This window comes from Pleuronectes platessa, chromosome 4 (genome assembly GCF_947347685.1).
Source record: "Pleuronectes platessa chromosome 4, fPlePla1.1, whole genome shotgun sequence".
NCBI classification, from domain to species: domain Eukaryota; kingdom Metazoa; phylum Chordata; class Actinopteri; order Pleuronectiformes; family Pleuronectidae; genus Pleuronectes; species Pleuronectes platessa.
Window position 1 is genome coordinate 2,500,420 of NC_070629.1, and position 66,366 is coordinate 2,566,785.

At 39.9% G+C, this 66,366-nt stretch overlaps 4 protein-coding genes across 5 annotated transcripts; 3 read left to right on the forward strand and 1 right to left on the reverse strand.

The window, feature by feature from the left end:
* The first annotated feature begins 27,941 nt into the window (after positions 1-27,941).
* Positions 27,942-30,777, forward strand: LOC128438060 (molybdopterin synthase sulfur carrier subunit). Its single transcript, XM_053420423.1, has 3 exons — positions 27,942-28,071; positions 29,440-29,564; positions 30,637-30,777. Exons 1-3 carry the CDS (start codon positions 28,060-28,062, stop codon positions 30,761-30,763), a joined length of 264 nt encoding a protein of 87 aa, XP_053276398.1. The 5' UTR covers positions 27,942-28,059; the 3' UTR covers positions 30,764-30,777.
* LOC128438059 (molybdopterin synthase catalytic subunit) lies at positions 30,752-32,370 on the forward strand. Its single transcript, XM_053420422.1, has 5 exons — positions 30,752-30,778; positions 31,213-31,326; positions 31,744-31,900; positions 32,021-32,144; positions 32,227-32,370. Exons 2-5 carry the CDS (start codon positions 31,215-31,217, stop codon positions 32,332-32,334), a joined length of 501 nt encoding a protein of 166 aa, XP_053276397.1. The 5' UTR covers positions 30,752-30,778; positions 31,213-31,214; the 3' UTR covers positions 32,335-32,370.
* Positions 32,371-34,302: 1,932 nt separating this feature from the next.
* Positions 34,303-40,722, forward strand: si:dkey-3h3.3 (uncharacterized protein LOC100144568 homolog). Of its 2 annotated transcripts, none has more exons than XM_053420419.1 (4): positions 34,303-34,458; positions 35,243-36,229; positions 36,993-37,210; positions 38,261-40,722. In XM_053420419.1, the coding sequence occupies exons 1-4, from the start codon at positions 34,453-34,455 to the stop codon at positions 38,328-38,330; spliced, it is 1,281 nt and encodes a 426-aa protein (XP_053276394.1). In that variant the 5' UTR covers positions 34,303-34,452; the 3' UTR covers positions 38,331-40,722. The 2 variants fall into 2 exon arrangements, with proteins under 2 accessions (XP_053276394.1, XP_053276395.1); XM_053420420.1 differs by having other exon boundaries at positions 34,386-34,458; positions 36,095-36,229.
* Positions 40,723-45,734: 5,012 nt separating this feature from the next.
* On the reverse strand, positions 45,735-52,601 carry LOC128438058 (Golgi phosphoprotein 3). Its single transcript, XM_053420421.1, has 4 exons — positions 52,161-52,601; positions 50,747-50,878; positions 49,685-49,799; positions 45,735-47,235 (listed from the first exon to the last, which is right to left on the reverse strand). The coding sequence occupies exons 1-4, from the start codon at positions 52,368-52,370 to the stop codon at positions 46,811-46,813; spliced, it is 882 nt and encodes a 293-aa protein (XP_053276396.1). The 5' UTR covers positions 52,371-52,601; the 3' UTR covers positions 45,735-46,810.
* Positions 52,602-66,366: the final 13,765 nt, after the last annotated feature.

Below are 66,366 nucleotides of genomic sequence, written 5' to 3' on the forward strand. Positions count from 1 at the left end.
TTGTGTAACCTCATCATTTTACACAAAATGCAGAGTACCTTTTTGTCTGTGTATGATAATCGAGGCATGTTGGCTGGTTCAGAGTGTTAATTAACACTGAAATATTTTTGCAACAACAGCAGAGGATTTACTGATAGAGTGCTATGTACCAAGTAAAATGATGCATGCACTACTCTTAAAAATGTACAATTATAGATTGGTGGGGATGCTGAAAAGGTTGTATTGGTTATATGGGCTCAATGTAATTAATGTTACTGAAAACGAAAGAGATACATCTCTGCCAAGGAAACTGGTAGTAATAAGCCAAATTTATAACAACAATATACATTTACAGCAGGCACAGTTCATTTACACAGGGTTATATTTATCCATAAAAAATTGAGTGAAAATGAATAAGAGGGGAAGGTAGAGGGGGATGGGGTTTAATTTGATGCTGATGCCTGTGTGTTTCAGACTTTATACAGCTACATTTACGCAACAGAATAACAATATCATTATAAATATATATATGTATATATTTTATTTTAAATTAGTATTATAATTAAAAAAAAAATGATTAGACCTGATAGAGAAGGGAAGCAATAAGGACTGTATCTGTTTGTTGTCTGTGCCGTGAGAAATGATATTTGTATATTTCAGGTCACACAAATATTTGCTATCATTGCTATTATTATTATTATTATTATTATTCAGATTAGGTGACCTCGATCAGGTTCCCCTGGTACTCTTATAGAAACAAAGTACATCCACACTTCCAACTGTCTTATCTCCAGTGATGTCAGAGCCACTTGCCATGTTTACGCGGATGCAGTACAAACCCATAATAATGCTGTGCCTGCATCAATGGTTGCAAACTGTATTTGCAAACTGAGTTTTTCAAAGTGTGGTATAATCAGACACAGTTTTAATGCTAATTTAAATTTGACATCCAACTTTTTCTGAGTTTTATCAGGGTTTATTGTAAAACTGGTGACTCTTCAATCCCCATGACAACATGTGGAGAAAAGAGGGCTGGAATACAATTTCAGTGCAGACTTTCTTTATTGAACATAAACACTTCATGACCGAGGCCATATTTTAACATAAAGCTTTCTAGATATTTTGTGTGGGTGTGTCATCATTACCCTCACTTTTTGCAATAAATATGTGAAAGAAGAAGAAATGGATTTGTATTGTAAGAAGAGGTTGTCACATCACAAATGTTTGTTGTTGCCATGTAAAACATGATGCCTTGGACAACAGAACATCATTGTTGTAGCTGTCTAAAATATTTCTGATTTATTTCTTCTTTATTTATGTTTGAGTTCACAACAAAATATAGCAATAATAATTCTACAATGCGTATTCCTTTCCCTTGTTTCCAAATATATATTTATTAATAGAAATGGGTTAAATGCTGTAACCTTATCCATTGATGACCCTTTGTGCTGTCATGACACTTTTTACGTGCAGTAACAATCATGAATACAATGTAGTATATGGGAAAATAACATAAATGTAAAGGCAAAATGTGAGGCAAAAAAAAGATAATAAAGGGAAATTATTATTTCTTTTTTTAATTAGTGCAGTGCCTGTTCTAAACCATGTTGTGTAGAATGCCTTGCTCAGGGGCACTTAGACAGTGGGGTAGGGAGAGTCCTCTTGGACTTGAACAGATCCAGATCTTCATCCAGGGATGTTTCTGTCAGTCCATGGCCTCAAACCAGTGAACTTCCTGTCCGATTTCTGTCTTTTCTACCACTAGTCCACTGCCACTATTGACCTGTTAAGCTGAGGCAGGTAAAGAGCCTACGCTGCTGCAGAAAGACCTGTTTACCTGTTTAGTCAAAGTTCAGTGACGCTCACCTCAAAACACAAAACACCGAACTGGAGAATCAGTTGAAGTTGTCATGAACATGCTCACTGTTGAAGTCACTTAGGCAGTTGACTCCCAGCCTTCATGCTACGTAGGACTTGGGGCCTGTTTGTGTATCAAAATTCAAAACTGCCCTTCATTGGGCTCTTTACACATGATACTGCAGTACTTGAGATATGTTATTCATATAAAGGCAGAAAATCAGACAGATTTCTTTATACGTTGCCTTTTAAATGATCAGGTCAGTGACATTTTTAAAAAACTGTGAATGTGTGTCATACAGTCTATTATTATTATTATTATTATTATTGTTGATATTTTAAGTCTTTGTAATATATTAAAACAGCTGGCCACTGTAATCTTTTGACAAATATTACTAAATCAGGAGGGACCCCTTTTGGTGCAGTCGTATTTGTAGCAACAGGACTCTCTCACTCTTACTCCCTCTGTGTGTGTGTGCATGTATATGTGTGTATGTGTGTATGAGAGAGAGAGAGAGAGAGAGAGAGAGAGAGAGAGAGAGAGAGAGAGAGAGAGAGAGAGAGAGAGAGAGAGAGAATATGTTAATGAAGGAACATTGTGTTACGGTGTGGCTTCCTGATGTGTTTCAGTTATGGCACAGAGGAATAAGATATATCAGAATTAATATTTTCTTGAGATTGATTACAATAAGGGGAAAAACATAAAAAGAAAAAAAAGGTTAAATTAAAAATTAAAATGTACTGTTTTTTGCATTTAGCTGTTCTAAAAACATTTGCTCATTGAATTTATTCAAGCTATGAAACTATGATTTTTTTTTTTTTTTAAGTTGAATTCTTTTATATACATTTTTGTTAGTTACCAGCCTCAGTTACACATGTAACAACTATACTATTAACAGGGGTGAAATCTTGATTACACTCCGTCTGTCAGCCATTTTAACCTTTGATCTCAACCTGTAGTAGGCAGGTTGTCGGAAAGACTCACATGGAGCTTGAACCCTTGATAAAGTCACACACAGTGGCAAGGAAGGGAAGTTAAAGGACAAAAAAGAAAGCAACATGCTGTTCACTGGTCTTTATTGATTCTGGTAGGGCGTTGAAAAGGTCTTTGGTCATGCCCTTACCAAAGGATACTAATTTGCTCGATCAAGTCTGTCGGAATATCGACTGGGAGGAGGCTGAGCGCCTGCCATTGTGTAGGCTTCAGCAGGGAGCTGGTCTGTGAAACAGGATTACTAGAGGTCAGGCAGCCAGTGAAAGGATGTCCATCACTTTCTGGGGGCTAATACAAAGGGGCGGGGCCCAGGAGACGTGATTGAGATGTTGAAGACTGGAGGGGAGGGGAAGCTCCAGCACCACCCCACCCCCACCCACATGCAGATTTACAGCCTGATAATCTGTATGTTTCACGGTTACAGACACCAGGGAGGCTTTGTTTTCAGCCACAAAAGATATTCAAAGGCTATGGGATTTCTCAGAAATAAATGTCAAATCCGGATGATTTCATACATCCGGATTTGACATGATTTCGTCGTCCATCAAATTCAGTTTCTGTACAATTCTGCGAAAAGATTCACCCCAAATAATAAGGATCTGAATCATAGCATTTTCTTATTCTTTTGCTGATATTATATAATTGAATATCAATATAAAAATATATATTAAATGCAAACAAACAAATTTTGAATAATACAAAAATTGGGACAATATAGCCTACTACAAATTTTTAATTGTCCAATCAAAAAATCAATAATTGAGACACATGCATTTGAGTATGTTACCATATACTCAAATGTAACTAAACTCTGACAATTTCTGAGGAAGAAGATGAAGATAATCACATGGAATCATCATGCTGTGTAGAAATACTGAGAAAATCATAAGTCAAGACTCCTTCAGTGCTAGCAAACCCCCCCAAAATGTTTTCTCATTTAGATTTTCAGTAAACTGTGCCATTACACCATGGCTTGAACATCGTTCCAAAAGCATTTTCACACTGCCAGACTGTATTGAGGTGTAACACCATTACATTAGTACATTGTGACATTGTTTGACTTTTTTCCACAACAGGTGGGAAACATCCCTTTGCATGGTTTCATTTTAGTTAATGTATTTAAAGTTTTCTTTATTTATGAATGTAAAATTGCATGTGATAGATATTGTTGCATGTGGTGTTACATCTTTAATTAAATTCCTAAAGAAGACATTTTGTGAAATAGAGGAATACACTACGCCTTGGAAAAAAATATAAACATGTAGAATAATTTACTTTTACACCACCACCACCAAAAAAAAATGGCATGTCTTTACATTTATCATTGCTAATTCTTTGGGTGACATTCATCTGAGATTACTCATATTGGTCAAAAAGTGCTCTCCAGGGTCACCAGTGTGACAGTGCTAATGGGTGCTCAGATACACCTGCTCTTCCAATAATATCAAACGTTTTTTATTATAATTTGGTGTTTGCCTTTTAGTAGTTAGAGTATTAACAGGCAAAATGTTTGTTTACTTTTTAAATTATGAATTGTGCCTTTAAACTATATTGTATGTTTTATGTGATATTAAATATATATTTAACCATAGTAATAACAGTCAAGATTAATTAAAAATTATTATGGAAAATCATTATTTAAGTTTCTCTTACAATTAGGATTACTGGCCTGCAGAGAGGTTTAATAAAGCAGGCACACTGAAATATATATTATAGAATAGAAGGTGCTTTAAAATTATTTATTGTTTCCTGGCATGTTGCAAATATTAACCCATTAAAATAATGAACTGAATATGAAAAGATGAAATGATTGTTGATTCTTTAACTCTCTTGGTTGATGTTACAACTCTATTCCCCTCACGACAGCTGCCTCGTGCTCGTCATACCACTGTACAAACATTTCCATTTTAAGGCAGCCATGGGGCACGGGTAACCTAAAAACCACATGAAACCTTATAGTCTGGCATCAGAAGAGACCACAGACCATCATAGACATGACCCCTTTGTGGAAACAAGCCTTTTTCTCCATTGAGCAAACAGCCAATTAGCTATCACAGAGACTGACTGTGTGCATGTCTGCTTTTTTTGGATGAGGTTGCAGCCTCTTACCTCTATAGGTGGGACATCTGCTGAGGGTTTGTGTCCCTGGATAAGTACCAGCCGAGCACAAGCAAAGCACCTTTTCAACCTGATCACATAGGTATTTAGCTCTTGGGCCTGGCCAGTGTTTCTGTTTGTTTTATTTTCAGAGCAGGTGTTTTATAATCATTAGCGACTCCATTACGACCCCAGCTCTAAGTAGAAGACAAACAGCGTGTATCTATTCTCAATGGAACCATCTGGTGGCAAGGAGGAAAAATTTCTGTGTTTGGCGCCAGTGTTTGCCAATGGTCACATAATTGTGTTTCAGAGGAGAGGAGGCAGATAGCAGACAGACTGAGCTCAAGTGCTGTGGGTTTTATAGAATGTTTCCAATGTCTTTGTCTGCTCAGCCAACATGCTGGTGTTTGCATTCATCTGTTTACAGTACAGCCTTCCTTCACTAAATGTCCTTTCTATTTTCCAAGACATGTTTTTGTCCTAGACAGTCAATAAATTCCACATTCTCAGAGCACACAGAGCTGCAAAAACAAACCAGGTCCTTTAGACTTCATAGAGGCAACCTATGTACACTCAGTTTTCATGCCCCTTAATTCATTCCATTGTTTCCATAAGGTTTTGTTTCTGTACTGTGACTTTCTATGTTCTGTTAATGAATGTGTATATTACATTCAATGGTTATTCATTTTATTTTAATTGATTTGCTTCAAAGTTTTATATAGAAATTAAGAAATATGAATCTTATTAAAGCATCCACTCCGGTACTGAACATTTAATAGACGCTGGAAATATATATGATAATATATATTTCGGAAATGTTGCGGGTTTAGAAGCAGTGTATATATTTATAATATAAGGTGGGAGATGGTAATTGTTTTACTAAAAAGGTTGAACATTTTCATAAAAATGTGATAAAATGTATAAACATGTACAGGACATCATAGGATTGGAGTGTGTGTGTGTGTGTGTGTGTGTGTGTGTGTGTGTGTGTGTGTGTGTGTGTGTGTGGAGAGGGCTTAAATATACAATTCTGCTTTCATATAATACATTTTAAAGATAAGAAGAACAATAAAATTAAGCAAGGTTTTTGTAGAATATATCACACTTTTTAAAAATGTCTTGTTTAAGTAGTCAGGCTGGCTGGGGGTGCTGGTTTGTATTCATGACCCTCTTTATTTGTTAAATTCTGACTCGCCCTGAACCAGGTTCAGCGTGTTTGTGACTGTGTGTTATTTGTGTGCTGTGTTTAGTCATGTTGTTCCTCAGGTTGAGTGTGTTGTTTGTGTACACCCTCCACCGCCTCTCAGGGTTCTGCTTGTTTTTGGAAAAGGCTGTCAATGGTGGTAATTATTCAAAACAAAATGCTGCTCCCACTACACATAATTATGCCACCGATGCTAATTATTGTGTTAGTTATTAATGACTCATTAAACAATTACGGTCACCGTCAATGATATGCTAATGAATTTCACATGAAACATGTGTAAAAGTAACTATCCAGCAAGGTGATGAATGAGGGCAAACACAACCAGAAAACTAGACATTAGCTGCCCCACATTTTTTTTTGTATTAGAAGCCGTTATAATAACCATTATTTCAATTATTAATAATTGGTTCTGATAACTAAGCTGGGCTTAGTTAACTAACAGTGGTAAAACAGTGATGTCCTTCATTTGAAGCGCAGTGTCATTGTCATGTGTAATAACAACTATTACAGCACATAAAGGCTGACAGGTAAACTGATACAATTATCACTGATGTTACTTTACTAAAGACACATGTTCATATATATATATTTCAAACATATTAAGGGAATATTTTAATATTAAACAGACATCAACATGTTATGATAGATTTTTTCATCATTCATCTCATATCATTATATTTAAATGAGCAGTGCACAGGTCTGACTGTGGATTTTGTTTTAGAAAAACAAAGACACAAAAACTTAATTTTAAATCCTCACAGTCACTGTGCTTTAAATTATAAGCCACAAGAACACAATCAGGCTTCATGGAAATATAAGAGTTTTGTTTGTATTAATATGCTGAATGCTAAGTATAATTTAATCAGAAGATAAGAGTGGTGCATGTGGAGACCATAAGAGATCCTAAAAAGAAAGCCTGTGTTTTCCTGCTCACATCAAGGTGTGGCTCAATTCGTCACTGAGCTGTGGCAGATGATGCATCTTTGTATTGTATGTGAGTGTGCATGAGTGCATGTGAGTCTGCGTGACCGAGAAAGAGAGAGGGTGGTGTGGTGGGTTATATGTTCCTGGGATGCTGGTACAATGAACTATTTAATCTAATAGCAAAATATCCCCCTATTTCACGTTCCTAGAGTGAGGGCCGTGGTCAAATTGATGTATGTGTCCTCCTCCTTGTGGATCCCTCCTTTTTTTTCTCCGGCAACATTATGGGTGGTTTTAAAATATTAATATGAGAGTGCATTTAGTGGAGAGCAGCTCGCATGGGTATTCTCTTGTGACCCCCCGTTCTGGTCACAGGGGAGCGTATGCGTGTCTCTCTGCCTGCTTGATTTACTCTAAATGCAACATTAAATATTCTCTTCCTTTTGGAGGCTGTATGCTTGTTTCTGTCTATTCTCTTCTTATTATATAGGTCTATATATATTTATTTGTCTGTGTGTGTATTTCATATAAAAATATATTTTATATAAAAATTTATTATATATGCACAATACATATACAAATGCATATCAAATCAAAAGCCGAATAATTTAGTTGTTTGAGCCAGCAGCTCCTGAAAACACTGATTAGAAAAGACTAGGTGTCATATCTGGTTAAAACATGACACAGACAGCACAACCCTCAGAGACAAACACACACAAACAGACATTCAAGCATGCACGTTTATTGTCCCTCTGGAAGCAAGCACATCTGTAGGACAGCCTCCAGGCCACAAGCTTTTTGCCTGGAATTGTGTTGTGTAGAATATTTATTTATTTTTACCACACTGGATGGAGAAGTGATGCAAAAGGGAAAAACTGGAATTACGCTTCTCTGAGCTTATATGTTAACGAGCACAAGTCTGCATAGATATGTTTGTTGGCTTCTTCTTTTACACTTGTGTGTAGCACATTTGTTTTTGCTTTGGACCCACCGACGAGCAGGAGCTGAATCAACTAACATTAGAGGGGTGAGGTTATGGCTTTGTAAAATTAGATAACTTTGTTGACAATGACAAATGTTTTTTGCTGGTCAAAGGGGTTGAAAAGGTTAAAGAGACTGGGGAGGCCCTGTAGATTTTTAATGAAATTTCCATTTCCATTGAGGTAATGGGAATATCCACACAAGAAGTTTCTGTATGAGGTAACAAAACTGTTACTTAGTTCATTTGACTTCAAATCAGATAGCAAATACAGGTCACTGTAAATAGGATGAAAAATAATTCGGATGTAATTGTTAAGGAATATTTAGCAGAGTAAAGTAAATAAATCCAGGGCGGCTCTAGCCTTTTCTGAAAAAATTAAGGACATGTTATCGCCACACCCTATTGTCCATGCTTTTGAATATTTTTCATAACAAAAGTAGCTTTTATAAATAAAAATGTGAACAAATTACTACTAATACCTCAGATAATGAAAGGAAATGTACGTAAGTTGGTATTTAGTAAAGTTGAATAGGATTTCACAGAATGGATCACCAGTAGACAAACAGGTTTGTAAACTTATTAAATTGGTTGGATGGCACCACACGAGCAGTATAGAGGTGTGTCGTGTTATTTCTGTTGTTTTATAACGTCTGAAGTGTAGGTCACAATTTACTTCAATTGTATTGGATTCTGCTGCAACAAAGTTTACCCCTGAAACTTTTTTTTGGACTCAAACACTTCACCCACCCCTCCATTGGCATAGTGGTGAGTATAGATGATGAAGATGATTTATGCCTGGCCCTCTTTCCTACAATTCAAAAGTGGTACATCGAGTTCATCTCTACAACTAGCTAAAATGTACTGGTTTGAAGGTATATCGGAAAGCTCTTTGTAAAGCTTTCTCTACAAAACCAAGAGTTCAAATTAATCCAGACCCTTTATGTCATTGATTGTAATTATTCTGAGAGGTATCAGTTACCTGTGGGAGGTTAAATAGTTGTCCCTGTCTCTTTTGCCTCTTCGCCTATTACACATAAGATGGAAAGATACTGCCCGCATTCAATTAACTTTATTAGGCATCTTTAATTATAATGATTTTTTCATTGTTTACACTTTTAAATATGTGAATACTATGCATATAGTGGAGAAAGTTTAACCTAATGAGTAACAGAGGGCGACTTTTCGGGGGGGTGGAAGTTTTGTGCTATGGGTTATTTTTCAATTCAATAAAAATAACTTTGAAAGAAAGAAAGTCTCAACTTCTCTGTATATTTCAAATAATAATTTTCACAATTAATGATTTGAGGTCTAGACAGACACGGGTCTCTAAGTCAAGGCCCCATCATATGTCTAATGCCTTATTGACACTGCCTATTGTTGCAGGAAGTGCAACGCATTTAATTTTTCCCTTGGGTTGAGCCCAATTTGGGGCTCTATGGGAACAGACCAATGGCCACCAGCATTTCACTGCTGAGCTCCTCTGTGGGTCCTTATTGGTCAGTTTCCTGTGTTCCTTAATCTCTTATTGTGACTACTCACCTGCAACCAGTGACACCTGAACTTTACTTCTATGAAGAAGTGATTATCTGTGACCTTGACACAGCGATAATGGAGACAATGTATAAATCAAAGGGATAGTTCATCCAAAAATGTAATTTCACTCATTATCTTCTGACCCCTATGGCAATGGGGGTGTGGTGGGTGAAGTGTTTGAGTCCACAAATCCCTACTTGAGTCTCAGAGGGAAAACTTTGTTAGAGCAGAATCCAACACATTTATGAGTCAATAGTGAGTCCTTCTACAGACGGAATAAAACAATAGAAAAATATAGCATTCTCCATACTGCTCCTTTGATGGGCCGTCGGAATGCTAACGTCCACTAGCTTAGCCACTTCTGTTGGACTTTTAAGGTTAAAACATGTGGGAAATGACGTCGTAATGACGGCGTGTTTGGCTTTGGGCGGGCAGCACGAGACCCTAAGTGTCCGGAGGTTGGTCGTGCTGCAGTGGTCAACCGTGGTCGAGCAGGCTGTACCGGTAATTATCCCTCCGCAGGTAAACCTACGGAAACCTTGTTACGACTTTAACTTCCTCTAGATCAGGGGTGTCCAAACTTTTTTTTCCGATGGCCACATGCAGAAAAATATAGGAAGGACTGGGCCACTCACTGGACATGCAATACAGTGGGCCATAGTCAATTATTTTTCTAGACTTTAATACGGGCCAATTAAAATTGATGGCGGGCCGCAGTTGGCCCGCGGGCAGTAGTTTGGACACCCCCGCTCTAGATAGTCACGTTTAATCGTCTTTTCGGCGCTCCGCCAGGCCCGTGACCGACTCTGGAGGGGCCAATCCGAGGACCTCACTAAACCATCCAATGGGTAGTTGCGACGTGTGTACATAGGGCAGGGACTTAATCAATGCGAGCACATCACCCATCCATTTATTCCCTTTACAATTAACCAGGTGCTCAAGCAGGAGCTCGGTTCAGTTCAGTCCTCAGTATTCTGTCTTTTTTATTTTGTGGTTACACTGTGTTCTATTAGTGTTCTTAGGCAGACACAAGGGCTACTTTACTCTGGTGTGTTGGTTCTTTGTTGTCCCTAGAAGTTCGGATGCACTAGTCCAATACTATTTGGACCTCAGCATCTGGGGTTAAAAATTTGTAAAATAATACAGTATATGTATATTGTTTTAAGAATTTTCAGTCACCGGAAATAAAGCCGGAAGAGACTTTTTTGGATTGTTTTGTTTCTGTATAGGCCTACTATAAAAAGCACTTTTCAGTTTTAATGTTGGTACTTAAGTACATTTCAACACCAGATACTTTTGATACTTAAGTACATTTAATATGAGTTACTTTAAGACTTTGTCTCAAGTCATCTTCTTACAGGTGACTTTAACTTTTACCGGAGTCACTTTCAGGTAAGATATCTGTACTTTTACTCAAGTATGGCTTTCAAGTACATTGTAGTACAGGACTGCTTGATATATAGTATTTCTCCTCAGATACTCGACCATTACTGACAATAATCCATGAATTCATTGACCCTCAGTTATGCTTCAAAAAAATGATTTTCATCAATGCTCCTAAAACCCTTATCTTGACGATGTTCTCCTTTACACTTGACATCTATTGCACTTCTGTCCTTCCTGCGATTTCACAGCAATATCCCTTAATCCTTTAAGGGATAGTTTCAAACCTCAGACAGGCTGACTTTGAAAAACTTACTTTGTCACTGGTCAGATGTTTTATTAACCCATTAATCCGCTCAACCTCCTCCCTGAATAGTGTTGATCTATAATTATGTAACCCACCTCCCTCTTAATGAAGGGAAAACAATACTAAATGAGTGGAAGTGAAGTTTTGGCCATTTGGAATCCAGAACTAATTGACAGTCGTCTCAGTACCTATCGATAGCACCATTAAAGGGTTATTTGTACAAATAAAAATGAATGGGTGACCTTGAAATCTACAGAGCACATTCATGCAGCAAAGGAAATGACCCCTTCCCTACCTTATCAACTACCACTGATACCGTAAGAATATCAAATATATCAGTATGTTTTTCATTCTGTCAAACATACAAAATCCTTAGGATATGTTACAGTGAAGTCATGTGATCGGGTGAAATTGTATAGCCTTTTCTGCAATTATTGTGGCATCACTCATGATGTTGTTTCATTATTCAATTGCCAGATTATCACATGACTTCACTGCTCACCATGACTCCCTCTCTGCTATGGGCACCTGACATAGCAATCTTTCATTACGCTCCACTTACTATAGGTGGCATGCAGAGGGAAAATGATGAAGAGGGAATTGTAAACTGGTATTTCGTCTGAATTCCAATGCTACCTATCACTCCAAAAATCAAAAGCAGCAAATAATGATGATGATAATTGCTGTTATTATGATGATGCAAATTAAATAGAGGCTGCTGCCTCTACTCTGACCAACAATGAAAAGACATACAGTGAAAAGGCAGAATCATGTGATTTGTGTAAAGAGTGTGTGGCGAGCTATATTAAACAACCACACAGAATCAGGCTAAGAGCTGTGCAGCTCTTCAGGTCCTCAATAATTAACTGCATGCTGCTTAAAGAGTGCCAGTGGTGTAGTGGAGGAAGTCAGGCAGAAACTTGGAGTAGTGTGTGCGTGTATGTGTGTATAGTGGATGAGGGAGCTAGTAGCATTAAATACACCCATCTTGTCATATTGCTAACTTGTTCTGAAATTAGTCCCTTGTGTTCATTACCTCGTCCACTACCACATACACCATCACAAGTTGCTACACTCAGCTCTGGGATGCTGATTAGTGTTTCCGACATAGAGGGAGTCCCACAGTACATTGGGATGGGGGATGAGCACAGTCCTGGTAGCCTTTGTGTCTGCATTAAAGTTTCAGGTCGCATGGGCCTGTTTTACATGGCTGCTGATTCCCAACTGATGCTGAGCTGGAGAGCAGCCATCGGCAACAGCATGTCAGACATCCAACTGCTGGTCTCCAGGTGCCACAGTGCCACAAACAAGTGTTGAATTAGACCCAGTGGGACTTGAAGCTACATACGCTAACATCACTCTGATGCTGTTAAAATGGCTGTTGTACATGACGACTCAAAGATATCCACAGCCTGGAACTGTGAAAATGCAGCTTCCAGGAGATTCACATATTGCTGCAGTTAAGAAAAACCTCCAACTGCTGTTTTTGGTATTGCCATGTTCTAATGCAAAATACAGAATTGTTTTCTTCCAGTATTGTAGTAATGATGTAGGAATAATATATTGAAATTGAGTTAATAATTATATTATAACACCAAATGATTCAGAGTAATAAAAGAGATAGAATTTATTGATCTGATTCCTGACTTCTAGAGCAGATTTTCAGCAAAATTGAAAACACATTAGACAGAACCATGGGTGAGCATAGATCAGTGTCTCTCTAGCTGGATAATACTTTTGGACCAAAAGGCAAATCATTTATTATTTAGCGTGTCTTTCTCCTGGCTTCCCTTTGAGGCAGCTTGGAATCTTTTATGAATCAGAACTACCTTTATTATTATCTGCCTTGATAACAACATGCTATATAAATAAAAGGGTCATTATTGGGTGTAAAAACGAAAGTTTTTGGATATATCAAGAGTTCAATTTCAGTTTTTAAACTGAGTGTGTATGCACATTAGAAAGTATTAAATAAATAATTTGCTTTGGATTACTGAGGAAGGCAGTTTTAACGCCATGATCTTATAGAATCTTGCATTCGATTTGATATGGGTCTATAATTAGCTAAAACTTCTGGATCAAGAGTGGGCTTTTTAAGGAGAGGTTTAATTACTGCTACCTTAAAACCCTGCGTTACCTAGCCAGTTAACAAATACATATTCATCTGATTTAATACTGAATTTAATATGTCAATCATAGGAAAAACCTCCTTAAAAAGTCTAGCTCGCACAGTCTAATAGACAAGTTGTTGGTTAAGAAAACGAAACTAGTGAAGCCAGTTCAGAAATATCTATTGAGGAAAGTGGTCCAAATATAAATCTGGTGCTGCAGGTGGTTCTATGGTTTCTTTACTAGACAATGTATCTGTGCTGTTCATGGGGAGTATGGGGTGGAGGTGGTGGGTTTTATACCTGGTGGTTACAATATTATTTGTAAAGAAGCCCATGAAATAATTGCCCCTCAGAGCCTTGCTACAGTGCTGATGAGGAACCTAGGGTTGTTCTCACTTTTCTATATATATATATATATATAGAGAGAGAGAGAGAGAGAGAGAGAGAGAGAGAGAGAGAGTGGACTACTCCTGTTTTGTTTGAAGTCACAGTGAAATTAACAGTTAAAAATTATGTTCTATGAGCTAAGCCCATTACCCTTCTTTTAGTATCTTTTGACTGGCATCTGGCTGAATCACACACAAACACACACACACACATAAACACACACACACACACACTTACAAACACACACACACACACCCATACAAGTCTGAGCATTATTGAAAGAAATGATATCTCTTCATTAAAAAATCATCTTACTGAATGGACAATCCTGGGCTTTGTGAGTAGGTCTCCTCATGACCAACGCCACACCAATGAAATGAAAGGGGAAAAAAAGAAACATCCAAATTGATACTTCAATCTCCAAGTGTTTTCATCCCATTTTGACCAAAATAAATGTGTATTTTTATTATAGCATGTGTCGGGAGGTTGCTAATGGGTTTGGAATAAAAGACAACATTTTGATTCAGCTGGGCACTGGTGGCACAGAGACCCTTTTTACTTCAGCTCATTTGAAAGCTGGAGCGCCGCTGCTCCCCTATCATTGGTTGATCAAGTCAAAGATGACGACCCACTCAGTGTTAATGCTTGTCTGCAGTTAGAAGTGATCCCCATGAACCAAATCAAAAGCCTGACTCTCTGCTGAATAGATGCAGCGTCTTGCTCTGCTGCCTCCAGTTAGGGATCACAGTAACATGTCCATGTGAAAGGCTAAGGGTGGCCGGCCAAGGCTGCTTTCTTATCCATAGGAGCAGACTTCACTGTAACTGAGGGCAAGCTAATTCAGGAGCAGGGACAAGTCAAAGCTGCTGAACAAAGCTGAGGAGCAGTGAATGGCTACTGTTAGCTGTAAGACATTCTACTCAACAAAAAATGTTATCATCTTTCATTATAGTGGTGGAATAAAGATGTAAAATAGTTACTCACAACAATCTTTAAAAGATAACTAATAATTAAACAAGTAAAGTGATAGAGATTCAGCTGTTGACAAGATCCACTGATCTCCATTATGAGTCCTCTATCTCTTTTGAATGTTGATTACAAAATATTTTCAAGGTGCTTGTGCAGCAGCTAGATACAGTTATACAGGGTCTAAATCACCTAGACAAGACTGGGTTTATTCAGGATAGGTTATAATCACACACCAGCCAAGATTTCTGCAATGTTATTTCCCATTGGCATAATGACAATTCGCCCACAGTGATAGCAGCAACAGATGCGGAAAAGACATTTGATTAAGTAGAATGAGTTTTGGTTGCAGTATTGATATTTTGGATTCAATTGCTCTTTCAGTCAGGGCTTTGGCTGAGGTCGGCAGTTCAAACCCAGTCTCCCCCGTCTGCATTATGAAGTGTCCTAAGGCAAGATGCTAAACCTAAAAATTGCCCCTCATAGAAAAAAAAAGTGCTGTGTGAATAGGTGGTCATCAAGACTAGAAAAGCACATTTAAATACAGACCATTTAGCAACTTGCAACTTTTGTTATTGTGAGACATCGACAAAACATCGAGGATAACTTTGAAAACTTATGTCATCTGAACTTAGTTAGCCCTTTGAGAAAGTATTGATGCTATGATAAAGGTCTGGTTAGTTGTAGGCACAGAAATAACTTGAGAAGAAGACAATCGTCATAAATATTTGGTTAATGTTATAGAACGATCATAATCACTGTTAAAAGAAACAACGGTGATATTTAAAAGTTTTTTATTTCATTAAAACAGATTTTATTGTATTTTAGGGTCTAAAAGTCTGTTGGGCTTTATGAAATCTGAAAACACTTATTTGATTAAAGATATTACAATATATTTAGTCATCCCTCGAGTTGTTAAACTAAGATTATGTTTAAATGACTTGGTGCTTTTGCCCGAAGCGAAATTGAGTACTTATGTAATGTTGTTTATTAAGAAGACATGTACTTAAAGAGAGATTTCATTCTTTGTTGACGTTGTCAGCCGCTCATTCATTCATTCAAACATGCACATCCTGCTCCCTTCAAAGAGAATATTAACACCAGCGGTTCACAGCTTTCATGTAAACAATGTTCTCCCACTGAGACCACTATTTGCCATTTTGGCAGGGAGCAGGGACCTGACAATGAGAGCTATTTACACTATTCTCAAAACTTCCTATTTTATCTGTTGCAGTTTCTGAAGGGCTCTTGAGCTCTCACAATGTTTGTTGGGATGAAAAATGGCAGAGTGCCTTCCTCAAGGTCTGTACACGCTGATGTCTCAATTTGTCAACTTGACATCTATATACACCATCCAAGCCCAAAATGTCAAATGTCGCTTGAAAAGTTACTTCCTCTGTCAGACCACCATAAATTTTGTACCTTTTAGAGGGGAAACAAGCAGAGCCCCCCTGCTCATTTAAGGGGTTTAATTTATGTCTATATCCATGGCAACAATCTCCCTGGTCTTTCCTAAAGCAGTCACCTAACATAGGGTCCATTAGTAAGAGTATCATCTGCCTGTTCAGAAAATGCATGTGAATCAGTGCAGTCAGGCTGCCTTAACAGTCTAAACAGGGCATCTGTCAGATTTTCATTTTGCCACCTTTAAAGGGGACATATTATGAAAATTTCACTTTTGTAGTGCTTCTACACATTAATTTGGGTATCTGGCATGTCTACTGTCCCAAAAACTCTGGCAAAAAAACAACTTTTGTGTTTGTGTGCGTGTGCGTAACATACAAGGATTTATACTATATACATTTTCCTTTATAATTTAGTTATAGTTACTAACTACATGGTACATCTGTATGTCTACTTATGAACAAAGATCCAGGGGACAGTGTATTGTCATGGGCAGCTCTGTGCAAGGACACCTTTCATCCCAAGAAATAAATTAAATTATAACAAGAGAAAACACAAGAAAAGAATCACAGGATTGTTTAATATATTCCTCTAACAAGTTAAATTGGAAGATCCTGCCTAATGCATTAATTCCACCACTTCATATCTTGTTCTCAATTATCTACATGAATCCATAGCTACATACTGTACTGGTACACTGTTTCTAAGAAAACTGCTGCTTCTATTCTTTATGTGTGTTCTGGTTACCTGTTGAAGTCATTTCTTTGTGTAGATTGGGTTATAACTGCATTTTTTCATAAAGACAGATGGCTAGAAATCGTCTATTTCTGCTCACTAATGTTGTGTTAATGATTATTAAGTTGACTTATTTATAAGACAAGATGTGTGCTCTTAGTTCCCAACTTCTAGTGAGGCTCTAATCACTGAGTTTAACCCACTGGATATTCCCATTTCCAAAGCAACAGTTTATTTGACTGGTCCACTTTCTTCAGCAGTGGTTAATATAACCTCCATCAACCTCAGATTGAAGCCCAATGAAGGATCAGCTGGAGTCTCAACAGGTCAGACTGTGTTGTGATTAATAAATAAGCCATAATAGAATTACATTTGACTGTAATAACAATGTGGTCAAAGGTTATTTAACAACCTAAAGATCAAACTGTAAGGTACATAGTTTCCCCCTCTCACTGCGTGCCTGGGTGTTCATACATCTCTGTCACAGTTACTTATACAAAAACAAATCTGACAGTCTTACAGACACTCCATGGAAAATAAAAGGGGGAAACTCTGTGTTGTGTGTACTTTACACAAAATAATTCCTTTAAGTGCCATACGTCCTCTTTGCTCACTAGTTTTGAAACTTAATACAGTTAACAGCTGAGATTATCAAGAGCTTAGAGTTGAGTTCATGTCTTACATTTTTAAACAAAACATTTATAGCAAACACACAAATATCACAGCACTAAATAGTGTTTTTGTTTCCAAGATATATCTAACATCAACATTAATGTTTGTTAATATGAATGGTCATATCAATACTCAAACCAAAACTTTATGTAGATAATATCAATACCAGTCCATATCCCTGAACATTGTTCTGTTCCACTCTTTTCTTTAAAGGGGCCATATGCAATATTTTGCTATTACTTTCAATGTTAGCTTACAAAGTTTTAGAAAAAAGAACTCTGAGAATACACTGTGGGCATGTTTCTGCCTGAAGTAGGATCCATGAAGTCCTGTTTGAGGGACAGATGCAGAACTGTGAAGGCTTTTTAGACACTAAAACACTGCAAAGCAATTTAATTTCTATCATTACTAATAGAGCATTTGAAAACATCCCAAACCTGGTTGACATGATATTCCTCATTTTTAGCCAAATTAAATGTTTAATACTTTGCCTGAACCTCCTCTGCAGGTAAGTTAATTACCTGTCACATCAATCAGTATGTTATCATATATTAAAGTAAATTAGTCAATGATCATTTGATGAACAATGAGCTTATTCAGGTCGTCTTTACAACCAGTGATTGGTTTGTCCATTCTGGGCTACTGTAGAAACATGGTCATGCTAATGTAGGCAAAACTTAAATGCCAAAGTTGATGCTTCAAAATGACAGTTCACAAATTAATGGGTGACGCCACGGCAGGTTGGTGGTGCATCCTGGTGGACTATGTGAAAGAGAACCCACTACCTTTGTAGATATAAAGAACTACAACTTTTACTCATTTGAAAATGGGATTCAACGGTTCTGATGCCTTTAGTGATGGACATGAGCACTCTGGCCTGTCTGTGGCTATGCAGCCTGATAAGCAGCAAGTTGCAATCCACTGTGTATTCTAACAGCTTTCTATCATAGCAAGCATTAAGGTTTTCAGCAATTTGTGCCATAGTGGACCTGGCGCTTCTGTGGGATTGGGCCATTTTTCTCCCCATGCTAATCAATGAGCCCTGGGACCACTGACTGTAACTCCATGGATGCTTGGAAGGTACTGACCACTGGGATGTGTTGTTTTGGAGATAATCTGAATCGATTGTTGAGCCATTACAATTTGACTGTTGACAAAGTTGCTCAGATCCTTAAACTTGCCATTATTTCTTGCTTTTAACGCTTCAATTGACTACTCACTTGCTGCCTAATATATCCCACCCCTCGACTAGTGCCACTAAAACAATGTCATCAATGTTATTCACACTCTGGGGACTTTAATGGTATATTGGGCTATTTCTCAAAATACAAATTTCTTCCTTTTAATAATGAAAACAATTAACATAAGATTTCTAATGACATTGGAATCATTTTTGACAGCACATATTAAATGTTATCTCTTAACCTTGTAAATATCTACAACATTGTACCAATGGTCTCTATTCATCATGACATAATCTCTGTGAAAAAAAGATGCACAGTTTGTTCCACACCTACAGTAGCAGGCCTTTCAGTGTTGCAGTCCAGGAGGTGGTGAGCTTCACATCACACAGCAGAAATTGGATCATCCTCGGTCATAAATGTGTCACCTTCTGTTTAGTACTGTGTGGTTTGGTTTGAGGTCACCAAGTTTGAAAAACATATTCAGCAATCATGTGGCTCACACTGCAAACAAATACCCATACAACATCAATTAGAGCTCTATCAATATGAGGTAATGAGTAGCTGTGAGTGAAAGAGCACAGCCACACTCCAGGATAATGGCTGCTGCCTGCAGCAACAAACAACAGCATGTTAGTCTAATGTTACTACTGACAAATAAAAACTATTGTTGCATAATTGCTAGTACAACAGTGGCATTAGCGTCAAAGAACAATGTATATACAGTACTAACTAATTATTAATATGAGAGTGCTGTGTACTTGAGCTGAAAATACTATTTTCTTTTAAAACACACCAATAGCCAATTTGTTAAGATAGAGTGTTTAATGCCACACATAAAATAACTATTTACCAGAACAGTGTTGTACCAAAACAGCCTGCTGACACTCTCAAACTGAGTGACAGCATTAACAGGTTGTAAACATCATACAATCCCTTTTCATTTCACTGAAACCATTGTACTGATACCAACATGACACGATTATCTGGAGGAATGTTTCTTTACAGAAAGAAATTTAATACAATGATTTGGGAAAAAACTGTTGCTGTACCCCAATTCAAGAATTTACAATAACATAATAAATCTATTTTTAATTAATTTTGTTTAACCACTGTAGATATATATGAAGTTTACGTGTTAATATTCCATTTGCAGTTCCAGTTATATTGTCCGAGCAAGATCAACAATGAGGAAGATCTTATAATTGTATTACATGTTCAAATTACAGGTCATAACTAAACAGTATACACACAAAATAATCACATGGTGGAATTTTGTACATGAAATGAAATCTAAGCTGTTAACATTATACACTAGTGATCCAAAAACATTTCCATTTTTTTCCCCATAATGTCATGTCTCTGAATTTTAAGAACCAATAAACACTAAAGTATTTAAAAACAAGACATTTTCTTGTTGAACCAGATAAAATGAAACATTTTGACCCATTGTTTTTCTTTCTACAATAGAAAACAGAAAATGTTTCACTTCATCTCAACCCGATTGCAGTAGTCAGGTTGCTTTGCTTTCACCTTGTCTCCAATTCACCCCGGGTCCATGTAGACAGTAGCCTGGATGCCAGACAAACTTAGCCCCACCCACAACATTTGAGGTTGGGAAGTTCGGTCTGAAGTCGCTCCGTTGGGGAGAAATTATGCTTGAACAGAAACTGTTCGGGCCAATCAGATTGTCAGGGCGGGCTTTATACGATGATGGACAGATGATCAACAGTAACGTAATCAACCACGTCATCAAAGTGCGCTTGTGTTGAATTCGATTTCAACAAACATGCCTGCCGCTGGAGAGCTGAGATGTGTAGATGCTGCCATTGAGTCTGTTTTAGAAGACATCAACAGCGCATTCATTTTGAAAGAGGAACAGAGAACGCGGAGGCGACGCCAAAGCGCCGCGCTAATCCCTATCGCCCCGGCGCTTGGCTGTTCACAACGGACACTGAACCGCCGGGCAGCGCTAATAATATCACCCGTTGATCCAGTAGTATAAAAGCATATACTTACTTGTTGCTCCAACATTAAGCAACAGCATCCCAACATTTGTCTGTTTTGGTGTTGTCTTTATACAACATGTTCCGAGGATCATACAACTCACTGTACTTCTCCACTTCAATTATTAATTTAATGTCATCCATGTTGAAGAACTTCTCCTCTGTTTGCTCCGTTAAATGTCGGGTGTCGAGGGTAAATTACGTATTCTCCACTCAAGCCTATGTGGAGAATACGTAGCCCCCCCCCTCTTTTTATTTTATCTTTATCACTGCTTGTGTGGCTGTAGTGGATGGGCAGAGGGGGACATTTAATAATATCATTGGTCAAATTAAAACTCCAGGACAACAGAAGGGGAATTCAAGTATGGGATGCATATTTATTTATTTTTATATAGTATAAAATATGTCATCAATATCGTTTAAAATCGTTTTTCAGTGTGTTTCAGTGTGTGTCAAGCCCAAAAAATAGACTCGACGCCGAAACGATCGCTGCACGGCGCTAGGCAGCCTTGGCGCAGCGCGGCGCTTCGGCCTCCGGTGTGACCCGCACAAGGGTTTAACATGGGAGTGGATGGGAGCCAGCTGTTATTTAAGGCTTGGCGCTGCGCTTAAGCTTCGCTTTGGCGTCGCTTCAGCGTCCGGTGGGAACCCGGCGTTGGTAAATAACTCACAATGCGTCGCTTAACATACGTCACATACTACGTTGCTCTGATTGGTTGTAGGTCTATCCAATTGAGACAAGAGGCATTTTTTTTCTTTTTTCTGGTTCGGTTGAAACACGCCCCATAATCACAGCCCAATGGAACGGTATCAGACTCACATTCTGACTAGAATTGAGAGTATGACAACGTCAGGCTATGTAGACAGTGTTACTCTTCTCACTATTATGCCTCCGTCTGCTTCTGTTCGTCTCTTGTTGTGGCTCACCATGCTGCTGTAGGGTGAAGCTCCGACCAACCACTCTGTCTTCATTTCACCAATCGTCTTGCAGTATTGTTACTAATAATGGGTTTGTTTGTGTGTGTGTGTGTGTGTGTGTGTGTGTGGGCGTCGAGTAGCATGAAAATAGTAAATAATAGTATAAATCAATATTGTAGGCAACACCATGCCATTTGCTGCTCCAGAGAGGCCACAGGCCAAAGGAGCCTGACAGGCTGACCAAGGCTTTATTTATTTAGTGGACAAGATGGATATTATGAGTAAAATAATTCTTATTGGTGGTCTAATATTTGATTATTTATCATTATTGAAATAAGAAGTAACAAACAAATCACCCAGCATCTTCATCAGCAGACCCAGTCATATTTATAAGCTATATATTTAATTCACTTAATGTAAGCAGTTTAGTTACTCGTGAAATAGTACCAATGGAGTTTCCACTAACAGCATCTGAGTCATATGAATTGGTTCTAATTTGCTGATGATATTTGTGATTTAGAAAAATATTATTTTAAAAAATATCAAAATGTATCTCTAATGCTCTTTTTAAATGACTGTAATTTTGTTAAAATGTGAATTATTATCTATTTGTCGATAAACATTATAGATAATTGTGATATGTGCAGAGGGCTCAGCTTCTGAGTCGGTTGCTGTTGCATGTGGCCTAATAGCGACATGTTTTTCATGATCTAACAGGAGTCATTTCTTGCTGTGAGCTGTTTTTCGTTGTTCTTTATGACTCCGACATTTTGGATAATATTCTCAGCACATTCAGGAGATGTCGTCTTCATATCAGAAAAATTGCCAAAGCTGAACATTTTCGATTTTCAGCGACCCTCAGCTTGACCTTCAGATAAAGGTGTCCCCCGCGGCTCTAACACAAGATCAACCAGCAGCTGCACAGCGCATATAGACACCATTTAATACATTTCATTCACGACATTTGAATTCAAACAATCTATTCCTCAGTGACTGAGAATGCGTCACAAGTTGATATTTTTCTGTACTATCCGTGACGGTTTGGAGGCGTCGCTCAGTTTCCATCTGATTTATGTGATCAGATTAGAAACTGGACTTAATCCCTGCTGTTTTTCAATAATACTAATGTATATTATATTGGCCGAGTCTGACAGATGTCTAAACCTCGTCAATCCGACCCGCGTTCACGGCTGTTAAAGCGCACTCTTCTTTGGAATCAGCTAAAGACGGCGGTCCACACACGCACACACAGGCCAATGCATCCAGGTCATCCTCATTTTTCTCTTCATTATATAAAACGCTGCGTTAGAACGCCGGAGTCAATGCGCCTGTAAAGTATTGGAAAATAAGAAATTTCAGCTGAATCAGATTTAAAATAAAACTGTGCAATATGCATTTATACTATCCCGAACCAATCGTAAATGTTTTTGACAAATTGAAAATCAACAAATTGAACACATATTTTAGTCTCTAAAGTCTGACGATAACAGTTAGAATCAAATTTATATAACTGATAATTCTTATCATTGTAGCAATACATGTTATGTTATTTTTCTTCCGTAAAAATAATCACGCTCTGTTCTTTCTCTCTTATTTTGAATCGTTGTTGTTATGTACTGATAGATTTTATATTATGCTTATTATTATTGAATGAAAAATATTCATATTTTTGTTGTTTTGCCTATTGTTACTGTCCGTATACCGCTCTAGGGTGTTCTTCTTATTCTTCGGTCAGCCCACACGCGTCAGTCCGAATGCACAGAACATAGAGCAAGAGCAGAGAATTACAACCATCCTGCAGCTTCCAATCCTTCATGCAGCCGTGTGTCCGCTGTCCTCAGGCCGAAGAAACTGCGCTGACAACGGGACGCCAGAGACTCAGCAAGCCGGGACAACTTCCCGTGAAAAGTGGCCGCTGGCGGTGGGAGCAACCGGACAGACGGCTTTCTAGAGGGACACATCTGGTACATCCTGCCGGCCGAGCATCACGTTCATAAAAACACACTGTGTGATAACGGAGAAGAGTTCAAAACAAATCCACAGAAGGACCGTTATACGGTGCTGTACTGACCTCTGCTGGACAAACACTGACACTGCAGTATAAGCCGGGACCTTCCAGTCGTTGCCATCACTCTCTCATAATAATAATAATAATAATAATAATAATAATAAAAACAATCATAATAATTATCATGATCATTATGATCATAATAATTATTGTTGTTGTAAGCTGGTGCTGCTATTATTTATAAGACCATTACATCTATAAATATCATTATTTTCATTATAACAACCAGTCTGACTGAGCTTTCACATCTGTTCCTGTTCTCTCTCTGTCTCTTCCCCCTCTCCCTCTCTCTTCTCTCTCCTTTTTCCACCCATCTCTCTTCCCCATTTTTCTCTGCTCACCAAAATAAATTATGATTTAAGTTTTGGGCATCTCCAGTATGTCCTGCTTTCCATAAACTAAACTGAAATCTAAAAGTACCATAAATAATGTGAACACATGGCAGCATACAAAGCTGACTGCTGCTTATTTCATTTGTCGTTACATCTTCAGTGATATCCTTGGAATTTTAGTAAACCTTAAAAGGAGAGAAATTTTAGTTGACATTTTATTTTCCGAGCCAGTGGAGGAACGTCAGATAAATTGGTGAAGTAAAAACTGAGAATGTAAGAAATTAAATCTCTGGATAAGAATGTTCTCTTCTTTTAAAGTATATCATAATAAACTTGAAGGTTTCAAGGTAGACAATGCTGTTACCAACTATATGGATATATCCAGGCTTATTGTGCAAAAATAGAAAAGTATAAATTACTATTGTTTATGAATAACAGTATATAATAGAGTGAGTCTTCCTTTTCAAGGAATTGATTTTATCAATTTCAGGAGACTTTAATTTCCCACCCAAGGAAGAAGCATTTTAACTGAGATCATGAATAGTTGGTATAAAAGTCAATGGATAATCTTTGATCTAATTAAACAAAAGTGATGACGTTTTTGTTTGGCAAATTATTACTTGAAGTGTTCATGTAATTTGAATGTACAAACATTGATTTAAAGAACAGATAACAGATATTTTGGGTGAGATATTGTAATGTTCGTCTTTGTTTAGATTCTAAACTTTAGAACCTCAACAGTCATCATCCACATCATATAACTGTAAACCAGTGGTTCCCAAACTTTTTACAGTCTCGTACCCCTTCAGACATTCAATCTCCAGCTACGTACCCCCCCGACGCACGTATACAGTCTATAACACTTGAAACTTTGAAATTGTCAGGGATTTCAGGACTTATAATAATCGTAGATGACAAAATAATGTCATCTACGAAATTCTTAAGGATCAATTAATCGATTGTCGATTAATTATGCCCATCCCTAGTTTTGACTAACGGTCACTAACCTACCTGTAACTTTTTTTGGCAGTGTAATTATTTAGCTGAATATGGGTATTTTTGGCAATGCGAGTTGGCTATTCAGAATATTTAATATTGCATGATTATTTATAGCTCAGTTTGAAAATGTAATGGGCTTTTTCACTTTGAAAACGCAGATTAAATGTTCTCCCCACGTACCCCCTGAACCACTTCGCGTACCCCTTGGGGTACATGTACCCCAGTTTGGGAACCGAGGAATGCTCTAACCATATTTGGACCTACTATTGTTTCTTTGGACTGACTGGTGAGGACATCTGATGTGTGTAGACAATACAAATATATGCACAACTTTTTGCTCAACATCGCTAACAGCTATAAAGCACTATATTTAACATTATGTAACTCAAAAGCTTGAGAAGAATAGAAGATTCACTATATACTGTAAACCTGAGCTCAGCTTGTTGTGTATACAGCTTCCAACTTACAAACTGATTGACAATGAATGAGCTTCCATTAACATCATAACTGTATGTCCACATAATGAACTTACGTAAAGTTGATCATTTAAAAAATTGATGTTTTAAATGTGGATTGTCAAATTCGGTGTGATTTGGACATTCAATAATATTTTTCAATATTAATATTAATACAATTTGAATAAAGAAGCTAAGATGATGACAACATCAACATCAATGCCTGATTTCCTTCATCATTTTGTAGCTAAAACACACATCAGACATATCGAACAAAACAGTCAAAGTAAAAAACAGAACTACATACAGACTAAAATAAAACAAATTTAAGAGTGTGCGAGGAAGATGTTTAAATTAATATATGGTGTGAATAATAATATATAATTACAATATTTGAATATTTCCCCAAAAATTTGAGGTATTGACTTTCATGTTTGTTGTTATGTTAGAAATGGAGTCAGAGATTTTTTTAGATTAATACCAAATAATCGGATGTAAGTGGTGGTCAGAAGCACTCTGGCTTTATGATATTTACCAATAGAACAGATAACTTTAGATTGAGTCAGAGTCAGAAGCAAAACCATCTTCTAATTTGGATCAATCTGATGAAGCTTTGAAAAGTCTGCAGAGAAACTCCCACAACTCTCGAGAAACATTCAAGACAAAGAATAATAAAAAATCTATTACAACTGTAAAAACAAAATCAAGTGGAATGCTTTAAATATTTTTGGAATGAGGAATCTTTTTGGATTAGAACAGAGCTTTAGCTTGTATGTCTGGAAAAGATAGTATTCATTTGAGATTGACTAGGGAAAATAACTCTAAGGTCAGGGTTTTCCTGATATGGTGGTTAATACATATACATAATCTTTTTCACCAACTAGGAGCTTGATGATTTCACAACTTTTGATAAGTAACCACATGTTTTCGTGAAAGACTTTTTATCAAACTCTTAAAAGAAAAATGGACTCATTCTTAAGTCCTCATATCCATCTATCCTCCAGCAGTTTGTACATTTGACACAAATATTACATCCTTGTCAATCCATTCTTTTATGTGTCTGGATTTTTTTCTAAACAAAACATGCCAACTGTTCCAAATCATTGGGGTGAGGGCTGATCCATAACCTAAAGACTAATCACACTTTCACAGACAATCAACCTTTCATTTTACCAAATATCCACTATTATTTATGCATTATACAATCATTTATTGTTAGTGGTTATTTTCCATTAGGAAATACGTGCAGGGAAATATTATTGTAACATTGATTTTGTTGTTTTTTTCATCACCAAAGCAGTACAAATAAATCGTTATTTCAATCATTTAGCTGTAAATTATTAAATAATTAGTAAAAAAAAATACTATTTTAAATGTATGATCAATACTACTGTGGCAGATTGATTTGTATGCTGTGTAGACCTTATGTCATAGCTGGGGAAGAAGAAGGGAAAGGGCCATTAAAAGCTGGTCATGTTAATAGACCATGAGGAATTTAGTAACACAGTACATTACAGTACAATTTTTTACATTTAGCTGATACTATTATCCCAATCAACTTACAATAAGTGCATTCAACCATGAGGGTACAAGCCCAAAACAACAAGAATCAAGAAAGTACATTTTTCTTCAAAGAAGCCAAACTACAATGTACTATAATTAAGTGCCATTTAAGTGCTACAAATTGTTTTGTTTGAACTAAAGTTTTGTTTAATATTTTTAATTAAGTCTTTCTGCTGTCCTGATGTCATTGGGGAGCTTGTTCCACCATTTAAGAGCCAGGAGAGCAAACAGTTGTGATGTTGTGGAGTGGTTAGCTCGCAGTGAGGGAGCAATAAGCCGATCGGGAGATGCAGAGTGGAATGAACGGGCTGGGGTGTAACGTTTGACCATGTCCTGGATGTAGACTGGACCCATCCTTTCGCAGCACAGCACCGCCTTCTGAGTGAAAAGGGGACGTGTTCTCCTGATGTTGTGCAGCATGAATCTACAGGAACGTGTTGTTGCAGTAGTGTTGGCAGTAAGAGGAGTTGACTAGTTGTCTAGTGTCACACCCAGGTTCCTAGCAGTCTGGGTGGGGGCAACTGGGAAGGACACATTCTATTTCTTACGATTTATTATGTTTATTTCAACATGTATATATTTGATTAGGCTACTAATGCGTACAATTATATCTATTGGCACATATATTCATTTTTGTATTAATTTGTCTATCTAACTGTGACCGTGGAGGCTCGGAGCAAGAATGACTCAGTTCAAAGGAGGAAGCTGTTCAAAGGCTGGCAGCGACTGGAGAGACCGTCTTTACCCTGCAGACTTTACTCATCTTAAACAGCACATGAAGATACTGCTGGAATATCTGCACAGTATCAAACAAATTGTAAAAAATAGCTCATAACAAACGGTAGTGGGCAGCAATCCGCCATCGACCCGTCTCCTCTGCCAAATCGTGAGAAGAAGAAGCGGCAGCGGAAGAAGAGGAAGAGGCAGCAGCAGCTCAGCTCATATGGCTCAGCTGATGAAGCTGAGGTGAAGTGTGCGGAAGCAGCAGGCTCATTCATGACTTCACAGGTCAGTTCGCTCTCTCATGTCTGTTATGTATCGTTGTTCTCAGGATGGCAGCACTCAATTCTCGTACGTTTAATATAAATTGGATGAAAGGGAAACAGCGATCAGTTCAATCTACCGGACCTTTCAAAGTTAGAACAGCATTGATGAGTAAAATAAAGGTTTAAGTGAAGAGGAACAACTTTGTGGTAAAACGATGCATCCTTTTCTAGCCCTGGAGAGAAATGGGTCTTCGTTTAGATTGATGTGTTTACAGTGTAAGTTTTCCATATTGAGATGTGATGATGATGATGATGATCTCGGTGTGTCATGGCTTCTCACTCAGTTGTTGTCTGAGAACAGAAACACGTCCTGACGGCCATCTCCTCTTGAGAAGCACGAGGACAAAGTTGATTAGACTGAGAAACAAAGCTAATGCGGAACCTCACCCTAACTGAGCTCAGTGTACTTCAGTGAATTGACGTGATCTGTGGTGAATATGATGTAATGTTGCCTGTTTGCACTGGGTCAGATGATCAGATTGTGAACTTAAACAACAGGTCTGAGAACAGCCCTGCACAGCGTCATTGACATGAGCAATAATTACACATTATATCCATTCATGTTTCATTGTTTTTTAAGAAATATTGAGAGAAACAGAAATGTCTGACTGATTACAATGTAGTAAAAACTCCATGGTAAGGAAGCAGCTGCAACAACAGGCAGTCCATCGTCTTTCTTTTATTTAGTTCATATTTTGTATCGATGACAGACTCAATCGTCCTGTCCATGGATGATTCCTGTCTAATGTGCTCGTTCACGAGTCTCTGCTTGAAGTTTGGCCGTTGGATTCAAGTCAAAGCACAAACTTGTCTGGGATAATTTTCCTCCTACCTAGCCTCCTCAGACCGGAGTACATCTTTTCATTCTGTGCTTGTGTTCCTCTACAGCCCCATATCAGCACACTTACATTTCTATGTTTCTAAGTGAATGCCGAGGCACAACATTGGTGAACAAGTGATTGATGTAGTTTGGAGAAAGGCCATTTAAAAATACATCTAAATCAATACAGAAGTAACAGGCAGTGTAAGTTGAAGAGGGATGTAGGAGTCCTGTTTGGTCAGAGTTCTGATCACTTCAAATTAGACTAGATTAGATTGATTATCTCACTCAGTGAACTCTGAACTGCACTGATCCAGATAGAGTTTTTGAATTTAGTTTGTAGATCTGATGCTAGTTTAACCTAGTTCAAACTTTTGAAAACAGGGCTCATGGTTTCCAAATTAAAGTCCTTCATAGACAGGTTTTCATCTGTTCACCAGATTAAAGTTCTGCTGCTCTTTGTTTTCAATAAGACAAAATAAATAGAAACAACAATGTTTTCCTCTTCAGGTGTTTGTGTTCTACTTCGCTAAAAGTGTGGAGCTAACTGGAGTGAAGCAGGAGGAGGTCACTGCAGTGCCAACACCAATCAGTAGCCGGGACCTTTGGAACCTGCTGGTACAGCGACATCCGAGGTATGAAGCACATCAGTGACAGCATATAGATGTCCTAATGTCCAGATGTCCAATTATTCAGATGTCCAAATATCCCCAATGTCTAGACTCTGTCTGTCAATCTACTAACCCTGGAGTCTGTCTTATCAAGTTCAACATACCCAGGAAATGTTTTCGTTATGCTGCTTCACTTAATCCTAACATTGTCCTTCCTAGTAACCTGTAATAAGAAGTTGGTTATCAGCTGTCTCAGTTAAGCCTGGGTTTGCTTATCCAGCTACGCTCATGTTCATGTTAAAGATGCAGAGTCATTTATTTCAAGGAACTTTGTCCGAACAATGAATTAAGTTCATAATATGATATGAGAAGAAAAGCTGATATCTGCTGAGACAGACGGGTGACATTAAACAATGTTAAATGTAACTCTAAGGCTAAAGATAAATTGTAAATACGTAATTTTAAAAGGTTATTATTGAGCATTGTCTTTGTTTTTTGTCATACAATTATGGACATGTGATTTAGATTTTAAAAAGTTAATATTAATAAAGTTAGAGTTAATAAAAAGTTATATTGATGTAAAGTTGATGTCTGTATGAAATGATAATTTATAATTATGAAAATAGCACTAACATTGTGTTTTTTTTAAATAAGAGACTTCAGCTTATCAGAGATATATTGTGATAAACTCTCTCCCCCAATACTATGTGTATTTGAGAAGCTCGGTTTGAAAAACAGAGTGGACAAAAAATATCTGCTGCTGTTTAGTATGTTTTTCTTGTCCTTCTTAAGATCCTATGAATAAATGACTCCGATTTTTCTGTCACTTAATTTTTGTTTAGTTTGCCCGTTGAGAGGTTTTGATCTGTTATCATCATAATGTTAGTCCTTCAGCAACGTGACCATGGTGATTCTTTACTTTATAAGCAGTGAACAACTTTCTTAGGTCACAAAAATCTGAATTAAACCTAAAGTTACCTTGATTACTGCAAATCCTGCTTCATAAAACAGGCCCCTGTTCGCCTGTTCTCTTTTTTAGTAAATTGTCTTACATTCCTGACAACGTGTGTTTGTGTGTGTGTGTTTGTGTATTCAGACTGTCTATCCTTCAGGGTCAAGTTGTGTTGGCAGTGCGTCAGCAATACGTTGACATTGGCGACCAGGTGGTAACCCTGGGAGACGGGGACGAGGTGGCTGTTGTGCCACCTCTCAGTGGAGGATAGAACACAACAGATAAAGTAAGTGTTAGATTTAAAAGATGAATGCCATGATGGCCTCACAAAACATGCCTTTGGCCTTTTGAACATAATACCTCAAGTCTGCCTTTAGGGAATTTCTCAATTGTCTCATGGACTCATAGATTAACTGATTAGATTTCATTGATCCAAGGTCACAGGAAAGAATGTGTATGCAGATTGACACTGAACTGGCTGACAGGGACATTTAGCTGCAGTGTGGTCTTTCTAATTATTTGTGTGTCGGTCATGTCCAACTTATTACATGATCGCATCTTTAAAATTACAATAAAAATAATTGTATTGTTTTGATTCCAATTGAAACCGTCCACATTTCACATTATCTTTGTGGCATTGATGATGAGACTGCAGAAAAGAATGTATCATTGTTATGTTGAAATTGAGACGTAAAACACCTGACAAACTTTTTTTTTCAGAGATGTCAGATGAGCGGAGAGACATCCTGAAGCTGAGTCGTGATTGGCTGCCTGTTCAGGATGTGGTGGATGCTGTCAGCAGTGCCTCCTGTGGATCTATTTCAGTGTTTATAGGTTCACAATTTATTTTAATAATTTATTCACAGCTGCAGAAATAATTTATCTTATACACATATTTTTTTTTATTTTTTTTTAACACGATTTTTTGACAATACCCTTTTAGAATAACATAGTATTTCAAGACACAATATGTTACATTTCAGAGGGGGATTTATATTTGAAGGAAAATATCAATGTGATAAAGTCATAATAATTCTGGAATAAAGTCATAATTTAATGTTTCAAGACAGTTATGATATATTTGTGGAGGGGAGTATATTTGGTGGATGTCGGTATATTTTAGAGGGTAAAAATCTAGTGTTATATTTGGCTTTAGGGGATCGGGACTGATTATGTCAATGAGTATCCTCACAGAGACAGAAGAATATGTAGTTGTGTTTTTAAGTAATGTGTATGTGCGCATGTCTGCAGGTACAACCCGTGAGGATGAGGTGGATGGCAGGAAGGTGGTTGGTCTGGAGTATGAGGCGTACGAGCTCATGGCCCAATCTGAGTTCATTAAACTGTGTGGTGACATCAGAGAGCGCTGGCCGACTGTTACGCATATCTGTGTCCACCACAGGCTGGGGTGAGGCGTTAACACTACTAATGCTAACTGCTTACACTAACAAGTGGTTTGACAGTTTGGTAATAATATTATAGAAAGGGTTGATGTAGGTCCAACTCATCTGTGAACTTCTTCCCTCAGGTGGGTAATGGTGGGCGAGGCCAGTGTTGTCATGGCGATTTCGTCACCTCATCGCCATGACAGCCAGCAGGCAATCAACCACTGCATCAGCCAGCTGAAGGCCAACGTCCCAATCTGGAAGAAGGTAGCAACCTCAGGAGCCGGTCGTGATTATTGATAACCGATGATGTTTGTTTGATTCTTGATCATGTGACTCTGATCAACAGGAGGTGTATGACACTCAGGAGGCAAGCTGGAAGGAGAACTCTGAGTGTCCCTGGTCAGAACACAGTAAAGTTCAGAGAGAAAACATCAACGTTAACATGTCGGTGTGAGCTGCTGCAAATAAAGTGTAGAATGTCTGAAAGAAACACGAAAGTTAACGATCTTTGATTATTGGTCTCTGTTTCTGTTGTTGAAGTCTGAAACAATAACAGACATTGATGTCAGGTAAGTTAGTGAGGAATACCTCAGTCAGTTCTTCATCGAACCAGACTTGATATTACTTTACATTAATGTCAATCAACACATGCTATTCAGTATGTATGACTGACATCAACAAAGGAACAAGATTTGTTTGGTCAACAGGAAGAAAAAAAGTCTGCCTGTATGTGGTTGATAGGTATATTGAGGTATACCCTGGTCCTGACACTTCTAACAAATTATTTTTACAGGTATATCTGGAAAGATGCAGCAATAGAAAAATGTTATGTAATCTAACTTTTATGATTTGATATTACATCAGAAAAAAGAACAAAGCCTTCACATTTGCCTCTAAAATGTTCAGAAACTGACCTTAAAACTGTGTATTTCTGCAGAATGGCAGCAGTTTTATTATGTCAGCTATCTGTGATTTGGTGAAAAACTCTTTCTGCCTGCCTTTTATGGGGCAACTGAGATCAGTCAAGTGTGGTCTGAGCTTACTAGGTAGCTTGTGCTTGTAATGCCTATGTGCTGCTGACATTATAGTGGCCGGAAGCATAATATATGTATTTAGTCAGTCTGTCCTACTGTCATGAAAACTCTCTAGGGCGGCTGTGGCTGAGGGGTAGAGTGGTTGTCCTCCAACCTGAATGTCGGCAGTTCGATCCCCAGTCTGAACCATCTGCATGCCGAAGTGTCCTTGGGCAAGATGCTGAACCCTGAATGGCCCCCTATAGAATATCAAAGTGCTGCAAATAGATGCACTGTATGAATGTGTGTGTGAATGGGTGAATGTAAAACTGTACTATAAAGCGCTTTGAGTGGTCATCAAGACTAGAAAAGTGCTATTTAAATACAAAACCATTTACCATTTAACTCCTTGGAATTTCTTTAAATTTTACACAAATGTTGGACTCAAGGATGAATTGATAAGGTAGTGGTCAAATGTCACTAACCTCACAAAACATGGTTTTGACTATACCCGGGAATGCACTCTCTATTGCATAATATACTCAATGCTATTTATTTATTCTCTTTAAACGTCTCACTACATACTGTATTTGAGTCTGGAAATGGATGTAAACTAAACTTGCAGCCTAGTCTAATCTCTAGCAAAAGTGAATGCTTCATTGCATAATGTAATTTTCTAACTAATTTGATGATGTCATAGTGATGTCATGATCCTATCATATGATCATGAGTTATTTTTCAATCTATATACATTTTATGTAATGTCTACAATCCTTTGGGATGCAGAGATACCGGCACGATTTAACTATGCATGATGTCAATTTCATCTACATGACGTCACTTATCGGATGACGTCATATGAAGGGGTATAAATTGTGATAAGTGTTAGGACTATTTTTATTAACCTGAGAATTATGAAATCCAAAGTGAACCATCTGGAGAAACTCCTCGGTAATATTCCCACAAGGTTTGGTGAAATTCTGTCCATGTGCTGTTCAAGTTATTTTATCAACACACACACACACACACACACACACACACACATTAAATAAAAAAAATATAGACAAATTAAATTACATTTATACGTTGACCTCAATTTGAGATATGATCCTAAGAATATCCTTTACATCATCTTGTACACTTAAACAAATATGCTACAAAACTAGCTGCATAAGAACAGCAAACTCTTGGCTGAATGTAGTGAAGTAAAGAAGCGGATATTTCCCTGTGAATAATGGAAGTAGAGTATTAAGTATCATATATAAACAAGTATATACAAGCCTAAATGCACATATGAATGTTTGGATAAAGTAAGAACTCTAAGTGTAGCACGTGGGGGAAATGAATTTGTATCCATTGGACAGAACACATTTGTGAGTCTATGATCGACTACAATGACATCTTTAATCGTGGCTTTAATGTCTGATGTTTTTTCCTCTGTGACCGACAGGGATCGCTAAAAGACAAGTGAGGACGCAAGAACATGAAAGTGAAACCGAAAAGCAGACAGGTCTTCAGCACTAAATCCAGAGGAAGAACTAAGTCAGAGTAACTGCGTCATGAAGGTAAGTGTCTTATTTTGTACATCAACAGTAGATGAAGAGGCCAAAGGAAAAGGGGAATGAAGGCAGGGGCTTTATTACAGTTGGTGAAGTTGTGACACTTCACCACTGTCGCTGTGGTTTTTCCAAATGAGACGTTGGAAGGTTTCTACCTTTTTCTCCCACACGCGCAAGGTGGCCGTGTTGGTTGGATGTGCCCACACAACTAATCAACATATCAGTTTAGCAAGTTACCATAAGGAAAGGAAATTGATTGTTGACGATCGTTCCACCAATCAGCACCACGCAGTACATCAGAAAGTGGAAGTAGACTTTTCATACCCAAAACATGTCCATGTAACAGAAGTACCTCCTCTAAATAGGTACGAGATCTCCATTGGGACTCAGAGGTGGTACGACTTTACCAGCTTCTCCTCTTCAGAATTACGCCTGATTAGAAAAATATAAAACTCTGCCTTCAAAGAACAATACACACCTCAGGCCTCGCTAGGGTTGTGTGTGTGTGTGTGTGTGTGTGTGTGTGTGTGTGTGTGTGTGTGTGTGTGTGTGTGTGTGTGTGTGTGTGTGTGTGTGTGTGTGTGTGTGTGTGTGTGTGTGTGTGTGTGTGTGTGTGTGTGTGAAGAATGTTCTCTCAAGGTCTCTCAAATAATGCACGAACTAATGGAGACAGTCAACTGAATAGAACGGAACTTTTCTGATTGTTTTTGAGTTGTTTTAGTGTTTCAGTCTTAATTTATCACCAGAGACTATCCAAATGGCTAACTTTAGGTGTCTTGTATTTTTGCAGTTTATCACAGACATCACTATCATCATTGATGAAGCTGATTACACAGAGCCTGGAAGATTAAGGAAGATTCTTAAATCTTACAGTGCTGAGAAAGATGGTTCCTGCTACAGAGTGGGAGGAACCTTTGAGGAACTGGAAGACCTTTCAGTCAGACTATCAGCAGTAAAACATTCCATCAGTTCTGCCACACATGGTCAGCTAGATGCTTCAACTCATATCAAATCGATTGATGTATCTGTGGTTGTTATGACCTACATTCAGCAAAAATGTGCAAAAGAACTCAACAAAATTCAAGGGAACAGTTTTGTCTTTGAAACCCAGCCAGAACATAGAACAGTGAACAATAATCCCAGTGGCACAGTGCAGGTGATTATAAGACAACAGGGTGTCTCAGCACACCCTGTTCATGCTGATTATGTCAGACAAAGATTCATCACATTCTACCAGAGAACTGCCTCTGACCTGCAGGTCACTTCTGTCCCTGTGATTCCACAACAACTGAAAGACCTGCAGATGAGGTTTCCCAAAATCCTTTTTAAACCCAGCCACGGATATCCAGAAACAGCTACAGGGCCCTTTCTGCACATTGCTCAATTGAAGAAGTTCCTTTTACAAAATACACAACGTTCAAGCGAGAGTCCAGTGAACAAAGGTTCAACAGAAACCCCAAGCAGTAGAACCTGGGGTCCTCAGCCTATACAAGACAAAGATCCTGAAGATGAATTATGTCCAATCTGTATGGAGCCAATAGCGATTAAGGAGAAGCAAACCCTGCAGTGCAAGCATTCCTTCTGCAAAGACTGTTTTCAAAAAGCTTATAAATATAAGCCTGTGTGCCCCACATGTGGAAAGATATATGGTACTTTGACAGGGACACAACCTGATGGAGGCAAAATGAAAACCTACAGAAACAGCTCGTCTTTACCTGGATATGAGAAATATGGAACAATTACTATCCACTATGACGTTCAAAGTGGCATCCAAGAGGTAAGTCTCATGATACAACACTAAACTGAAACATGTTGGCAGAATTATGCAACATTTCCATCGAACATTTTAAAAGGCAGTTAAATGTTTTTTTTTTATGACAAACAAATAATTTAATTTAACATACAGCATCCCTTTTTTCTTTTATGTATCTAATGTAAGAACTAGACAATGATGTGGAGTTTTTTTTTTTTGCCATAGCGGTGGTATGCCTTCTACTGAGTGCGATTCTAGCTTAGACTAAATTTACTGATGGCCCGATCATTCCTTGTCGGTGGTTTATAATTTACCAGCAGTATTCTTCGTAAACATAATTTTTTCTCACTCTTATCTTCTCATTTATGATGAGTTTTCTTTAATCATAACATTGGAAAAGAAATCAATCTCCTGCTGGTGAAATCTACCGACTCAATTTATATGGCTAACTAGTTAGCCGGATATGTTATATTATTGATATATTATTTTTTTGTTTGATAAGGACAGGGTTTGGAGTTCCTGTATTTGGTCGTTTCCACTCTTATTTGATTCTCTTTTCTTTCCCTCCTTTTTGTACTTAGACATTATTCTGCTAATTATAGTAAGAATTGTATTAGCATTAGTATGTGTCTTGAAAGATCTTATTTCCAAATGATATTTTTGATAAATAAATTATTTATTGATTCATAAATAATGTGGACTCCGAGTCGCTCTTAGCCAGATAATAATGGACAGCTTGCTTGGCAGAACAAAATCAAGCGGAGAAACATCTACTGTCTGTCTGCAGGAGGAGCATCCTAATCCTGGTCAGCCATTTGAAGGTGTATTCCGCACGGCCTATCTCCCAGACTCCTCAGAGGGCAGGAGGATCCTGGGACTGTTGAGACGTGCCTTTGACCAGAGACTCATCTTCACTGTGGGTCGCTCCACCACCACTGGCAGGAACAACATAGTCACATGGAATGATATTCACCACAAAACTTCAACACACGGAGGACCAACTTGGTGAGGACACAAAAAAACATGATTATGATTATTTCTGTCAATATTGTGATCATGATGGACTTAAAAGAAATCTAAATTATTTTGGCGCCCATTTTAACAGATTGTAGATTGTTCCCTGCCTGAGTGAGCAGTGCAGCTCCGCAACAGCTCAGCATCAGCTCTTTTACCTCACGCACAGCTCACAGCAGAATAGACAGAGAAAATGTAGATTTCAATATTTTGCCCCTAGTTGCTTGTTAATGTAGTAAACTTATTTTTACACTAAACAAGCATATTTTGTTCCCCACTTAAGAGAAGGACATATGCATTCACAACAACACAGCCTGACCCGCGCTGACTGCGCAGGCATTTTGGATAATCCCTTCCGATTACATGGGCGCTGAAATGCGAAACATTCCTCGTTCCACACGCCAGTTATCTGGGACTTAATTAATAACGTCCAGGGCTTCAGCCCCATATGCCCAAGCAAGGTGACTCCCATGGTGTCGGATCATGGATCCAGGCTGCCGCTCAAACTGAAACCCTGCTATAGTGTCCTGGCATTTAGTTGAGTTAAGACTTTTATTCGAGGGAATATAGTTGTTCCACAAACCCCAAATTGCAGCACCACTGTAGACATGCAGCAGAAAAGCTGCCTGTGAGAATAACAGATTACTTTGATCCACAGCAGAATCAACCTAGGATGATAATCGTTTTATGTCGATTACTTTGTTTTCATAATTTTTGGAAGCTATAATCGGAGTTCAAACCACCGATCTTCTGATTAGAGGTCAACCTCTCTAGCCCCTCAGCCACAGCCACAAATCACAAATAAAATATGTATATAAAAACAATATATATATATATATATATATATATATATATATATATATATATATATATATATAAAAAAACTGAAATCTGTAAATTGATGACCTAAATGTAATCATCTGTTCAGAAGTCTTGTGATGTTACTGACAGCCTACTACAGGGCTAATGACCGCCAATCATGCAACATTACAGATTAACTGTCCATATAAAGTTATTTAATTTCTGTCATTGTCTTTACAGCTATGGATACCCAGATCCTGACTACCTCAGCCGAGTTGGAGATGAACTGAAACTCAAGGGAATTGACTGAGTTTCTGTAGAGTTTTTTATCACATGAATAGACTAACAAGCTCATGTCATCTGTTAAATTACAATATTATCTCTTCAAAGTTATGTATAAACATCTCCCATCTAAAAACCCACATATAAAACAAAACATAAGACTATATAGAAGGTATAATTAATGTTATTTTAATATCATTTGATGTTTAATAAATAATGACATCTCACATTTATCAACCACAGCTTCAGATGTTAAATTTTCTGTGCTGATGACAGCCAGGGCCAATATGTTTTGTTTTTTCCGTCCGTCCTATTCTTGTGAACGCGATATGTCAAGAATGTCTTATGGGAATTTCTTCAAATTTGACATGAAAATTCACTTAAAGGTGACCTGATAGATTTTGGTGGTCAAAGGTCAAGGTCACTATGGCCTCACAAGTAAATTAGTCGGTGAAAGTGATATCTCCAGAACACCTTGAGGGAATCATTTCACATTCGGCACAAACATTTCGTTGGACATAAAAATTTACTTATTTGATTTTGGTGGTCAAAAGGTCAGGATCACTTGAGTTTACATTGTTGTGAGTGTCCGAGGGGACATACATCATTACATCTGTAACAATTCACTTAGTCACAGATGAGCTGATCGATTTGGGTGGCTATAGGTCAGGGTCACTGTAACAAAACCAGTTTTTGGTCTTGTGAATGCAACATCTTAGGAACTTTTTCTTAAAATTTGGTTAAAACATTAATTTGGCCTGAAAGATTAGATTTAAAGGTCATTGTGGCCTCATAAAACATCTTTTTGGCTTCTTTGACAGGATATGTCAAGGTCATGTCTGACTTAAGGTAATATCTTTATAATTTATCAGCGGTCAGAGGTCATGGTAATTGGAAAGAAAAAAATATTTAGACTGAAATGCACTGGTGGACAGAGGCATACAACCCATTTCGCAGATTTCTCTCATAATTCCTTATTCCTTCTTTTTTTTTATCTATACTGTTTGATACTATAGAAATGATATTTGGAAAATGAATGGCTAAATCTACTGGTCTGTTTAAGGTAAAACTTTAGAATGTGTAAGCTGTGTAATATATTAAATAACACAAAGCCACCATTATTTTTTTGTTATATGGTAACTTGTGTGTCTAATGTTTTTAAGTTCATTGTATTTATTCACAGCATGTGGATACTGGTTAAATGATTTGGTGTTGAGTCGAAAGGATTTTACCATGAGTCCTGTCAGCTGTATTCCACTGAAGCATATATACCTTACCTGAAACCCAGGTATACTTGTTTGGGTGAATTGCTGTGTTGCTGTGCCGCCAGTGTCCTTGGTGTTGGTTTCAGCTTATGTCAGAATTAGAATCAGAATTCTTTTAATTGCCAAGTATATTTACACATACAGAAAATTGCCTTGGTGTGGTTGGTGCATTGGACATAAAACAACAATATAAACATCTTGACAAATGGACCCGGACAGAAATGAAACCATATTTATTGTGCACATAGATAGATAGATAGATAGATGGATACTTTATTAATCCCGTGGGAAATTCAGATCATTGAGTAGCTTGTACACTTCACTGACATACATACATAAATAACATATGGAGAACATATTTACAGATACCTGCCTTTATTCACTTCTCTTTGGACTCTGACAGGGGGAGGATCATGATTTCAGTGAGTGTGGTGAAATGATCCCAAGTGGCTTGAGCTTTGTAAGTAAAAGGACAAAGTTTGATGCTGAACTTGCATGTTTTTTAAGATAGTGGTAGGTCAACAGCTGCTAATGTAACAAAAAATTAAATATAAGATTTAATTTGTTTGGTAAATAAGGTTACATTGAAACCCTGCAAAACTATTTGCGCACACACAATGCTCACAGACCTATGTCCTTATAAAATCAATAAATTAGCTTAAGGGTCAAGAATGTTCAAATATAATGAAAATCTGTTGTGTGATTAGACCCTTCCAAACCCTTGGTTTATTGTATAGGGTCAAAGACAAAAACAGAGTAGAGGTCCCATTTATTTAGGTATCATAAATAATCTCTCATATTCAAACCACTACTTCAGGTGATTTTCAGTTGCATAAACCTGTTGGTCAGCCCTTCTCCCACAATGGTTGGCTGCATCACTCACCCTTTACCACATCCATCAGAAGGAGGTTATCTGTCATCAGCCATGTCTTACACAAAATCCATGAGCCTAAATTGCAAAAATTGTGTTTAAACAGAACAGTTCAACAAATCTGAAAAGAAAATGCATACAATTATTTGAGGGAACGTGGAATTAAGAGCAAAGTATTGTGAAAAGCCGGGGGACATGTTTCAGAGTTCAATATTTTGAAAGATGGTGTAGTTGTAACATGTCCTTGGAGTTTGTCTGATAAAAATACATTGTGTATAAATCCATCTTTTCTTCTGATTCTCTTCGCATTTGATTGGTCATCTTTTTTTTTTCTGAAATTGAGTAGATTTATTTTGAGAATAGTCATTGGACTTTTGACCACACAGGAAGTGTTTGACAGTTTAGTTCAGTCCGCGATAGATGGGGAACTTCCAGCCTTAAAATAAAAAGCACGTCATTACATTTTTGTTCTGTGATAACACATACTGACAAGCTTGACCAAATCTGAGACAGTCAAAGCCATAGAAAGTAAACTTGGACCCTTGTTCCTGTCTTTCTACGATAGAACACCATCTTTGGGCACTGATGATTTGACAAAAGTCTGACAGAAATCTATCAGCAGCTGATTTCTTTGTCAACTTGTAATACCATTCTTGTGAAGATGTCAAATCTGTCCACCAGCGGTAACCCAAACACTGACCTTTCCCTCCTGATGTGCCTCTGTTCATCTCCCATATTAATGCAGGTTTGATGAATGCAGCACCTGTCAATGATAACAAACTACCCTGGAAGTATACACTGTGATCTGCTACAGAGATTTTCTAAGGAATGAGCCTGTGACTGCTGTAGTATAAAAATAACCCATTCCCCTGTACCTCCTCAAGTGAAGATTGATGCACTCTATAGTTCATGCCCACTTGACAGGTTGTAACTTCACTGATAGCAGTATCAGCATCCACTGCAGAGAGCCAAAGAGACTCTGAAGGGACACGTGAATGAACAGAACCCCCATCTCCTGGCAACTACAGTACTCCAGTGTAATACCCATGTGATGTAAACAATGGTGACCTCCCTTCTTCTTCTAGATGCCACTCCCTTAAGCCATGTGGTTGGATTAGTGAAGTTGCTGCTTCATTTAGATATTTTTGTCAGATGTTACTATGGTATACTGAAGTATTATTACAAGCATGGCATGCTGTCAATTAACTTCTGGGCCACATCCTGACTGATGGCAGCCCATTCTTGCATAATCAATGCTTGGAGTTTGTTATATACATTTTTTTTTTTGTCCACACGCCTATTGAGGATGACCACAAGTTCTCAATGGGATTAAGGTCTGGGGAGTTTCCTGGCCATGGACCCAAAATTGCTATGTTTTGTCCCCCGAGCCACTTAGTTATCACTTTTGCCTTATGGCAAGGTGCTCCATCATGCTGGAAAAGCCATTGTTTGTCACCAAACTGTTTTTGGATGGTTGGGAGAAGTTGCTCTCTGAGGATGTTTTGGTACCATTCTTTATTCATGGCTGTGTTCTTAGGCGAAATTGTGAGTGAGCCCACTCCCTTGGCTGAGAAGCAACCCCCCCACATGAATGGTCTCAGGATGCTTTACTGTTGGCATGACACAGGACTGATGGTAGCGCTCACCTTTTCTTTCCGGACAAGCTTTTTTCCCGGATGCCCCAAACAATCGGAAAGGGAAATCATCGGAGAAAATGACTTTACCCCAGTCCTCAGCAGTCCAATCCCTGTACCTTTGGCAGAATATCAGTCTGTCCCTGACGTTTCCTTTTTGTGCAAAGCAATGATGACTGCACGTGTTTCCTTGCAAGTAAGTATGGTTAACAGAGAAAGAACAATGATTTTAAGCACCACCCTCCTTTGAAAGCTTCCAGTCTACTACTCTGACTCAAGAGAATCACTGACATGATGTCAGGTGATCCTTTTGTGGCAGGGCTGAAATGCAGTGGAAATGTTCATTTTAATGGCAAAGAGGGACTTTGCAACTAATTGCAATTCTTCATAACTCTTCATAACATCCTGGAGTATATGCAAATTGCCATCATAAAAACTGAGGCAGCAGACTTTGTGAAAATTAATATTTGTGTCATTCTCAAAACATTTGGCCACTGCTGTAGAGTTGCCACATGGACAGGGACTCCCTTCTTTCATGGAAAAATGCCAGCTTCTACCCTCCTGTGTTATAAAAGAACCAAACAAGAGTTTCTTCAACCTTACCTGGGATTCCTTAATGCCTTGTCGTTGGAGGAGCCTAGCAATTCTATGTTACTTAGGTCATCTTTTAAAAACTACCTTGGGGTCATTGCCTCAGGCCTGCCTCCACTCTATTGGGGGAGGGTTCTGTTAAACTCTTCATTAAAGTTATGAAGGATTATTGAAGTTTGTATCTTATCACATTTACCTCTTGTAAGTATTTTTTAGAGATCTGGCAGATCCGTGTCTGCATTGTACACTGGGCACAAAGTATTGAACATGTTTTTTATTACTCCTATGTAAATGGAAAAAAAAATAAAAATATCCAAAGTTATTAAATTAAGATTAATAAAGAGATATTTTATGAAAGCATCTTGATTACGCCATAGTTGTTGTAATGTAGGTCATTAACCCTGGCTACAAATTACATCAATAGATCAATCGCTTACGACAGCAGCACCCGTATCCAGGATATTTTGGCTTAACTTAAGTATGGTGAGCAGGAGTGGAAATGCTTTATCTGTCTTTATTTACAGTCCAATGTAATGAAAAAATAACAACTTGCCATTTTTTTAAACACTGCAGAGTTTGGTACGTCTTTGCAAGCCGTGCATGGCTCTCCCAGAGGTTAAGTATTTGTTTAGACAAGGTGTTTTGGCTAAAACCAGCTAAGAGTAGCATAATTTACACCATAATCATCACTATCATCTGACCCCTGCCAAAAAGAATCAGATCCAGCCATCGCATTAGAGGTTAGTATGATAGAAGTGGTCAAAACCTTTGTTTATGGCCCCGAGGAGATGTTACAAAACTGTAAGTGGTTTATAATAAGAGATAGGTTTCCCGTCTCTGTCTTAAAATGTCCTGTTTTGGGTTTTGTATTTTTTTAAATAGTGTATCATATCAATAAAAGGTAATGTACTTTTGTTTAGTAGTTTTTGAAATTGCTTGACTAAACATACCCAAGACTTCTCCCTGTTCAGAATTCCACTTCATCAATTATTTGATTCTTCATACAAGACAAATCCAGAATGATAAATGCATTATCCCAGGTAATTACTTGATTTTTGATTATACACTAACAAGGGAAAGTATGTTTCTATTTGGATTTGCGGTCAGCTTTCTTAAGTTTGTTCCTGTAATGAAAACGTATCAGTGCAATCCTCAACAGCCCCTCATGCGAGGGGTCCGTATCAGAGTTGGCAGCTGGCTGCTGATGCCACTGCAAATGCAAAGAATACATTTTAGACAGAGTTAATGTATCAAGGAGCGGGGAGCAAAAACAAAATCATTACATTGGACCCAGACTAAGTTACGTTTGGTTTCAACTGTTATCATTCAGATATTGCAGGCTTGAATCCTGAAACGAAACTTTTTGATATCTACCATTTTCACAGTGCATCAGCAACAGAGATAATCCCAATCATAAAATGCTGGTCAGAGGATATGTAAAATAACATGGCCTGTATACAATTAATTTGATCAGAAATATATACATTGAAGCCAGTGTGGAACTTTTATTATTTTTTGGGTTAAGGTTATGCTTCAATACTGACAATATCTTAATGTGTAGATGTGCTGTTAGAGGCCTCTATGAGCCATATTCATTGAAGGGCCTGGCCACAGAGCAGTGTTCCCCTCTAAAATGACCAAGCAACGTTTTCCTACGCTAGCTGAGACAGGATGATGGAGCAGGGAGAGGCAGGGTGGGCGAGGCAGAGTTGAGTGTTTTGTCTTGGAGTCTCATACTAATGATAGCTTAATATATTATTTGAACATATCATTTGCAGTGCATCTTCCCCACCCCCAAATCATGATAGGTTTTGAGAGGCAATTAGGAATGAATCTGGAGATCCATTTTCTAAGTGTTTGAATTAGCAATGGGTGAAGAACACGTTTTTGTTTTGTAATACTCGTTTTTGCCTCAAGAGGCTTGGATGCGCCCCAGTCAAAATAGGACTAAAGGCATTCGTTTTTTCTTCCAGGTGTTTTTTAATATGTGCATGCACTAGAAACACAAGTTACACATTTTGTGCGAGTATGGGACATTACTGTCAATTTCTTTCTTTAGCAACGCATGTATTTAAATTTTCCATTGAAAGTAATGTAACTTGCTAAAACACTCAATAGGTTATGCATCGAGTAATTAAAAAATCACCTAGAAGACATGAATGGTTTCAGGCCTGTTCAGAATTTGACAGTGGTGCAAATAACTCTTTGTTTAACCTTTTCTAAACACAGGAGAGACAACTGTTTTTGCAAATGCAAATGTTTTTCTCCATGTTTCTCAGGGCTTGCATACTGTTTTTCTATCAGCCATATCAATTCTGCATGTGAGGGATTTATATTATTTCATCTAAACTATTGTTTGCACAATAGTTTAAACCAGGCTACTAATGTAATTATTTTTTTCTACAAATATTGAATAGAGCTGAAGTCTATTGAATGTCACACATCATACAAATCAGCATTCTATCTTCCATGATCTGTCCATGCACATTTAGGGTTGTTTTGTGGGCGATATGACTTCAAATCAATATTGGGATTATTTCAAATTGTACCTCTAATACCATCAATTACTTTATGCCCCCCCCCCCCCCCCCCACCAGATCGTGATCTTACCACCTGTACCCATGAGGAGCATTACTGAGGGCCAGTCAACGATTCTGCTCATCTTATCTTTCTGAATCATTCCCATGTAGAACTGATCTATATCGTAACCTGCTGAATTCATATTTAATTATTAAATTAAATTTAAAAAAGGGCGTCGCTTTTTCTGCAACTTTTAACTTAAAACTTCTCGTTGCATCATAATTTGCTGGAAGAATTTCTCTTCTGTTTGCAGGAGTGCGTGTGTCAGTTGCTCTTCACACATTTAGTTATTAAATCGATGATGTCGGATTACAAATCCGGATCGTTCTGGTTGCTTTTACTCTGATGTCCTGGCTGTGCGTGTCACATTATGCATTGTGTTGTGCCTAGCAGGTGACCTGCGTTCGCAGAGAATGTTGGACTTTTTTCAAGGTGTTTAAAGTCTCCTAAACTATAGACAGACTCAAACAAACACACAGTAGTCTTCCTAGTCCTGTATGTGTCCTAATAACTTCCTATAAGTGTTTTTATTGTTAACTTGAAAATGTGAGCACGGCACAGTACAAGGTACCCGGACCATAGCAGCAAAAGGTATGGAAAAGAGACCTGACAGTTCGTGAATGCACACATTGGGTATAGTATTAACCAAATTAACCGACCTGATCAAGATTAAGTCAGTTAGAGGTTATAAATGTCATTTCGATACATTTTTGGTTAATTGCCCAGCCCAGAGTATAATTTCCCTCAAGTGCCCTTGTGGTTTTCCTCAATGGTCCTTTGACCTGACCCTGCAGGCAAGTGACCTATAAACTCTCTGCAGGTCTGAATGTTTCTCTGCTTGTACGTGTCAGTCCTGTTATATACTGGCAACATTTCTATGTAGCTGGGACAATCTCGTCCTTTGTATTTATCCATAATAATGGATGGATGGATGAGATGGATTAAGAAAATGGACGGAGTAAAAAACTGGAATTTAAAAATGTTGAAAGTTCACAGTACTAGTTAGAAACTTTTGGATCTGACCATATTAGTTTCCCCAAGTACTTGATATAAAAGTAAAACAATGCTGTGAAAAATCATATCCTTACATATCACATTTGGAAGAAGATACCGATTTAAAAACTTTCATGCCTATGTATTAAGATGTTAAGATGGTACCTCAAGTAACATCTGCCAAACATACTGTACCTCGAACTGTGTTAAAGATATACCCCATAGAAAAGAAAGATATAAATCAACATCTTGATTTCAGCCACACCCATATCACCACCAACCACTTCATTTAAAGTTCCATATTATTATTATTATTTTTTTAGCAAAAGTGAACACATAAAGGACACGTGGGGAAAGGGACCATGGCGGATTAACAAGGACAGTTATCTGGAAGTAAAAGAAAATGAGATAGACAGAGGAACAAGAATAGAGCGCAGCCCATTCCAAAAGTCCAGGCTGGGGTAAACTGTAAGTCCGTTAAGTCACCATATTGGTGTCAGTATTGTGATTCCCACCCCAATGCACAATCCCACTTGAATGCCACAACTGCTTTGCTGTCCTTTTTGTAGTGAACTCATTTGGTGAAGGCAGCCACCACAGCCCATACCAGCTCATTGGTGGTAGCCTTCATGCTCTCCCCCTCGGGCTCCAGCTCCAACAGATGCCGCACTCTCTTCATGGCCAGGTCATATTGGTCGTCTAGCAGCGGGGCAAAGGCATTTTCCAGGACATCGGAGGAATGAGCTAAGAAGATGAGTGCGAGCATCCGCTTGTCCATTCGATGAGGGTCATTCACCCACTTGTCCAGTACAGCCTCCTGGACCTTCTTGATGAGGCGCTGCTTGATGTTGTTGTTGGTCAGAGGATGTGTGGTCATATCAAAAAGCAGAAAGTTCTGCTTCTCTGTAGTGAGGACACCCTTCTCCACCAGGTTTTTGGCCAGCCGTTCACGGACGTTCCTCAGTTGATAATGAAGCTTCAGGGGGTTCCACGTCTCTCCTAAAGATGAGCATATGGAAACATGTGAAAGTCAATGATGTTACAACATGTTTATGACAAAGGCTGAAGTGTGGAACTCAATTTGAAACTGCATTTACATTAGAGAAAAGTGCAAACCCATATCCCTATATCGTATTTAAGAAGCCAACAGTTGAGACTGGGCCAAAGTGATAACATACACATGGTGTTTTTAAAGCAGTGGATATGCCGCCACATTCTGTTCAAACGCAGGTTTTAAAACAAACACAGAAAGTAATAAAGCACAAAATAGAGTCCCCATTCTTCTCCTAAAGAGCTGTACTCTGCAAACAATGTCAACAAAAAACACATGACAATACAGTGAATCACACACGAGGCTTCTTACACAGCTGCTTGTGTGAATACAAATAAGAGTACACTTCAACATTTCATTTTCTAAATGCTGTACATTAATTAATATTTAAATGTTTTGATTTGCACTGAACTCCAGACATCCGTGTGAAACAAATGTCAGTGTTAAAGCGTCTTTCTGCAGATTTTTTTTTTGAAAAATAATATCTAAGGATGAAAAAGCAGTACAGATAGAAGACACCAGTAACGATGTCAAGAGAGCTTTTGATGATAAATAAAAAACATGTGATGCAGTTGTGGCTGATTGATTTTGATCCCCAGTCTTCCCCATCTGCATGCCGAAGTGTCCTTGGGCAGATGCTGAACCCTGAATTGCTCATCATAGAAACTGAGTTGTTTAACTCTGAACAACACATGCAGAAGTTCGTACATTAAAGCTGATCAGGAAAAAAAATCACTGTGATTAAAATACAATGTCTAATCAGCTGCTGTTTAACAGGCAGTTGGTGTATGATATTGTACACAATAATGTATTTTCATAATTCATACAAATAGCACTCAGTTTCATTGTATGCCTGGAAATATTTGGACAGGGACACAATTTTAATAAGTTGGTCCCTGTAAGCTACCACAAAGGATTTGAAATGAAATAATTGAGATGCTATTGACTTTCAGCTTTAATTTGAGGGTATTTATTGGGTGGGCTATTCCCTCGTTATTTTATCATCAATTAAGCAGGTAAAGCGTCTGGAGTTGATTTCAGGTGTGGCCTTTTCATTTGGCAGCTGTTGCTGGGAATCCACAACATGCAGTCAAAAGAGCTCTCAATGCAGGTTACACAGGCCATCCTTAGGCTGCGAAAAAATCCATCAGAGAGCTAGCAGAAACATTCGGAGCGGCCAAATCAACAGTTTGGTACATTCTGTGAAAAAAGGAACGCACTGGTGACCTCAGCGACAGAAAAAGGCCTGGATGTCCATGAAGACAACAGCAGTTTGATGATCACAGTTTCTTTTCCATGGTAAAGAATAACCCCTTCACAACATCTAGTGTGGTGAAGAAGACTCTCCAGGAAGTAGGCGTATCATTATCCGAGTCTACCATAAAGAGAAGACATCACAAGAGCAAATGCAGAGGGTTCACCACAAGGTGCAAACCATTCACAGGCCTCAAGAATAGAAAGGCCAGATTAGAGTTTGCCAAAACACATCTAAAAAAGCCAGCCCAGTTCTCGAACAGCATTCTTTGGACAGATGAAACTAAGATCAACCTGTACCAGAACGATTGCACCAGCGCCGCGCAGCGCCAAGGAAAACCAGGCGCCTCCTATCCACCCCCCTTTTAAACTTTTGTGCGGTTCACATGGGCTGCGATGCGCCTCGCGCCCTGCACCGATGGTTTCGGCGTTGAGTCTGTCGAGTTCGCTTAATACAATACGGGTTACATACAACAACAAGCGGGGAAAAGCAGAATCGCGGGCTAACTGCACGGCGCGGCACAGCGTTTCTGTTTCCAGTGTAAACCAGGCGTAACGTTGTTATATTGAAGAACATTTGTTATGATGAATTGAAATAAAACGTTTTAGAAATCGAAAAAGTAAATTCATAAAACAAAAACAAAGATGCGTCGATTTAAAATATTGATGTCGATGCATTTTCAGCGTCGACATCATCGATGACGTCGACTAATCGCTGCAGCACTAGTGGAGACAGTGTGATGCATGGCTTCCAATGGCACTGGGTCACTAGTGTTTATTGATGATATAACAGAAGATGCAAGAATTGTGAAGTAAGGAATTTGTTGCAATTCCTAAACCATTCCTCCAATTTTGATGTAATTAAAGCTGAACGTTTGCACTTCAAAAGCATCTCGATTATTTTATTTCAAATCCATTGTGGTGGCATACAGGGCCAAAATTATGAAAATGTTGTCGCTTTCCAAATATTTCCAGACCTAACTGAAAGTTAAATTGTACACTTACATTCTAATCTTCGAACCACATGTGACAAAGCTAAAAAATACACTGTACAAATATAAGGAGGCAGCATGGGCCTGTTTTTTTTCTAGATTAATGCACAGATACACCACCAGAATGAGGCTGCGATGCTCATGAACTCACCACTGAGCAGTTCGATCCAGCTCTGCACAGTTTCTGGTGGTTGGGTGTCTTTGATGTGTTTCAGGGCTTCATCCAGTAGCACGTCACCTGTTGGAGCATCTGACTTACAAATTACCTGCGAATGATGACAGACAGTTACAAAGTGTAGTAATCAGAGGACAGCTGCTGAAATCCTTGCTGAATTTATCAAGGATCCGCTCACATCACTGACTGATATTCACATTCACACCATACACTGCTGATTTGTATATTATGGGCTCAACTAGATGTTTATCTATAATTAACTTTCTTGGTGTTGATCGAGATCTTCTTGATTATTCAACTGTTGGTCTCTAAAATGAGAAACCAGTGAACAATGCCCAACATTTTCCCTGACGCCTAGACTGACTGGGGACATATTATGCCCATTTTACCACAGTTGATATGGCTCCTTGGGGTCTTAATGAAATGTCTGTAACGTATTTTGGTCCAAATACCACAAGGATCATATAAAACAGCACCCTTTTACCCTGTCTAAAACAGCCCTCCTCAGATTGACCTGTTTTGAGTGACCCGCCCCCCCTCTCTCACCAACAGCCCCCCCTCTCTCACCAACAGCCCCCCCTCTCTCACCAACAGCCCCCCCTCTCTCACCAACAGCCCCCCCTCTCTCACCAACAGCCCCCCCTCTCACACTCACACACACACACACACACACACACACACACACACACACACACACACACACACACACACACGAGGGGCTACAGCTCTGGAGGCTAACACCGCTGCAACTTTTGCGGCGAAGTGCACTTAAAACCCCGGGTATGATTTTAAGTTAAAGCGAGCGACGGAGGCGGCAACGAGATGCTGGTGACCGGCACCGGTTCGTGCAGCTCCGGGTGCGTTGAGCAAATCTGTATGGGCCACAAAAGTTATAAGGCGCAGCTCTCTCTCTCTTTAATAAAGTAATTTTTTTGCTTGACATGCTCAAGCCCTAGCCCGCATTCTTTAAAGAGGTGGCAAAAAAACCTTCTCTGAGCAACTTATCTACTAAAAGCATAAGCAGAAAAAATGTCCTACCTTCCTGGCCAGCAGACTTTTCCTCCTCATGCCACACGTCTCCAGCTGGAGGCGTCCTCTCAGGGCCAGTTCAATCAGCATGCACCCTCGCAAACCGGATGAAATGCAGTCATTCCAGAACGAGGTGTAGCCCTACATTGTGGAAACACACACCAGGACCCAGTTTATCAGTTCCAATGAAATTACAATCAGACAGCCAGAAGTATTTCTGATGGTTATGCGTATTGCCCTGGTGAGTCAAATCAAAGCAAACACAGAAAGTAACAACATAAAGTGCTTTCAGTCACAAATACGTGTAGCACCCTCAGAGGAAACAATATTAACACATTTTTTGGAAGATTGGAACCACATCTCTACTGACTGAACCAAACATTACAGCTGGCATTACATTAGGACAAAGCGCAAATGTGTTTGCTCCTTAGGGATCTGAATACAGACTGGATAATAAATTGAGACTGACTAGTGCAAATTAGAAAGTGAGCCGTGTCCATCAGTAAACCAAACAGATGTTGCATCATGCTTGATACTGACAGTATCAGCTTGCACATCGCCTGGTCAAAATGTATTGAAGAAAGATCAATAAAGATAACTATTATTAAAGCACATGACAAACTCATTCCTGATCGGTCATTTAGAGTAAATTCCACAGCTTTGTCAGGAAATGTTTATGAGTCTACATCATAAAGTGATTTTTTGAATAGGCACTTTTAAAAGGAAATTGACCTCCCACCTGTTGAAACTTATAAACATGCCTTTTTGTTATTACAAATGCACTTGGTCACCATGGTTGGAGGCAGATGGTCTCAAATCAAATGATAACAAAAACTTCTATAAGTGGCTGCACCTTCGTTGATATAGCATTGCTATATATTTGACTTAATTAAGATGAACATATAAATACTAGTTTTCACTTTGACTTGTTTCTTTCTTATGATCAGTGTGCGCAAATCCTATTCACTGGTAGAGACTATAAGAGTAACTTTATTTGGCTCTTCTGATTATTTAACGTTTCGGTCACGTTGAGCAGGATAGGACTGTGCGACGTTGATCAACATTACTGGATACTAACATTAAGACTGCCATCACTTACCCGTCTGTTTTTAGTTTCACTTCCTATTGTAAATCATTTTCTTCCGTCAACTGCAGCAATACCACAATAAACATCGTCTGTCACAAGACAACGTATGCTTAACTGAAAACAACCAACTGTCATTTTATGACACAATAATGCCGATTTTCGCCGGTTGTTGTTAGCGACAGCTAGCATCGGAGCATACAACCATTGCTAACGTTAACTAAAGCTATGTTGGTTGGGAACATTTTAGCTAACGTTAGCCTGGGCAACATCCCATCGTAGTGCGTTAATGTTTTTCTTACATTTACAGCGTAACAGACCGGGACTATCTGCCATTACCTCTCGGTCCTTCAGGCCTAACAGCAGCACTTCTTCCATCAAGGTGAGGCGTGTTTCTTTGGAGTCTCCGGGGTCGTCTTCTTCCTGCTCGTCTCCTCGCCGGGGCTCGTCGTCCTCCTCGGCGGGCGGACGGTCTTTGTCAGCGGCGTTGCGCGAGGCTTCGGTCCGCCTCTGCACGAGGCCCGAACTCCGCTGAGTCAAGGAAGTCATGTCTGCCGGCCGAGTGAGCTGAACGACGACGAAAACAAGACGCCCCGGACGACGCTGCCCGAGATGTTTACTCCACTTACTTGATGTCAACCATACAGCAGTCCCCTTCTGTGTTTTGCAAACTGACTACTGCGGCCTGGGGACCCTGGACATCTGGAAAACTGTCCGTCTTCCCCGACTTGGTCCGCAGCAGTGTAGCGTCAATCTAATATGGCGCCGTGTGGTTGATGTTGTACCGAGCTTATCCAGCAGGTAGAAGCCGAGATAACCTGAATATCAAGTACGTTTAACCTTCACCAACACTAGGTCAGTATATGTCCAAATATATTACTAGAGTTACAATATTATATAAGATAACAATTTATAACAATTAATGTGCTAACAATGTTTACAGCATTTTATCAACATAGTGTCAATCTGCAGTAGTCTCTAAGTAGGAAAACCCTGTCTGAGTCAATGGGTTAATTCAACAGGTATATTTAATTACAATGATTAATTAATAACGATATATTTTTTATAATAGTTGTACTATACTGCCTATAGTATTCACAATATTCACACAACTGCTCAGCTAACCATACTGTACTTCTCTGAAAGCTTTCTGAGGTTTTGAGAATCTTTCTCTGAAATTAATGTATTTTATGGTGCTCACAGAATAAAAAAAAATAGCTCTTTAAAAAAGTTAACATTCAAGCGACTACTCTCAGACAATACCCCAGCAAGTCCGACGTCCTTGCACCATTTATTCAGTGGAGGTTCTCCTGAGCACAACACACCTGCTTTTATGGTTGAATGTTGTAATGTTATGTATCTATTCATTCAATTTCAATATCATGTCCTTCACTTTCATTCTTCTTTATATTGTCCCTGCTGTGCCATGACCATATTTGGTCTCACTGAGACCAAATAGATACTGCACTCTACAGCCTGTTGGAAAATATAGTCCAGGTTCCAAACCATATTGCCACCATCAAGTGATGAGTGTGTTCAAGTGAGAAAACATCACCTGTCAACTTTGTCTTCCTAGCCCATGCAGTCTCATCATTATCAGTAGGACTCTGCTTTCAACACTAAATGCTTTCTTAAAAGGTTGAGTTGTGCTAGTTTTGTTTATTACTTTTTGACACGTTACATTTCTGTAATGTAAACATACTACATAGCCTGGTCAAGGTCTGTGTTTCTGAAAGACACCCTCGCCTGCCTGCCAGGAACCTAGAGAAACATTACCTTCTACTTTTCCAGAAGCACACTGCATCCATCCATTGGCTATATGCCTACCTCACCCTTCAGAGTCTCTGGGTTTTGCATTTAGAAAAAAACAACAACATGGAAACCTATTATGACTTCTGTGTGTTATGACTCATGGCCTGATGTCTTAATCTCTTGGAAGAAAAGTCTCAAACTGTCATAAAAATGACAAGACCAGGTAATACCACATTCTGTCGAATTCTATGATATAGTTATAATTTATCGAGCATCTGCAAATGTTTTTTATCATACTTAATTGCATACTCCACCACAATGTCAGCATATAGGCTAATTTCAGATGTATGAACTCTTTTAGTTGCTCTTGAAGGAACAAAATGACTTCAGATATACTAATACCATTACTCTGTAAATATCGCACAATGTTCTTGTGACGATCAGATAATTAAACATGAGCAAAGGCCTACTATTTTCCTTAGGTGGATGTAATGCCCTTCAATGTATTTTAACTTGAGGTATGAAAAGTCATTTTCAAGTTTGCTTACTTATTTGTATATCTGTTGATCCACATTGACAAGGCTATGTACATCAAGTTTCTCCTTATTGTCCATCAAGCTAGGCAGATAGCTTTTAACATGGGCAATATCTTTTTGATGTAAGTGTTTGATGCAAGCTTGTGTTTCAAGTTTTTGGCTGTGTTTTGCATAATAACATACTACACAAACAAGCATTTATCGCTGTATTTCATACCAGGCACAAATTAGAGTACACTGTAAAAAACTTATTTGATAACCGAAGCAGAAAACACATATAGTCTTGAAGGGGCTAAGTGTAACTCCAGGCCTTCAGCCCTCCCCAAGCCATTGACAAGCAACAGAACTGAAACTTTTCATGTACGATGTACAGACATTCCTGATTGATTATGGCTGAAATAAGCTAAGAGTTGCCAGCTTTGCCCAGTAATCCAGCCTTGTATGTGATAGGGTGGTGGCAGATGCAATAAGCAGTGAAGCAAAAGCTTAACCAGTGCAAAAAACCTAGTACTGTGGCGTGCACTCAGGGGTGTGTCCTCTCACCCAGTGGGTTGATGGGTAATGTTAGAGGCTGTAGCTATATATACTTCCCGTACGGGGAACATGTGCCAGTTCTTCCTTGCTACTGAATAAACCACAGTAAACAGTACCTGCGTCTCTGCCTTTCCTTGTCTTGCCACATTGGTGACCCCGTTTTTTGGACATGTTCGAGGTAGAGGAGGATAGTGTCCCTTCCTCATCGGGGGAAGACGTATTTTCTTCCCCGGCGCCCGTGGACCGTGTCTCCACAACGACCATGGCGCCGCAGCTTCCGCGACCGACCAGCTCCGCGGAGCACGTTAAACTGCCGGAGTTTTGGCAGAACGACCCCGCGCCGTGGTTTCTGCACGTCGAGGCTCTTTTCCATCTGCGAGGAGTAACGGCAGACGACTCCAGGTATTTTTTGGTGGTCGCGGCTTTGGACCAGCAATCCACCCGGCGCGTGATGCAGCTCCTGCAGGCCCCGCCGCTGCGCGGAAAGTACGCCGCCCTCAAGCAGCTTCTCCTCCGGCGCTACAGCTTGTCAGCCGCGGAGAGAGCGGACAAGCTACTGTCGCTTCCCGATTTGGGCGATGGTTCGGCAGTGGACCTGATGGACGAGATGCTGTCGTTGCTGGGCTCCGAGGATGATGGTTTCCTGTTCCCGCACATCTTTCTGCGCCAGCTCCCGCTGCAGGTGCACGCAGCCCTCGCCAACTCTTCTTGTTTGGCGGCCGGCGACTTCCGTGGATTGGCTGAGCAGGCGGACCGGATCCTGCTGACTTCGAGGAACGTCTCCGTGCAGAGTGTGGCCGTGAGGTCCTTGCAGCCGACGTTGGAGGACGAGGTTCCGGCATTGACGGCTGCAGTTTCCACCCGCAGACAGCGCGGCCAGCTGTGTTTCTTCCATCAGCGCTTCGGCAGCAAGGCGCGCCGCTGCGTTCCTCCGTGCGTGTTCGAGGCACCGGGAATTTGAAGAGCCGGCGCTCGGTAGCAGCCGTGGGCGCTGGCGAGCAAGAGGAGCTGCTGTTCGTTCATGACTCCATATCAGGTAATCAGTTCCTGGTGGACTCCGGCTCGCAGAAGAGCCTTCTCCCTCCTGCAGCTACGGACCTCTCGGCCTGTGGCAGTGGTCCGCGTCTGACAGTGGCTAACGGTTCGGCTATAGAGACGTTTGGTACCAAGTCTGTGACTGTGTGTTTCAATGGACGCAAATTTCTGTGTGACTTTGTTGTAGCCTCCATTACGGTTCCTATTATCGGAGCAGATTTTCTGTGCACTAATGGGTTGTTAGTGGATGTAGCTAATCGCAGGCTCATTGATGCTGTGTCTTTTGCGTCTTTTCCGTGTCAGACAGGGGGACCCGGGCCGTTAACACACGCTAATTTCGCGGCGTCAAAGGATGTCTTCCAGCGCTTACTGGCGGAATTTCCTTCGCTGACAACGCCCGCATTTTCTGCCGCGGTTACTAAACACGGCGTGGAACATCTCATTCCCACTGCGGGTACGCCCGTTTTCGCACGTTCGCGTCGCCTCGACACCGTGAAGTTAGCCACCGCGAAGGAGGAGTTTGCTACCATGGAGCGTTTGGGGATCGTTAGGCGGTCCAACAGCCCGTGGGCTTCGCCGCTCCACATGGTGCTCAAGGCGGACGGGTCTTGGCGGCCGTGCGGTGACTTCCGCCGTTTAAATAACATTACGGCCCATGACCGTTATCCCATTCCGCATGTTCAGGATTTTTCGATTCGTCTGGTGGGCATGACAATTTTTTCTAAAATCGATTTGGTGCGAGGTTATCATCAGGTGCCTGTGCGGGCAGAGGACGTGCCCAAGACTGCAGTCATTACACCGTTTGGGCTTTTCGAGTTCCTGCGAATGCCGTTCGGCCTTAAAGGCGCAGCGCAGACGTTTCAGCGCTTGATGGACCCGGTGTTACGTGACCTCGCGTTTGTTTTCGTCTATTTGGACGACATCTTGGTGGCCAGCCCGTCGGTTGATGAGCATTTGTCGCACCTTAGGCAGGTTTTCCAGCGCCTTGATGGACATGGTCTCATTGTCAACACAGCCAAGTGCCAGTTTGGGCTGTCTGTCCTAGACTTTTTGGGCCATCGCATTTCGTCGCAGGGTGCGGTTCCTTTGCCCTCGAAGGTGCATGCAGTTGCGGATTTTCCCCGTCCGGTCTCGGTCAGGTCGCTACAGGAGTTTTTGGGCATGGTAAACTTTTACAATCGTTTCTTGCCTCGTGCGGCCCAACTCCTGCAACCATTGTATGGTGCTTTGAAGCTTAAGAAAGCCAAGGACCAGGTTGACTGGACCCCTGTGAGGATCCAGGCTTTTGAGGGGGCTAAGGCTGCCCTGGCTAACGCGGCGCTTCTGGCGCACCCCGCGTCTCGGGCGCCCATCGCACTCACGACCGATGCTTCGGATGTGGCTGTCGGTGCAGTTGTTGAACAGCGTGTTGCGGGTGCGTGGCAGCCCCTTGCATTTTTTAGCCGCGGTTTGCGAGACAGTGAGCGAAAATACAGCGTGTTTGACCGGGAACTGTTAGCGTTGTACCTGGCTACGCGTCATTTCCGTTTCCTGCTGGAAGGCCGCCCTTTCACAGCCTATGTTGACCACAAACCATTGACGTTTGCTATTGCGAAGGTGACAGAGCCATGGTCTGCTCGCCAGCAGCGCCATCTAGCGGCGATCTCCGAATTCACAACGGACATCCAACATGTGGCGGGTAAAGCGAACCCGGTGGCAGACTGCCTGTCGCGGGTGCTGGTGTGCCCTGTGCATCTTGGTGTTGATTTTCCAGCACTGGCTGCCGATCAACCTGGGGACCCGGGTATCGTTGCACTGAGAGCTGCGAGTACCGGTCTGGAGCTGGAGGAGGCAGTGGTGCAAAATGGTGGGCCTGCCCTCCTTTGCGACGTCTCCACGGGCCGCCCCCGCCCGGTGGTGCCGGTTGCTTGGCGCCGTCGGGTCTTTGATGTGGTGCACTCTCTTTCTCATCCGGGGGTCTGGGCGTCGGTGAAGTTGGTGTCTTCGAAGTTTGTGTGGCCTGGCCTTCGCAAAGAGGTCAAAGAGTGGGCGGCCACATGTGTGGCGTGTCAGCGCGCAAAAGTTCACCAGCACACTAGGGCGCCCCTCGAGCCATTTTTGATCCCGGCCAAGCGTTTTGATCATGTGCATATCGACCTTGTGGGGCCTCTTCCCCCTTCCCAGGGTTTTACACATCTCCTTACCATGGTAGATCGGACCACTAGGTGGCCAGAGGCGGTTCCTCTGTCTTCCACGACATCTGCGGACGTGGCACGCGCTTTTCTTTCAGCTTGGGTCTCACGTTTTGGTGCACCGTCTGATATCACCTCTGACAGAGGCCCGCAGTTCATTTCGGATCTCTGGTCGGCGCTAGCAAAGTCTTTGGGCACACAGGTTCACCGTACCACTGCCTACCACCCCCAGGCTAACGGTTTGTGTGAACATTTTCACCGGTCGCTTAAGGCGTCATTGCGGGCTGCGCTCTCAGACGCGAACTGGTTGGATCGGTTGCCGTGGGTGATGCTCGGGTTGCGCTCGGCTCCTAAGGCTGACCTGGATGCCTCGCCTGCAGAGTTGGTGCTCGGTCAGCCGCTCCGCGTCCCAGGGGAGTTTCTGCCTCAGAGCTCGGCCCCCTTTCCGGTTCCTGTTGCGCGTCCTGCGTCACAGGCCGCTTGTGCACCGGTGCCCGTGCATAATTTTTCTCCTCGGTCTTTTGTGCCAACGGATCTCGCGACCACTCGGTTTGTTTTCGTGCGTCACGATGCTTACCGGTTTCCCCTCCAGCCCCCGTATGACGGCCCGTTTAGAGTGTTAGAGGCGGGTTCTAAAAGTTTCATTCTGGACATGGGCGGGCGCAGGGAGCGCGTTTCGTTAGACAGGCTTAAGCCAGCTCATCTGTTGGCCGGCGAAGAGGTGCTACCGGCCCGGGTTCCCCGTCGTGGTCGCCCCCCTTCTAAGACCCCTGTGTTGTTTTCTCCAGTTGTGCCTCCTGATCCTGGGCCTGTTGTAAATGATGTCCCTTCTGCCTGTTCCACCCCTGCGTTTGCGGACGGGGGTCGGCGTAGCCGTTATGGTCGCCTCGTTAAACCCCCTGAGAGGTACTGACTTTTGTCCCATTTTTTTTTTTTTTTCCTCTGGGTGTTCGGGGGGGGGCTGTGTGGCGTGCACTCAGGGGTGTGTCCTCTCACCCAGTGGGTTGATGGGTAATGTTAGAGGCTGTAGCTATATATACTTCCCGTATGGGGAACATGTGCCAGTTCTTCCTTGTTACTGAATAAACCACAGTAAACAGTACCTGCGTCTCTGCCTTTCCTTGTCTTGCCACAGTACCACCATTGGTACTCAGGCTAATTAAACAAAAGCATGTTAACAATCCAACTGACATACCAAAACTCAACTGACCTACTACACACTGAACCAAAAGGACAACTATACTGGGTTATCAGCCCGAATACACACAACACATAACAGTAAACACATTAAAATTAATCAACAAAAGATGCAGAACAAGCACCTGGTCTATAACTTGAAATAAATATCTAATCATGAAAGCAAAAAATGATCACTACACTTAATACTACTGAAATACAATGTGTATATCAAAATGACTCAAATCCCCTTTTGATGTTGCATTTGGTGCAGTATCATTGGCTCTTCCTGTATTTATATTCACTGCTTCCTGGAGTCCATCCTTTAGTTAGATGATGAAGTAAGAAATCCCTTCAGCATTAGTAAAACAAAAGGGAAAAATAAATCAACTTAATAGAAAATAAATTTATGTTGAAACTGCAAAAGTTACTAAATGTGTGCAATATATAACTATTGCATTTCTAACAGAAATAGAGTATGTTATGGGGAAAGAATAATGTGTCATCATCATTTAAGTTAGTGTGCGTGTGTGCACGCCTGCAATGTCACGTATGTGCGTTTCATTATATAACTTTTTGGGGGCGGCTGTGGCTCAGGAGATTTAGAGTTAGTTCCCAGTCTCCCCCATTCCATATGCAGACATGCCCTTGGGCAAGATGATGAACCCCAAATTTCTCCCGAATTGCTGTGGCTTAATGACTGCTCCTTAAGTGCAATGTAGTAAATCAGTGAATCAACAGAGTAGCCTGTCTTTTCGTTCGTTCTGAATAGGGTTGCAAAATTCCGGGAATATTCAAAGTCGGATTCATGAACAGCTGGAAATATGTTCTTAAACCACCAAAGTGTCCTGAGCTGCGCTGTACATTTTCTCGCACTCCTGAATATGCATATATAAACTCCCCGCCAGCTTCTTATAAGGGCATGCAACTATAAAGACATGTGCAGAATCCACAGGCAACGCGAACGCGTACACTATGTAGTGCATTTTAAAATACTACTCTCACACGGCAAGCGTGGGTTTTGCTCGAACTTTACATGAGCGACTGTAACCATCACGTCTACAGCCCGTATGCCTAGTGCATTCTGGGTAATGCAGTTCACTTAGTCTGCTCATAACATACGGTCCAGTAAACGCGGACCTAACTTCACCGGTGCAGAGGTGGAGGTTCTGTTGCAGAATGTAGATGTGTCCATTCTATTCCACCATGGCTATATCCATGCGATTGAGTTTAGTCCTTATTTATTTATTCACTGCCATTTGCAATGTTCGTGTAGTGCTTTGATTTTTTTTTCCATCAAAATTTCAAAAATAATTTCATATCAACACAATTACGAGAGATCTGCTCTAGCATTATACAAAACTATGACACTATAGCCTACAACGTAATAATTAAAGCTTTGTGTTTTTTTCTCTTTCTCTTTTAGTACTAAGCAAAGGCGTGTGGACGAGTTTGCCTTCCTGAGAGAGGCTCATGCACCCCTCAGATGGCAGGAGTCTTGACAGAGAGCATCCTCAACATGCTATCCTATCAATGGTTGAGGATGAGGGCTTTAAGCAGATGGTCAACACATTCCATCCAGGTTACACCTTACCTTCCAGAACTCATTTTACAAAGCTCATGTAGCAAAAGTATGAAGCTACACTTGTCAGGGTTAAAGATGCTCTGAAAGCAACTGAGAACAAGATTGCCCTCAAAACTGATGCTTGGACCAGTGTAGCAACAGAGGCATATCTTGGCATCACATGTCACTTTATAAGTGATGACTGGGACCTCACTAGCTTCTGCCTCACAACCATGCCACTTGAATAGAGACACACTGGAGGGCTCTTCTAAGCAGCTGGGAACATCGCCTCTAAGAAGAGAGCCAGCCTCACTCCAGAGCATGTCAATATGCTCACGTTTCTACATCGCAATTTGAAACGTGTATAAATTGTGTGTTCCCCTGAAGTCATTTTTAATTACTTTCAAACCCTGACTTGCACTTACTTTTTTACATTTGGACTTTGAATGTCAGTTATTTTTTAGTTATTTTGCACTTGCAGAGGCTTGTTTGCTATTTTGAGTTACTTTTAAAACTTTATTTGCACTTTCTCTCTTCTTTTAAAAGCATAGTTGCCCTTTAATTTGTATTACAATTTTGTATATTTATTATGATGTTTACATATTTACACAACATTTTGAGTCATTATTTTAATTTGCTATGGGAAATAATCGTTAGATTGGTCGATTAATCGAAAAAATTGTTGATAGACTAATCGATTACCAAAATAATCGTTAGTTGCAGCCCTAATCAAAACACAATTATCACAGTCAGTTACAGTTAGGTCCATAAATATTTGGACATTGACACAATTTTCCTCATTTTGGCTCTGTACACAACCACATTGGATTTTAAATGAAACAATCAAGATGTGCGTTAGCTGCATACTTTCAGCTTTAATTTGAGGATATTTACATCCGAATCAGGTGAACGGTCTAGGAATTACAACACATTTTATATGTGGCCCTCCCTTTTTAAGGGACCAAAAGTAATTGGACAAACTAACATAATCATAAATGTAATTGTCACTTTTAATACTTGGTTGCAAATCCTTTGCAGTCAATGACAGCCTGAAGTCTGGAACCCATAGACATCACCACACAATGGGTTTCGTCCCTGGTGATGCTTTGCCAGGCCTCTAATGCAACTGTCTTCAGTTCCTCCTTGATCTTGGGGCATTTTCCCTTCAGTTTTGTCTTCAGCAAGTGAAATGCATGCTCAATTGGATTCAGGTCAGGAGATTGACTTGGGCATGGCAGAACATTCCACTTCTTTGCCTTAAAAACTCTTTGGTTGCTTTTGCAGTATGCTTCGGGTAATTGTCCATCTGCACTGTGAAGCCCAGTCCAATGAGTTCTGAAGCATTTGACTGAATATGAGCAGATAATATTTCCCGAAACACTTCAGAATTCATCCTACTGCTTTTGTCAGCAGTCACATCATCAATAAATACAAGGGAACCAGTTCCATTGGCAGCCATACATACCCACGCCATAACACTACCTCTACCATGCTTCACTGATGAGATGGTATGCTTTGGATCATGAGCAGTTACTTCCCTTCTCCATACACTTCTCTTCCCATCATTCTGGTACAAGTTGATGTTTGTCTCATCTGTCCATAGGATGTTGTTCCAGAACTGTACAGGCTCTTTTAAATGTCGTTTGGCAAACTCTAATCTGGTCTTCCTGTTTTTGAGGCTCACCAATGGTTTACATCTTGTGGTGAACCCTCTGTATTTGCTCTTGTGAAGTCTTCTCTTGATTGTTGACTTTGACACAGAAACGCCTACCTCCTGGAGAGTGTTCTTGATCTGGCCAACTGTTGTGAAGGGGTTTTTCTTCACCAGGGGAATAATTATTCTGTCATCCACCACAGATGTTTTCCGTGGTCTTCCGGGTCTTTTGGTGTTGCTGAGCTCACCAGTGCGTTCTTTCTTTTTAAGAATGTACCAAACAGTGGATTTTGGCCACACCTAAAGTTTTTGCTATCTCTCTGATAGGTTTGTTTTGATTTTTCAGCCTAATGATGGCTTGCTTCACTGATAGTGACAGCTCTTTGGACTTCATAATTAGAGTTGACAGCAACAGATTCCAAACACAAATACTTCACTTGAAATGAACTCTAGACCTTTTATCTGCTCCTTGTCAATGAAATAACGAGGGAATAACACACACCTTGCCACGGAACAGCTGAGCAGCAAATTGTCCAATTACCTTTGGTCCCTTAAAAAGGGGGGTGCCACATATGAAATGTGTTGTAATCAATCAATCCATCCATCAAATTTTATTTGTATAGCCTGTATTCACAAATTACAATTCATCTCATAGGGCTTTAACAGGGTGTGACATCCTCTGTCCTTAACCCTCAGCAAGAGTAAGGAAAAACTACTAAAAACCCTTTTAACAGGGTAAAAATACGTAGAAACCTCAGAGAGAGCCACATGTGAGGGATCCCTCTCCCAGGACGGACAGAAGTGCAATAGATGCCACGTGCAGGAAAACATCATCAAGATTAAAGTCTTCAAGATTAAAGATTAAAGTCTCTAGCAGCATTTGATGAAGGTAGACATCCCGAAGGACAACCCCAACATGACATGCCAAGCAGTCCCGCTGCAATCACAGTCCATGGTCAGCAACCATCCAGACCACGATCCACCATCCAGACCAGACGCCACTCCAGTCCTCAGTCACCGTCCACCGCCGCCCACCAGGACCCATCATGAGCCACCACCGCGGTCCTGGTCCACCGCCTGTGCCCAATGCCAACGCGACACAGGGTCCGCCACCAGCACCACGATCAGCCCACATAACTCAGAATCCGCCACACTGGATCCAACACTGCGACCCCCGGTGCGCGATCCACAAACCGCAATCCATGGTGCGGCCACAGAGGCCCTGGATCTGCGGGTGATAAAGCAAAGGGATTCCGGGGAAGGGGGATAGGGATGGAGAAGAGGAAGGAGAAGCTGGAAAGAGAAGCTCTGTGTGTCATATGTCATAAAATAGAAAAAGTTACGTTCTTCCGCACTAATTAGCTCTAACTATAAGCTTTATCAAAAAGGAAGGTTTTGAGCCTACTCTTAAATGAAAAGATGGTATCTGCCTCCCGAACTGAAAGTGGTAGATGATTCCACAGCCGAGGGGCTTGATGGCTGAAAGCTCTGGCTCCTACTCTACTTTTAGAGACTTTAGGGACAACAAGTAGGCTTGAATTCTGGGAGCGGAGTGCTCTAGTGGGTTTATAAGGTACTAACAGCTCTTTAAGGTAAAAAGGCGCTATATTATTAAGGGCCTTGAAGGTGAGGAGAAGAATTTTAAATTCTATTCTAGATTTAACTGGAAGCCAGTGTAGCGATGCTATTACTGGAGAAATGTGCTCTCTTCGCTTTGTTCTCGTCAGGACACGTGCTGCGGCATTTTGGACAAGCTGTAGAGTCTTTAACGACTTACTGCTGGAGCCTGATAATAATGAATTACAATAGTCCAGTCTCGATGTAACAAAGGCGTGGACTATTTTTTCTGCATCTTTTTGTGAAAGGACATGTCTAATTTTTGAAATATTACGCAAGTGGAAAAAAGCGGTCCTAGAAATTTGTTTTAAATGAGAATTAAAGGATAAATCAGGTTCGAAGATCACTCCCAAGTTCCTGACTGTTTCATTGGAAGCAAGGGCAATGTCGTCTAGCGCAGCTATATCATTAGATAATGTATCTCTAAGGTGTTTGGGGCCAAGTATTATAACCTCTGTTTTGTCTGAGTTTAATAAGAGAAAATTGCGGGTCATCTAGGTTTTTATGTCCTTGAGACATGCTCGAAGTTTAGTTAATTGATTACTTTGTTCAGGTTTTATTGACAAATATAACTGGGTGTCATCCGCATAGCAGTGCAAATTTACCGAGTGTGTCCTGATAATGTTTCCTAGTGGAAGCATATATAATGAGAATAAAACTGGGCCGAGCACAGAGCCCTGTGGAACACCATGGTTAACTTTGGTGCGCACAGATGACTCATCATTAATTTGCACGAATTGGGAGCGATCAGAAAAATACGATTTAAACCAGTTAAGGGCGGTTCCATTAATGTTAATTAACTGTTTGAGTCTTTGTAATAAAATTTGATGGTCAATTGTGTCGAATGCTGCACTGAGATCTAACAGAAAGAGGACAGACACAAGTCCCTGATCTGAGGCTATTAAAAGGTCATTAGTGACTTTTGCCAAGGCTGTCTCTGTACTATGATTGGCTCTAAACCCCGACTGAAAGTCTTCATATATATTATTTTCCTGGAGAAACTCACACAGCTATTTGGCTACAACTTTTTCTAAGATTTTAGACATGAAGGGGAGATTAGATATTGGCCTGTAATTGGCTAAAACCTCTGGGTCTAGAGTGGGTTTTTTGAGTAGGGGTTTGATGACAGCTATTTTAAAAGACTGTGGTACATAACCTGATGATAATGACAGATTGATAATGTTAAGTAACTAACTATCAATTAGGGGCAGAATTTCTTTAAGTAATTTTGTAGGAATGGGATCTAAGATACAGGTTGTTGGTTTAGAACCTGAGATTATTTTGGTAAACTGATCACGGGTGATCAGAGAGAAGCTGTCTACGTAATGGGTAGGATTCTCAGCCGTTTCTGAGATCTCTGTTGTTGGGAGGGTAGTAGTGCCAATTGAGGGCAGGAGATGGTTGATTTTATTTCTAATAGTTTGAATTTTATCATTAAAAAAGGTCATAAAGATATTGCTATTTAGGGATCGAGGAATACTGGGTTCGGTGGAGGTGTGACTCTCTATCAGCCTGGCTACAGTGCTGAAGAGAAACCTGGGGTTGTTTCTATTCTCTTCTATTTGATTTGAATAGTTGGCGGCTCTTGCTTTGTGGAGAGCCTTTTTATATTCTTTAACACTATTCTTCCAGTCTATTCGATTTTCAACATGGTTGCTGGAGCGCCACTTCCTTTCTAGTTTTCTTGATAATTGTTTTAACTCATTTGTCTGGGAATTATACCACGGAGCTAATTTACTATGTTTGACATTTTTCTTTTTTAGAGGCGCTATTGAGTCTAATGTTAATCGTAACGAGTCTGCAGAGCTATCAACGAGGTGGTTGATCTCAATGGAGCTCAGGTTTTTAAAGAATTTGTTGTAATTTGTGTAATTCCTACACCGTTCACCTGATTTGGATGTCTGCACTTAAAGCACATCTTGATTGTTTCATTTAAAATCCATTATGGTGGTGTACAGAGCCAAAAGGAGGAAAATTGTGTCAATATCCAAATATTTATGGACCTAACTGTAAGTAACAACCCTTATCCTTATTTCACTGGATATGCACATGACATTAGTCTTTCCTGAACCAAATGATTAAGTCATTGGCTTCTTGCAATCCACAGACACAAACGCCCGTCGGAAAGAACTGTTTACTGAACTGAGTACACGGAGTATACAGGTCTAGTCCATGCCAGACACCAGAAGCTCCAACAGACACTGGCTGGAGTGGCTGCAGGGGTATTTAATAATACTGTGGACTTTAATGACAAATTGTCATATGAGTCCTAAATGAAGAAATTTAAATCCTGCAATTTAGAATGGGTTATATTTTAAGCAACATGTAGCAGTCACGAAGAGGATGAAACACTGATACACGATGCTCTGGGACCAGCTGGACACTGTTACGCAGTGATTTGCGTGGTGTCTCCTTTTTTTTCCCCCATCAAACAGCACATCAATATTTTTGAAATTTCTTTGGCTAAACGAAACCCCAGTCATCAGAACAATCGGTTGCAATTGGC

Excerpts from the sequence above, each read along its gene's own strand:
- LOC128438059 (XM_053420422.1), top strand. The coding sequence starts at position 31,215 with ATGTCAGATGAGCGGAGAGACATCCTGAAGCTGAGTCGTGATTGGCTG. Across the intron at positions 31,327-31,743 it reads ATCTATTTCAGTGTTTATAG|GTACAACCCGTGAGGATGAG; the intron begins GTTCACAATTTA and ends GCATGTCTGCAG. Across the intron at positions 32,145-32,226 it reads ACGTCCCAATCTGGAAGAAG|GAGGTGTATGACACTCAGGA; the intron begins GTAGCAACCTCA and ends TCTGATCAACAG.
- LOC128438060 (XM_053420423.1), top strand. Across the intron at positions 29,565-30,636 it reads CTGGTACAGCGACATCCGAG|ACTGTCTATCCTTCAGGGTC; the intron begins GTATGAAGCACA and ends TTGTGTATTCAG.
- si:dkey-3h3.3 (XM_053420419.1), top strand. Across the intron at positions 36,230-36,992 it reads TTCAAAGTGGCATCCAAGAG|GAGGAGCATCCTAATCCTGG; the intron begins GTAAGTCTCATG and ends GTCTGTCTGCAG. Across the intron at positions 37,211-38,260 it reads ACACACGGAGGACCAACTTG|CTATGGATACCCAGATCCTG; the intron begins GTGAGGACACAA and ends TTGTCTTTACAG.
- LOC128438058 (XM_053420421.1), bottom strand. The coding sequence starts at position 52,370 with ATGACTTCCTTGACTCAGCGGAGTTCGGGCCTCGTGCAGAGGCGGACC. Across the intron at positions 50,879-52,160 it reads TAGGCCTGAAGGACCGAGAG|GGCTACACCTCGTTCTGGAA; the intron begins GTAATGGCAGAT and ends TCCACAATGTAG. Across the intron at positions 47,236-49,684 it reads CTGGATCGAACTGCTCAGTG|GAGAGACGTGGAACCCCCTG; the intron begins GTGAGTTCATGA and ends GCTCATCTTTAG.